Raw genomic sequence first — 72,089 nt, forward strand, 5'->3', positions numbered from 1 at the left:
CGCTCACACAGATAAACACACACAGATACACACACACACAGATAAACACACACACAGATAAACACACGCACAGATACACACACACACAGATAAACACACACACAGATAAACACACACAGATGAACACACACACAGATAAACACACACACAGATAAACACACACACAGTTAAACACACACACGCAGATAAACACACACACAGATAAACACACACACAGATAAACAAACACACAGATAAGCACACATACAGATAAACACACACACAGATAAACACAAACACAGTTAAACACACACACGCAGATAAACACACACACAGATAAACACACACACAGATAAACAAACACACAGATAAGCACACATACAGATAGACACACACACAGATAAGCACACAAACAGATAAACACGCACACACAGATAAACACACACACAGATAGACACACACACAGATAAAAACACACACACAGATAAACACACACACACAGATAAACACACACGCACACAGATAAACACACACACAGTTAAACACACACACAGATACACACACACAGATAAACACACACACAGATAAACACACACAAATAAAATCACACAGAGATAAACACACACACAGATAAACACACACATACAGATAAACACACACACAGATAAACACACACACAGTTAAACACACACCGATAAACACACACGCAGATAAACACACACACAGATAGACACACACAGATAAACACACAAAAAGTTAAATTCACACACACAGATAAACACACACACAGATAAACACACACACAGATAAACACACACACAGATAAACACACACACAGATAAACAAACACACAGATAAACACACATGCAGATAAACACACACACAGATAAACACACAAACAGATAAACACGCACACACAGATAAACACACACACTGATACACACATACAGATAAACACACACACAGATAAACACACACACAGATAAACACACACACACAGATAAACACACAAACAGATAAACACGCACACACAGATAAACACACACACAGATAGACACACACAGATAAAAACACACACACAAATAAACACTCACACAGAAACACACACACAGATAAACACACACACACACAGATAAACACACACACAGTTAAACACACACACAGATAAACACACACAGATAAACACACACACAGAGAAACACACACAGATAAACAGACACACAGATAAACACACACACAGATAAACACACACACAGATACACACACACAGATAAACACACACACACAGATAAACACACATACGGATAAACACACACACAGATAAACACACACACAGATAAGAACACACACACAGATAAACACACACACACAGATAAACACACACACAGATAGATACAGACACAGATAAACACACACACAGATAAACACACACAGATAAACACACACACAGATAAACACACACACAGATAAACACACACACAGATACACACACACAGAAAAACACACACACACAGATAAACACACATACAGATAAACACACACACAGATAAACACACACACAGATAAAGACACACACAGATAGACACACACAGATAAACACACACACAGATAAATTCACACACACAGATAAACACACACAAAGATAAACACACACACAGATACACACACACACAGATACACACACACAGATAAACACACACACAGATACACACACACAGATAAACACACACACAGATAAAATCACACACACAGATAAACATACACACAGATAAACACACACACAGATACACACACACACAGATAAACACACACGCAGATAAACACACACACAGATACACACACACACAGATAAACACATGCACAGATAAACACAAACAGATAAACACACACACAGATAAACACACACAGATAAACACACACACAGATAAACACTCACACAGATACATACACTCACAGACACACACATACACAGATAAACACACACAGATACACACACACAGGTAAACACACACACAGATAAACACACACACAGATACACACACACACAGATAAACACACACACAGATAAACACACACAGATGAACACACAGACAGATAAACACACACACAGATAAAGACACACACACAGATAAACACACACTCAGATAAACACACACACAGATAAACAAACACACAGATAAACACACATACAGATAAACACACAAACAGATAAACACACAAACAGATAAACACGCACACACAGATAAACACACACACAGATAGACACACACAGATAAAAACACACACACAGATAAACACACACAGATACACACACACAGATGAACACACACACACACAGATAAACACACACACCGTTAACACACACACAGATACACACACACAGATAAACACACACACAGAAAAACACACACAGATAAACACACACACAGATAAACACACACACAGATACACACACACAGATAAACACACACACACAGATAAACACACATACGGATAAACACACACACAGATAAACACACACACAGATTAAAACACATACACAGATAAACACACACACACAGATAAACACACACACAGATAGATACAGACACAGATAAACACACACACAGATAAACACACACAGATAAACACACACACAGATAAACACACACACAGATAAACACACACACAGATACACACACACAGATAAACACACACACAGATAAACACACACAGATAAACACACACACAGATAAACACACACAAAGATAAACACACACACACACAAACACACACACAGATAAACACACGCACAGATAAACACACACACAGATAAACACACACACAGATATACACACATACAGAGAAACACACAGAAAGTTAAACACACAAACAAATAAGCACACACACACAGATAGACACACACACAGATAGACACACACACAGATAAAAACACACACACAGATAAACACACACACAGATACACACACAGACAGATAAACACACACACACAGATAAACACATACACACATTAACACACACACAGATACAAACACACACAGATAAACACACACATACAGATAAACACACATTCAGATAAACACACACAGATAAACACACAAACAGATAAACACACACACAGATAAACACACACACAGATAAATACATACACAGATAAACACACATACAGATAAACACACACACCGATCAACACACACACAGATAAAAACACACACACAGATAAACACACACACAGATACACACACACACAGATAAACACACACACACAGATAAACACACACACAGATAAACACACACTCAGATACACACACACAGATGAACACACACAGAGATAAACACACACAGGTAAACACACACACAGATACACACACACACAGATACACACACACACAAATAAACACACACACAGATAAACACACACAGATAAAAACACACACACAGATAAACACACACACACAGATAAACACACACACAGATAGATACAGACACAGATAAACACACACACAGATAAACACACACAGATAAACACACACACAGATAAACACACACACAGATAAACACACACACAGATAAACACACACACACAGATAAACACACATACAGATAAACACACACACAGATAAACACACACACAGATAAACACACACACACAGATAAACACACACACAGATAAAGACACACACAGATACACACACACAGTTAAACACACACACAGATAAATTCACACACACAGATAAACACACACACAGATAAACACACACACAGATACACACACACACAGATACACACACACAGATAAACACACACACAGATACACACACACAGATAAACACACACACAGATAAATTCACACACACAGATAAACATACTCACAGATAAACACACACACAGATACACACACACACAGATGCACACACACAGATAAACACACACACAGATACACACACACAGATAAACACACGCACAGATAAACACACACACAGATAAACACACACACAGATATACACACATACAGATAAACAAACACAAAGATAAACACACAAACAAATAAACACACACACACAGATAAACACACACACAGATAGACACACACACAGATAAAAACACACACAGATAAACACACACACAGATACACACACAGACAGATAAACACACACACACAGATAAACACATACACACAGATTAACACACACACAGATACACACACACACAGATAAACACACACATACAGATAAACACACATTCAGATAAACACACACAGATAAACACACACACAGATAAACACACACACAGATAAACACACACACAGATAAAGACACACACAGATAAACACACACACCGATAAACACACACACAGATAAAAACACACACACAGATAAACACACACACAGATACACACACACACAGATAAACACACACACACAGATAAACACACACAGAGATAAACACACACTCAGATACACACACACAGATGAACAAACACAGAGAGAAAAACACACAGGTAAACACACACACAGATACACACACACACAGATACACACACACACAGATAAACACACACACAGATAAACACACACACAGATAAATACACACAAAGATAAACACTCACACAGATACACACACACAGATACACACACACACAGATAAACACACTCAGATACAATAACACACAGATAAACACACACACAGATAAACACACACACAGATACACACACACACAGATAAACACACGCACAGATAAACACAAACAGATAAACACACACACAGATAAACACACACAGATAAACACACACACAGATAAACACACACAGATAAACACACACACAGATAAACACACACGCAGATAAACACACACACAGATAAAGACACACACAGATAGACACACACAGATAAACACACACACAGATAAATTCACACACACAGATAAACACACACACAGGTAAACTCACACACAGATACACACACACACAGATACACACACACAGATAAACACACACACAGATACACACACACACAGATAAACACACACACAGATAAATTCACACACACAGATAAACATACACACAGATAAACACACACACAGATAAACACACACACAGATACACACACACAGATAAACACACACACAGATACACACACAGGCAGATAAACACACACACACAGATAAACACATACACACAGATTAACACACACACAGATACACACACACACAGATAAACACACACATACAGATAAACACACATTCAGATAAACACACACAGATAAACACACACACAGATAAACACACACTCAGATAAACACACACACAGATAAATACATACACAGATAAACACACATACAGATAAACACACACACCGATAAACACACACACCGATAAATACACACACACAGATAAACACACACACAGATACACACACACACAGATAAACACACACACACAGATAAACACACACACAGATAAACACACACTCAGATATACACACACAGATGAACACACACAGAGATACACACACACAGATACACACACACACAGATACACACACACACAGATAAACACACACACAGATAAACACACACACAGATAAACACACACAAAGATAAACACTCACACCGATACACACACACAGATACACACACACACAGATAAACACACACAGATACACACACACACAGATAAACACACACACAGATAAACACACACACAGATACACACACACACAGATAAACACACGCACAGATAAACACAAACAGATAAACACACACACAGATAAACACACACAGATAAACACACACACAGATAAACACACACACAGATAAACACTCACACAGATACATACACTCACAGATACAGACATACACAGATAAACACACACAGATACACACACACACAGATTAACACACACACAGATACACACACACACAGATATACACACACATACAGATAAACACACTTTCAGATAAACACACACAGATAAACACACACACAGATAAACACACACACAGATAAACACACACACAGATAAATACATACACAGATAAACACACACACAGATAAACACACACAGATAAACACACACAGATATAAACACACACACAGATAAACACACACACAGATAAACACACACACACAGATAAACACACACACAGATAAAGACACACACAGATAGACACATACAGATAAACACACACACAGATATATTCACACACACAGATAAACACACACACAGATAAACACACACACAAAAACACACACACACAGATACACACACACAGACAAACACACACACAGATACACACACACACAGATAAACACACACACAGATAAATTCACACACACAGATAAACATACACACAGATAAACACACACACAGATACAAACACACAGAGATACACACACACAGATAAACACACACACAGATACACACACACAGATAAACACACACACAGATAAACACACACAGATAAACACACACACAGATAAACACACACAAAGATAAACACACACACACACAAACACATGCACAGATAAACACACACACAGATAAACACACACACAGATATACACACATACAGAGAAACACACACAAAGTTAAACACACAAACAAATAAACACACACACACAGATAAACACACACACAGATAGACACACACACAGATAAAAACACACACACAGATAAACACACACACAGATACACACACAGACAGATAAACACACACACACAGATAAACACATACACACATTAACACACACACAGATACACACACACACAGATAAACACACACATACAGATAAACACACATTCAGATAAACACACACAGATAAACACACAAACAGATACACACACACACAGATAAACACACACACAGATAAATACATACACAGATAAACACACATACAGATAAACACACACACCGATAAACACACACACAGATAAAAACACACACACAGATAAACACACACAGAGATACACACACACACAGATAAACACACACACACAGATAAATACACACACAGATAAACACACACTCAGATACACACACACAGATGAACACACACAGAGATAAACACACACAGGTAAACACACACACAGATACACACACACACAGATACGCACACACACAGATAAACACACACACAGATAAACACACACACACAGATAAACACACACACAGATAGATACAGACACAGGTAAACACACACACAGATAAACACACACAGATAAACACACACACAGATAAACACACACACAGATAAACACACATACAGATAAACACACACACAGATAAACACACACACAGGTAAACACACACACACAGATAAACACACACACAGATAAAGACACACACAGATAGACACACACAGATAAACACACACACAGATAAATTCACACACACAGATAAACACACACACAGATAAACACACACACAGATACACACACACACAGATACACACACACAGATAAACACACACACAGATACACACACACAGATAAACACACACACAGATAAATTCACACACACAGATAAACATACACACAGATAAACACACACACAGATACACACACACACAGATACACACACACAGATAAACACACACACAGACAGACACACACAGATAAACACACGCACAGATAAACACACACACAGATAAACACACACACAGATATACATACATACAGATAAACAAACACAAAGATAAACACACAAACAAATAAACACACACACACAGATAAACACACACACAGATAGACACACACACAGATAAAAACACACACACAGATAAACACACACACAGATACACACACAGACAGATAAACACACACACACAGATAAACACATACACACAGATTAACACACACACAGATACACACACACACAGATAAACACACACATACAGATAAACACACATTCAGATAAACACACACAGATAAACACACACACAGATAAACACACACACAGATAAAGACACACAAAAATAAACACACACACAGATAAACAAACACACCGATAAAAACACACACAGATAAAAACACACACACAGATAAACACACACACAGATACACACACACACAGATAAACACACACACACAGATAAACACACACACAGATAAACACACACTCAGATACACACACACAGATGAACAAACACAGAGATAAACACACACAGGTAAACACACACACAGATACACACACACACAGATACACACACACACAGATAAACACACACACAGATAAACACACACACAGATAAACACACACAAAGATAAACACTCACACAGATACACACACACAGATACACACACACACAGATAAACACACACAGATACAATAACACACAGATAAACACACACACAGATAAACACACACACAGATACACACACACACAGATAAACACACGCACAGATAAACACAAACAGATAAACACACAGACAGATAAACACACACAGATAAACACACACACAGATAAACACACACAGATAAACACACACACAGATAAACACACACACAGATAAACACACACACAGTTAAAGACACACACAGATAGACACACACAGATAAACACACACACAGATAAATTCACACACACAGATAAACACACACACAGGTAAACACACACACAGATACACACACACACAGATACACACACACAGATAAACACACACACAGATACACACACACACAGATAAACACACACACAGAAAAATTCACACACACAGATAAACATACACACAGATAAACACACACACAGATACACACACACACAGATACACACACACCGATAAACACACACACAGATAAAAACACACACACAGATAAACACACACAGAGATACACACACACACAGATAAACACACACACACAGATAAATACACACACAGATAAACACACACTCAGATACACACACACAGATGAACACACACAGAGATAAACACACACAGGTAAACACACACACAGATACACACACACACAGATACGCACACACACAGATAAACACACACACAGATAAACACACACACACAGATAAACACACACACAGATAGATACAGACACAGGTAAACACACACACAGATAAACACACACAGATAAACACACACACAGATAAACACACACACAGATAAACACACATACAGATAAACACACACACAGATAAACACACACACAGGTAAACACACACACACAGATAAACACACACACAGATAAAGACACACACAGATAGACACACACAGATAAACACACACACAGATAAATTCACACACACAGATAAACACACACACAGATAAACACACACACAGATACACACACTCACAGATACACACACACAGATAAACACACACACAGATACACACACACAGATAAACACACACACAGATAAATTCACACACACAGATAAACATACACACAGGTAAACACACACACAGATACACACACACACAGATACACACACACAGATAAACACACACACAGACAGACACACACAGATAAACACACGCACAGATAAACACACACACAGATAAACACACACACAGATATACATACATACAGATAAACAAACACAAAGATAAACACACAAACAAATAAACACACACACACAGATAAACACACACACAGATAGACACACACACAGATAAAAACACACACACAGATAAACACACACACAGATACACACACAGACATATAAACACACACACACAGATAAACACATACACACAGATTAACACACACACAGATACACACACACACAGATAAACACACACATACAGATAAACACACATTCAGATAAACACACACAGATAAACACACACACAGATAAACACACACACAGATAAAGACACACACAGATAAACACACACACAGATAAACAAACACACCGATAAAAACACACACAGATAAAAACACACACACAGATAAACACACACACAGATACACACACACACAGATAAACACACACACACAGATAAACACACACACAGATAAACACACACTCAGATACACACACACAGATGAACAAACACAGAGATAAACACACACAGGTAAACACACACACAGATACACACACACACAGATACACACACACACAGATAAACACACACACAGATAAACACACACACAGATAAACACACACAAAGATAAACACTCACACAGATACACACACACAGATACACACACACACAGATACAATAACACACAGATAAACACACACACAGATAAACACACACACAGATACACACACACACAGATAAACACACGCACAGATAAACACAAACAGATAAACACACAGACAGATAAACACACACAGATAAACACACACACAGATAAACACACACAGATAAACACACACACAGATACACACACACACAGATACACACACACAGATAAACACACACACAGATACACACACACAGATAAACACACACACAGATAAATTCACACACACAGATAAACATACACACAGGTAAACACACACACAGATATACACACACACAGATACACACACACAGATAAACACACACACAGACAGACACACACAGATAAACACACGCACAGATAAACACACACACAGATAAACACACACACAGATATACATACATACAGATAAACAAACACAAAGATAAACACACAAACAAATAAACACACACACACAGATAAACACACACACAGATAAACACACACACAGATAAACACACACACAGTTAAAGACACACACAGATAGACACACACAGATAAACACACACACAGATAAATTCACACACACAGATAAACACACACACAGGTAAACACACACACAGATACACACACACACAGATACACACACACAGATAAACACACACACAGATACACACACACACAGATAAACACACACACAGAAAAATTCACACACACAGATAAACATACACACAGATAAACACACACACAGATACACACACACACAGATACACACACACCGATAAACACACACACAGATAAAAACACACACACAGATAAACACACACAGAGATACACACACACACAGATAAACACACACACACAGATAAATACACACACAGATAAACACACACTCAGATACACACACACAGATGAACACACACAGAGATAAACACACACAGGTAAACACACACACAGATACACACACACACAGATACGCACACACACAGATAAACACACACACAGATAAACACACACACACAGATAAACACACACACAGATAGATACAGACACAGGTAAACACACACACAGATAAACACACACAGATAAACACACACACAGATAAACACACACACAGATAAACACACATACAGATAAACACACACACAGATAAACACACACACAGGTAAACACACACACACAGATAAACACACACACAGATAAAGACACACACAGATAGACACACACAGATAAACACACACACAGATAAATTCACACACACAGATAAACACACACACAGATAAACACACACACAGATACACACACACACAGATACACACACACAGATAAACACACACACAGATACACACACACAGATAAACACACACACAGATAAATTCACACACACAGATAAACATACACACAGGTAAACACACACACAGATACACACACACACAGATACACACACACAGATAAACACACACACAGACAGACACACACAGATAAACACACGCACAGATAAACACACACACAGATAAACACACACACAGATATACATACATACAGATAAACAAACACAAAGATAAACACACAAACAAATAAACACACACACACAGATAAACACACACACAGATAGACACACACACAGATAAAAACACACACACAGATAAACACACACACAGATACACACACAGACATATAAACACACACACACAGATAAACACATACACACAGATTAACACACACACAGATACACACACACACAGATAAACACACACATACAGATAAACACACATTCAGATAAACACACACAGATAAACACACACACAGATAAACACACACACAGATAAAGACACACACAGATAAACACACACACAGATAAACAAACACACCGATAAAAACACACACAGATAAAAACACACACACAGATAAACACACACACAGATACACACACACACAGATAAACACACACACACAGATAAACACACACACAGATAAACACACACTCAGATACACACACACAGATGAACAAACACAGAGATAAACACACACAGGTAAACACACACACAGATACACACACACACAGATACACACACACACAGATAAACACACACACAGATAAACACACACACAGATAAACACACACAAAGATAAACACTCACACAGATACACACACACAGATACACACACACACAGATACAATAACACACAGATAAACACACACACAGATAAACACACACACAGATACACACACACACAGATAAACACACGCACAGATAAACACAAACAGATAAACACACAGACAGATAAACACACACAGATAAACACACACACAGATAAACACACACAGATAAACACACACACAGATACACACACACACAGATACACACACACAGATAAACACACACACAGATACACACACACAGATAAACACACACACAGATAAATTCACACACACAGATAAACATACACACAGGTAAACACACACACAGATACACACACACACAGATACACACACACAGATAAACACACACACAGACAGACACACACAGATAAACACACGCACAGATAAACACACACACAGATAAACACACACACAGATATACATACATACAGATAAACAAACACAAAGATAAACACACAAACAAATAAACACACACACACAGATAAACACACACACAGATAGACACACACACAGATAAAAACACACACACAGATAAACACACACACAGATACACACACAGACATATAAACACACACACACAGATAAACACATACACACAGATTAACACACACACAGATACACACACACACAGATAAACACACACATACAGATAAACACACATTCAGATAAACACACACAGATAAACACACACACAGATAAACACACACACAGATAAAGACACACACAGATAAACACACACACAGATAAACAAACACACCGATAAAAACACACACAGATAAAAACACACACACAGATAAACACACACACAGATACACACACACACAGATAAACACACACACACAGATAAACACACACACAGATAAACACACACTCAGATACACACACACAGATGAACAAACACAGAGATAAACACACACAGGTAAACACACACACAGATACACACACACACAGATACACACACACACAGATAAACACACACACAGATAAACACACACACAGATAAACACACACAAAGATAAACACTCACACAGATACACACACACAGATACACACACACACAGATACAATAACACACAGATAAACACACACACAGATAAACACACACACAGATACACACACACACAGATAAACACACGCACAGATAAACACAAACAGATAAACACACAGACAGATAAACACACACAGATAAACACACACACAGATAAACACACACAGATAAACACACACACAGATAAACACACACACAGTTAAAGACACACACAGATAGACACACACAGATAAACACACACACAGATAAATTCACACACACAGATAAACACACACACAGGTAAACACACACACAGATACACACACACACAGATACACACACACAGATAAACACACACACAGATACACACACACACAGATAAACACACACACAGAAAAATTCACACACACAGATAAACATACACACAGATAAACACACACACAGATACACACACACAGATACACACACACAGATAAACACACACACAGATACACACACACAGATAAACACACGCACAGATAAACACACACACAGTTAAACACACACACAGATATACACACATGCAGATAAACACACACAAAGATAAACACACAAACAAATAAACACACACGCACAGATAAACACACACACAGATAGACACACACACAGATAAAAACACACACACAGATAAACACACACACAGATACACACACAGACAGATAAGCACACACACAGATAAACACATACACACAGATTAACACACACACAGATACACACACACACAGATAAACACACACATACAGATAAACACACATTCAGATAAACACAGACAGATAAACACACACACAGATAAACACACACTCAGATAAACACACACACAGATAAATACATACACAGATAAACACACATACAGATAAACACACACACCGATAAACACACACACAGATAAAAACACACACACAGATAAACACACACACAGATACACACACACACAGATAAACACACACACACAGATAAACACACACACAGATAAACACACACTCAGATATACACACACAGATAAACACACACACAGATAAACACACACAAAGATAAACACTCACACCGATACACACACACAGATACACACACACACAGATAAACACACACAGATACACACACACACACAGATAAACACACACACAGATAAACACACACACAGATACACACACACACAGATAGACACACGCACAGATAAACACAAACAGATAAACACACACACAGATAAACACACACAGATAAACACACACACAGATAAACACTCACACAGATACATACACTCACAGATACAGACATACACAGATAAACACACACAGATACACACACACACAGATTAACACACACACAGATACACACACACACAGATATACACACACATACAGATAAACACACATTCAGATAAACACACACAGATAAACACACACACAGATAAACACACACACAGATAAACACACACACAGATAAATACATACACAGATAAACACACATACAGATAAACACACACACCGATAAACACACACACAGATAAAAACACACACACAGATAAACATACACACAGATACACACACACACAGATAAACACACACACACAGTTAAACACACACACAGATAAACACACACTCAGATACACACACACAGATAAACACACACACAGATACACACACACAGATAAACACACACACAGATACACACACACAGATAAACACACGCACAGATAAACACATACACAGATAAACACACACACAGATATACACACATACAGATAAAAACACACAAAGATAAACACACAAACAAATAAACACACACACACAGATAAACACACACACAGATAGACACACACACAGATAAAAACACACACACAGATAAACACACACACAGATACACACACAGACAGATAAACACACACACACAGATAAACACATACACACAGATTAACACACACACAGATGCACACACACACAGATAAACACACACATACAGATAAACACACATTCAGATAAACACACACAGATAAACACACACACAGATAAACACACACACAGATAAACACACACACAGATAAATACATACACAGATAAACACACATACAGATAAAAACACACCGATAAACACACACACAGATAAAAAGACACACACAGATAAACACACACACAGATACACACACACACAGATAAACACACACACACAGATAAACACACACACAGATAAACACACACACAGATAAACACACACACAGATACACACACACACAGATAAACACACGCACAGATAAACACAAACAGATAAACACACACACAGATAAACACACACAGATAAACACACACACAGATAAACACACACACAGATAAACACTCACACAGATACATACACTCACAGATACAGACATACACAGATAAACACACACAGATACACACACACACAGATTAACACACACACAGATACACACACACACAGATATACACACACATACAGATAAACACACTTTCAGATAAACACACACAGATAAACACACACACAGATAAACACACACACATATAAACACACACACAGATAAATACATACACAGATAAACACACACACAGATAAACACACACAGATAAACACACACAGATATAAACACACACACAGATAAACACACACACAGATAAACACACACACACAGATAAACACACACACAGATAAAGACACACACAGATAGACACACACAGATAAACACACACACAGATATATTCACACACACAGATAAACACACACACAGATAAACCCACACACAGATACACACACACACAGATACACACACACAGATAAACACACACACAGATACACACACACAGATAAACACACACACAGATAAATTCACACACACAGATAAACATACACACAGATAAACACACACACAGATACAAACACACAGAGATACACACACACAGATAAACACACACACAGATACACACACACAGATAAACACACACACAGATAAACACACACAGATAAACACACACACAGATAAACACACACAAAGATAAACACACACACACACAAACACACGCACAGATAAACACACGCACAGATAAACACACACACAGATATACACACATACAGAGAAACACACACAAAGTTAAACACACAAACAAATAAACACACACACACAGATAAACACACACACAGATAGACACACACACAGATAAAAACACACACACAGATAAACACACACACAGATACACACACAGACAGATAAACACACACACACAGATAAATACATATACACATTAACACACACACAGATACACACACACACAGATAAACACACACATACAGATAAACACACATTCAGATAAACACACACAGATAAACACACAAACAGATAGACACACACACAGATAAACACACACACAGATAAATACATACACAGATAAACACACATAAAGATAAACACACACACCGATAAACACACACACAGATAAAAACACACACACAGATAAACACACACAGAGATACACACACACACAGATAAACACACACACACAGATAAATACACACACAGATAAACACACACTCAGATACACACACACAGATGAACACACACAGAGATAAACACACACAGGTAAACACACACACAGATACACACACACAGATACGCACACACACAGATAAACACACACACAGATAAACACACACACACAGATATACACACACACAGATAGATACAGACACAGGTAAACACACACACAGATAAACACACACAGATAAACACACACACAGATAAACACACACACAGATAAACACACATACAGATAAACACACACACAGATAAACACACACACAGGTAAACACACACACACAGATAAACACACACACAGATAAAGACACACACAGATAGACACACACAGATAAACACACACACAGATAAATTCACACACACAGATAAACACACACACAGATAAACACACACACAGATACACACACACACAGATACACACACACAGATAAACACACACACACAGATACACACACACAGATAAACACACACACAGATAAATTCACACACACAGATAAACATACACACAGATAAACACACACACAGATACACACACACACAGATACACACACACACAGATAAACACACACACAGACAGACACACACAGATAAACACACGCACAGATAAACACACACACAGATAAACACACACACAGATATACATACATACAGATAAACAAACACAAAGATAAACAAACAAACAAATATACACACACACACAGATAAACACACACACAGATAGACACACACACAGATAAAAACACACACACAGATAAACACACACACAGATACACACACAGACAGATAAACACACACACACAGATAAACACATACACACAGATTAACACACACACAGATACACACACACACAGATAAACACACACATACAGATAAACACACATTCAGATAAACACACACAGATAAACACACACACAGATAAACACACACACAGATAAAGACACACACAGATAAACACACACACAGATAAACAAACACACCGATAAAAACACACACAGATAAAAACACACACACAGGTAAACACACACACAGATACACACACACACAGATAAACACACACACACAGATAACCACACACACAGATAAACACACACTCAGATACACACACACAGATGAACAAACACAGAGATAAACACACACAGGTAAACACACACACAGATACACACACACACAGATACACACACACACAGATAAACACACACACAGATAAACACACACACAGATAAACACACACAAAGATAAACACTCACACAGATACACACACACAGATACACACACACACAGATAAACACACACAGATACAATAACACACAGATAAACACACACACAGATAAACACACACACAGATACACACACACAGATAAACACACGCACAGATAAACACAAACAGATAAACACACAGACAGATAAACACACACAGATAAACACACACACAGATAAACACACACAGATAAACACACACACAGATAAACACACACACAGATAAACACACACACAGTTAAAGACACACACAGATATACACACACAGATAAACACACACACAGATAAATTCACACACACAGATAAACACACACACAGGTAAACACACACACAGATACACACACACACAGATACACACACACAGATAAACACACACACAGATACACACACACACAGATAAACACACACACAGAAAAATTCACACACACAGATAAACATACACACAGATAAACACACACACAGATACACACACACACAGATATACACACACAGATAAACACACACACAGATACACACACACAGATAAACACACGCACAGATAAACACACACACAGATAAACACACACACAGATATACACACATGCAGATAAACACACACAAAGATAAACACACAAACAAATAAACACACACACACAGATAAACACACACACAGATAGACACACACACAGATAAAAACACACACACAGATAAACACACACACAGATACACACACAGACAGATAAACACACACACAGATAAACACATACACACAGATTAACACACACACAGATACACACACACACAGATAAACACACACATACAGATAAACACACATTCAGATAAACACACACAGATAAACACACACACAGATAAACACACACTCAGATAAACACACACACAGATAAATACATACACAAATAAACACACATACAGATAAACACACACACCGATAAACACACACACAGATAAAAACACACACACAGATAAACACACACACAGATACACACACACACAGATAAACACACACACACAGATAAACACACACACAGATAAACACACACTCAGATATACACACACAGATAAACACACACACAGATAAACACACACAAAGATAAACACTCACACCGATACACACACACAGATACACACACACACAGATAAACACACACAGATACACACACACACAGATAAACACACACACAGATAAACACACACACAGATACACACACACACAGATAGACACACGCACAGATAAACACAAACAGATAAACACACCCACAGATAAACACACACAGATAAACACACACACAGATAAACACTCACACAGATACATACACTCACAGATACAGACATACACAGATAAACACACACAGATACACACACACACAGATTAACACACACACAGATACACACACACACAGATATACACACACATACAGATAAACACACATTCAGATAAACACACACAGATAAACACACACACAGATAAACACACACTCAGATAAACACACACACAGATAAATACATACACAGATAAACACACATACAGATAAACACACACACCGATAAACACACACACAGATAAAAACACACACACAGATAAACATACACACAGATACACACACACACAGATAAACACACACACACAGTTAAACACACACACAGATAAACACACACTCAGATACACACACACAGATAAACATACGCACAGATAAACACACACACAGATACACACACACAAAGATACACACACACAGATAAACACACACACAGATACACACACACAGATAAACACACGCACAGATAAACACATACACAGATAAACACACACACAGATATACACACATACAGATAAAAACACACAAAGATAAACACACAAACAAATAAACACACACACACAGATAAACACACACACAGATAGACACACACACAGATAAAAACACACACACAGATAAACACACACACAGATACACACACAGACAGATAAACACACACACACAGATAAACACATACACACAGATTAACACACACACAGATGCACACACACACAGATAAACACACACATACAGATAAACACACATTCAGATAAACACACACAGATAAACACACACACAGATAAACACACACACAGATAAACACACACACAGATAAATACATACACAGATAAACATACATACAGATAAAAACACACCGATAAACACACACACAGATAAAAAGACACACACAGATAAACACACACACAGATACACACACACACAGATAAACACACACACACAGATAAACACACACACATATAAACACACACTCAGATACACACACGCAGATGAACACACACAGAGATACACACACACAGATACACACACACACAGATACACACACACACAGATAAACACACACACAGATAACCACACACACAGATAAACACACACAAAGATAAACACTCACACAGATACACACACACACAGAGACACACACACAGATAAACACACGCACAGATAAACACCCACACAGATAAACACACACACAGATATACACACATACAGATAAACACACACAAAGATAAACACACACACAGATAAATACATACACCGATAAACACACATACAGATAAACACACACACCGATAAACACACACACAGATAAAAACACACACACAGATAAACACACACACAGATACACACACACACAGATAAACACACACACACAGATAAACACACACTCAGATACACACACACACAGATAAACACACACACAGATAACCACACACACAGATAAACACACACAAAGATAAACACTCACACAGATACACACACACACAGAGACACACACACAGATAAACACACGCACAGATAAACACCCACACAGATAAACACACACACAGATATACACACATACAGATAAACACACACAAAGATAAACACACACACAGATAAATACATACACCGATAAACACACATACAGATAAACACACACACCGATAAACACACACACAGATAAAAACACACACACAGATAAACACACACACAGATACACACACACACAGATAAACACACACACACAGATAAACACACACTCAGATACACACACACAGATAAACATACACACAGATAAACACACACACAGATACACACACACACAGATACACACACACAGATAAACACACACACAGATACACACACACAGATAAACACACGCACAGATAAACACACACACAGATAAACACACACACAGATATACACACATACAGATAAACACACACAAAGATAAACACACAAACAAATAAACACACACACACAGATAAACACACACACAGATAGACATACACACAGATAAAAACACACACACAGATAAACACACACAGATACACACACAGACAGATAAACACACACACACAGATAAACACATACACACAGATTAACACACACACAGATACACACACACACAGATAAACACACACATACAGATAAACACACATTCAGATAAACACACACAGATAAACACACACACAGATAAACACACACACAGATAAACACACACACAGATAAATACATACACAGATAAACACACATACAAATAAACACACACACCGATAAACACACACACAGATAAAAACACACACACAGATAAACACACACACAGATACACACACACACAGATAAACACACACACACAGATAAACACACACACAGATAAACACACACTCAGATACACACACGCAGATGAACACACTCAGAGATACACACACACAGATACACACACACACAGATACACACACACACAGATAAACACACACAGATAAACACACACACAGATAAACACACACAAAGATAAACACTCACACAGATACACACACACAGATACACACACACACAGATAAACACACACAGATACACACACACACAGATAAACACACACACAGATAAACACACACACAGATACACACAGACACAGATAAACACACGCACAGATAAACAAAAACAGATAAACACACACACAGATAGACACACACAGATAAACACACACACAGATAAACACTCACACAGATACATACACTCACAGATACAGACATACACAGATACACACACACAGATACACACACACACAGATAAACACACACACAGATCAACACACACACAGATACACACACACACAGATAAACACACACACAGATGAACAGACACAGATGAACACACACACAGATAAACACACACACAGATAAACACACACACAGTTAAACACACACACAGATAAACACACACACAGATAAACACACACACAGATAAACACACACACAGATAAACGAACACACAGATAAACACACATACAGATAAACACACACAAAGATAAACACACAAACAGTTAAACGCGCACACACAGATAAACACACACACAGATAAACACACACACAGACAATCACACACACCGCTAAACACACACACAGATAAAAACACACACACAGATAAACACACACACAGATACACACACACGCAGATAAACACACACACACAGATAAACACACACACAGATAAACACACACTCAGATAAACACACACAGATGAACACACACAGAGATACACACACACAGATACACACACACACAGATACACACACACACAGATAAACACACACACAGATAAACACACACACAGATAAACACTCACAAAGATAAACACTCACACAGATACACACAAACAGATACACACACACACAGATAAACACACACAGATACACACACACACAGATAAACACACACACAGATAAACACACACACAGATACACACACACACAGATAAACACACGCACAGATGAACACAAACAGATAAACACACACACAGATAAATACATACACAGATAAACACACATACAAATAAACACACACACCGATAAACACACACACAGATAAAAACACACACACAGATAAACACACACACAGATACACACACACACAGATAAACACACATACAAATAAACACACACTCAGATACACACACGCAGATGAACACACACAGAGATACACACACACAGATACACACACACACAGATACACACACACACAGATAAACACACACAGATAAACACACACACAGATAAACACACACAAAGATAAACACTCACACAGATACACACACACAGATACACACACACACAGATAAACACACACAGATACACACACACACAGATAAACACACACACAGATAAACACACACACAGATACACACAGACACAGATAAACACACGCACAGATAAACAAAAACAGATAAACACACACACAGATAGACACACACAGATAAACACACACACAGATAAACACTCACACAGATACATACACTCACAGATACAGACATACACAGATACACACACACAGATACACACACACACACAGATAAACACACACACAGATAAACACACACACAGATACACACACACACAGATAAACACACACACAGATGAACAGACACAGATGAACACACACACAGATAAACACACACACAGATAAACACACACACAGTTAAACACACACACAGATAAACACACACACAGATAAACACACACACAGATAAACACACACACAGATAATCACACACACCGCTAAACACACACACAGATAAACACACACACAGATACACACACACACAGATAAACACACACACACAGATAAACACACACACAGATAAACACACACTCAGATAAACACACACAGATGAACACACACAGAGATACACACACACAGATACACACACACACAGATACACACACACACAGATAAACACACACACAGATAATCACACACACCGCTAAACACACACACAGATAAAAACACACACACAGATAAACACACACACATATACACACACACACAGATAAACACACACACACAGATAAACACACACACAGATAAACACACACTCAGATAAACACACACAGATGAACACACACAGAGATACACACACACAGATACACACACACACAGATACACACACACACAGATAAACACACACACAGATAAACACACACACAGATAAACACTCACAAAGATAAACACTCACACAGATACACACAAACAGATACACACACACAGATAAACACACACAGATACACACACACACAGATAAACACACACACAGATAAACACACACACAGATACACACACACACAGATAAACACACGCACAGATGAACACAAACAGATAAACACACACAGATAAACACACACAGATAAACACACACACAGATAAACACTCACACAGATACACACACACAGATACACACACACACACAGATAAACACACACAGATACACACACACACAGATAAACACACACACAGATAAACACACACACAGATACACACACACAGATAAACACACACACAGATAAACACACACACAGATACACACACACACAGATAAACACACACACAGATAAACACACACAGATAAACACACACAGATATAAACACACACACAGATAAACACACACACAGATAAACACACACACACAGATAAACACACACACAGATAAACACACACACAGATAAACAAATACACAGATAAACACACACACAGATAAACACACACACAGATAAACACACAAACAGATAAACACACACACAGATAAACGCACACACAGATAAACACACACACAGATAAACACACACACACAGATAAACACACACACAGATAAACAAATACACAGATGAACACACACACAGATAAACACACACACAGATAAACACACAAACAGATAAACACGCACACACAGATAAACGCACATACAGATAGACACACACACAGATAAAAACACACACACAGATAAACACACGCACAGATACTCACAATCACAGATAAACACACACACACAGATAAACACACACAGAGTTAAACACACACGCAGATACACACACACAGAGTTAAAAACACACACAGACAAACAGACACATACAGATATACACACACACAGATAGACACGCACAGGTAAACACACACACAGATACACACACACAGATAAACACACACACAGATACACACACACAGATAAACACACACACAGATAAATTCACACACAGAGATAAACACACACACAGATAAACACACACACAGATAAACACACACACAGATACACACACACAGATAAACACACACACAGATACACACACACAGATAAACACACACACAGATAAATTCACACACAGAGATAAACACACACACAGATAAACACACACACAGATAAACACACACACAGATAAACACACACACAGATAAATTCACACACACAGATAAACACACACACAGATAAACACACACACAGATACACACACACACAGATACACACACACAGATAAACACACACACAGATACACACACACAGATAAACACACACACAGATAAATTCACACACAGAGATAAACACACACACCGATAAACACACACACAGATACACACACACACAGATACACACACACAGATAAACACACACACAGATACACACACACAGATAAACACAGACACAGATAAACACACTCATATAAAAACACACACAGATAAACACACACACAGATAAACACACACACACACAAACACACAGACAGATAGGTACAGACACAGATATACACACACAGATAATCACACAGACAGATAGACACACACAGATAAACACACACACAGTTAAATTCACACACACAGATAAACACACACACAGATAAACACACACAGATACACACACACACAGATACATCCGCACAGATAAACACACAGACAGATACACACACACAGATAAACACACACACAGATAAATTCACACACACAGATAAACACACACACAGATAAACACACACACAGATAGATACAGACACAGATATATACACACAGATAAACACACACACAGATAAACACACACACAGATAAACACACACAGATAAACACACATACAGATAAACACACACACAAATAAACACACAAACAGATAAACACACACACACAGATAAACACACACACAGATAGACACACACACAGAGAAAAACACACACACAGATAAACACACAAACAGATACACACACACAGATAAACTCACACACACAGATAAACACATACACACAGATGAACACAAACAAAGATACACACACACACAGATAAACATACACATACAGATAAACACACATTCAGATAAACACACACAGATAAACACACACACAGAGAAACACACACACAGATAGACACACACAGTTAAACACACACACAGATAAACACACACACAGATAAGCACACACAGATAAGCACTCACACAGATCAACAAACACACAGATAAACACACACACGCAGATAAGCACACACACAGATAGATACAGACACAGATAAGCACACACAGATAAACACACACAGATAAACACACACAGATAAACACACACACAGGTAAACACACACACAGATAAACACAAATATAGGTAAGCACACACACAGATAAACACACAAACAGATAAACACACACACAGATAAAACACACACACAGATAAACACACACACAGATACACACACACACAGATAAACACACACACAGATAAACACACACACAGATAAACACACACAGATACACACACACAGATAAACACACACACAGATAAACACACACAGATAAACACACACACAGATACACACACACAGATACACACACACAGATAAACACACACACAGATAAACACACACACAGATAAACACACACAAAGATAAACACACACAGATACACACACACAGATACACACACACACAGATAAACACACACAGATACACACACACACAGATAAACACACACACAGATAAACACACACACAGATACACAAACAGAGATAAACACACAAACAGATCAACACAAACAGATAAACACACACACAGATAAACACACACACAGATAAACACACACACAGATAAACACACACACAGATACACACATACACAGATACACACACACAAAGATAAACACACACAGATACACACACACACAGATAAACACACACACAGATAAACACACACACAGATACACACACACAAAGATAAACACACACACAGATAAACACACACAGATAAACACACTCACAGATAAACACACACAGATAAACACACACACAGATAAAAACACACACACAGATAAACACACACACAGATAAACACACACACAGATACACACACACACAGATAAACACACAAACAGATAAACACAAACAGATAAACACACACACAGACAAACACACACACAGATAAACACTCACACAGATAAACAGACACACAGATAAGCACACACACAGATAAACACACACACAGATAAACACACACACACAGATAAACACACACACAGATAAACACACACACAGATACACACACACACAGATAAACACACAAACAGATAAACACAAACAGAAAAACACACACACAGATAAACACACAGACAGATAAACACACACTCACATAAACACACATTCAGATAAACACACACAGATAAACACACACACAGATGAAAACACACACACAGATAAACACACACACACACAGATACACACACACACAGATAAACACACACACACAGATAAACACACACACACAGATAAACACACACACAGATAAACACACACACACACAAACACACACACAGATAGATACAGACACAGATATACACACACAGATAAACACACACACAGATAAACACACACACAGATAAACACACACACAGATAAACACACATACAGATAAACACACACACAGATAAACACACAAACAGATAAACACACACACACAGATAAACACACACACAGATACACACACACAGAGATAAACACACACATACAGATAAACACACATTCAGATAAACACACACAGATGAACACAAACACAGATAAACATACACACATCTACAAACTCACAGATACACACACACAGATACACACACACACAGATAAACACACACACAGATAAGCACACACAGATAAACACTCACACAGATGAACACACACACAGATAAACACACACACGCAGATAAGCACACACACAGATAGATACAGACACAGATAAACACACACAGATAAACACACACAGAAAAACACACACAGATAAACACACACACAGATAAACACAAATATAGGTAAACACACACACAGATAAACGCACACACAGATACACACACACACAGATAAACACACACACAGATAAACACACACACAGATAAACACACATACATCTACACAGACACAGATACACACACACAGATACACACACACAGATAAAACACACACAGATAAGCACACACAGATAAACACTCACACAGATAAACACACACACAGATAAACACACACACGCAGATAAGCACACACACAGATAGATACAGACACAGGTAAACACACACAGATAAACACACACAGATAAACACACACACAGATAAACACACACATAGATAAACACAAATATAGGTAAACACACACACAGATAAACACACAAACAGATAAACACACACACACAGATAAACACACACACAGATAGACACACACACAGATAAAACACACATACAGATAAACACACACACAGATACACACACACACAGATAAACACACACACAGATAAACACACACACAGGTAAACACACACAGATAAACACACATACAGATACACACAGACACAGATACACACACACACAGATAAACACACACACAGATAAACACACACACAGATAAACACACACAAAGATAAATACTCACACAGATACACACACACAGATACACACACACACAGATAAACACACACAGATACACACACACAGATAAACACACACACAGATAAACAAACACACAGATAAACACACACAGATAAACATACAAACAGATAAACACAAACAGATAAACACACACACAGATAAAACACACACACAGATAAACACACACACAGATACACACACACACAGATAAACACACACACAGATAAACACACACACAGATAAACACACACAGATACACACACACAGATAAACACACACACAGATAAGCACACACAGATAAACACACACACAGATACACACACACAGATACACACACACACAGATAAACACACACAGAGATAAACACACACACAGATAAACACACACAAAGATAAACACACACAGATACACACACACAGATACACACACACACAGATAAACACACACAGATACACACACACACAGATAAACACACACACAGATAAACACACACACAGATACACAAACAGAGATACACACACAAACAGATCAACACAAACAGATAAACACACACACAGATAAACACACACACAGATAAACACACACACAGAAAAACACACACACAGATACACACACACAGATAAACACACACACAGATAAATTCACACACAGAGATAAACACACACACAGATAAACACACACACAGATAAACACACACACAGATAAACACACACACAGATAAACACACACACAGATACACACACACACAGATACACACACACAGATAAACACACACACAGATACACACACACAGATAAACACACACACAGATAAATTCACACACAGAGATAAACACACACACCGATAAACACACACACAGATACACACACACACAGATACACACACACAGATAAACACACACACAGATAGACACACACAGATAAACACAGACACAGATAAACACACTCATATAAAAACACACACAGATAAACACACACACAGATAAACACACACACACACAAACACACAGACAGATAGGTACAGACACAGATATACACACACAGATAATCACACAGACAGATAGACACACACAGATAAACACACACACAGTTAAATTCACACACACAGATAAACACACACACAGATAAACACACACAGATACACACACACACAGATACATCCGCACAGATAAACACACAGACAGATACACACACACAGATAAACACACACACAGATAAATTCACACACACAGATAAACACACACACAGATAAACACACACACAGATAGATACAGACACAGATATATACACACAGATAAACACACACACAGATAAACACACACACAGATAAACACACACAGATAAACACACATACAGATAAACACACACACAAATAAACACACAAACAGATAAACACACACACACAGATAAACACACACACAGATAGACACACACACAGAGAAAAACACACACACAGATAAACACACAAACAGATACACACACACAGATAAACTCACACACACAGATAAACACATACACACAGATGAACACAAACAAAGATACACACACACACAGATAAACATACACATACAGATAAACACACATTCAGATAAACACACACAGATAAACACACACACAGAGAAACACACACACAGATAGACACACACAGTTAAACACACACACAGATAAACACACACACAGATAAACACACACACAGATAAGCACACACAGATAAGCACTCACACAGATCAACAAACACACAGATAAACACACACACGCAGATAAGCACACACACAGATAGATACAGACACAGATAAGCACACACAGATAAACACACACAGATAAACACACACAGATAAACACACACACAGGTAAACACACACACAGATAAACACAAATATAGGTAAGCACACACACAGATAAACACACAAACAGATAAACACACACACAGATAAAACACACACACAGATAAACACACACACAGATACACACACACACAGATAAACACACACACAGATAAACACACACACAGATAAACACACACAGATACACACACACAGATAAACACACACACAGATAAACACACACAGATAAACACACACACAGATACACACACACAGATACACACACACAGATAAACACACACACAGATAAACACACACACAGATAAACACACACAAAGATAAACACACACAGATACACACACACAGATACACACACACACAGATAAAAACACACACAGATAAACACACACACAGATAAACACACACACAGATAAACACACACACAGATAAACACACACACATCTGCACAGACACAGATACACACACACAGATACACACACACACAGATAAACACACACACAGATAAACACACACAGATAAACACACACACAGATAAACACACACACAGATAAACACACACACAAATAAACACACACACACAGATAAACACACACACAGATAAATACACACAGATACACACACACACAGATAAACACACAAATAGATGAACACAAACAGATAAACACACACACAGATAAGCACACACACAGATAAACACACAATCAGATAAACACACTCACAGATAAACAAACACACAGATAAACACCCACACAGATAAACACACACAGAGATAAACGCCCACACAGATAAACACACACACAGATAAACACACACACAGATAAACACACTCACAGATAAACAAACACACAGATAAACACCCACACAGATAAACACACACACAGATAAACACACACACACAGATAAACAAACACACAGATAAACACACACACAGATACACACACACACAGATAAACACACAAACAGATAAACACAAACAGATAAACACACACACAGATAAACACAAAGACAGATAAACACACACACACATAAACACACATACTGATAAACACACACACAGATAAACATACACAGATAAATACACACACACAGATAAACACACACACAGATAGACACACACAGTTAAACACACACACAGATAAACACACACAAAGATAAACACACACACATCTGCACACACACAGATACACACACACAGATATACACACACACAGATAAACACACACACAGATAAGCACACACAGATAAACACTCACACAGATGAACACACACACAGATAAACACACACACGCAGATAAGCACACACACAGATAGAAAGAGACACAGATAAACACACACAGATAAACACACACAGATAAACACACACACAGATAAACACACACACAGATAAACACAAATATAGGTAAACACACACACAGATAAACACACAAACAGATAAACACACACACACAGATAAACACACACACAGATAGACACACACACAGATACAGCACACACACAGATAAACACACACACAGATAAACACACACACAGATAAACACACACACAGATAAAAACACACACATCTACACAGACACAGATACACACACACAGATACACACACACACAGATAAACACACACACAGATAAAAACACACAGATAAACACACACACAGATAAACACACACACAGATAAACACACACACACAGATAAACACACACACAGATAAATACACACAGATACACACACACACAGATAAACACACAAACAGATAAACACAAACAGATAAACACACACACAGATAAACACACACACAGATAAACACACACACAGATAAACACACTCACAGATAAACACACACACAGATAAACACCCACACAGATAAACACACACACAGATAAACACACACAGACAGATAAACAAACACACAGATAAACACACACACAGATACACACACACACAGATAAACACACAAACAGATAAACACAAACGGATAATCACACACACAGATAAACACACAGACAGATAAACACACACACACATAAACACACATACTGATAAACACACACACAGATAAACATACACAGATAAATACACACACACAGCTAAACACACACACACAGATACACACACAAACAGATAAACACACACACACAGATTAACACACACACAGATAAACACACACATAGATACACACACACAGATAAACACACACACAGATAAACACACACAGATAAACACACTCACAGATACACACACACAGACACACACACAGATAAACACACACAGATAAACACACACACAGATAAACACACACAAAGATAAACACACACACAGATAAACACACACAGATACACACACACACAGATAAACACACACACAGATAGACACACACACAGATACACACACACACAGATAACCACACACACAGATAAACACACACACAGATACACACACACACAGATAAACACACACACAGATAAACACACACAGATAAACACACACAGATATAAACACACACACAGATAAACACACACAGATAAACACACACACACAGATAAACACACACACAGATAAACAAATACACAGATAAACACACATACAGATAAACACACACACAGATAAACACACAAACAGATAAACACGCACACACAGATAAACACACACACAGATAGACACACACACAGATAAAAACACACACACAGATAAACACACGCACAGATACACACAATCACAGATAAACACACACACAGATAAACACAAAGACAGATAAACACACACACACATAAACACACATACTGATAAACACACACACAGATAAACATACACAGATAAATACACACACACAGATAAACACACACACAGATAGACACACACAGTTAAACACACACACAGATAAACACACACACAGATAAACACACACACATCTGCACACACACAGATACACACACACAGATATACACACACACAGATAAACACACACACAGATAAGCACACACAGATAAACACTCACACAGATGAACACACACACAGATAAACACACACACGCAGATAAGCACACACACAGATAGAAAGAGACACAGATAAACACACACAGATAAACACACACAGATAAACACACACACAGATAAACACACACACAGATAAACACAAATATAGGTAAACACACACACAGATAAACACACAAACAGATAAACACACACACACAGATAAACACACACACAGATAGACACACACACAGATACAGCACACACACAGATAAACACACACACAGATAAACACACACACAGATAAACACACACACAGATAAAAACACACACATCTACACAGACACAGATACACACACACAGATACACACACACACAGATAAACACACACACAGATAAAAACACACAGATAAACACACACACAGATAAACACACACACAGATAAACACACACACACAGATAAACACACACACAGATAAATACACACAGATACACACACACACAGATAAACACACAAACAGATAAACACAAACAGATAAACACACACACAGATAAACACACACACAGATAAACACACACACAGATAAACACACTCACAGATATACACACACACAGATAAACACCCACACAGATAAACACACACACAGATAAACACACACACACAGATAAACAAACACACAGATAAACACACACACAGATACACACACACACAGATAAACACACAAACAGATAAACACAAACAGATAAACACACACACAGATAAACACACAGACAGATAAACACACACACACATAAACACACATACTGATAAACACACACACAGATAAACATACACAGATAAATACACACACACAGCTAAACACACACACACAGATACACACACAAACAGATAAACACACACACACAGATTAACACACACACAGATAAACACACACACAGATACACACACACAGATAAACACACACACAGATAAACACACACAGATAAACACACTCACAGATACACACACACAGACACACACACAGATAAACACACACAGATAAACACACACACAGATAAACACACACAAAGATAAACACACACACAGATAAACACACACAGATACACACACACACAGATAAACACACACACAGATAAACACACACACAGATACACACACACACAGATAAACACACACACAGATAAACACACACACAGATACACACACACACAGATAAACACACACACAGATAAACACACACAGATAAACACACACAGATATAAACACACACACAGATAAACACACACACAGATAAACACACACACACAGATAAACACACACACAGATAAACACACACACAGATAAACAAATACACAGATAAACACACATACAGATAAACACACACACAGATAAACACACAAACAGATAAACACGCACACACAGATAAACACACACACAGATAGACACACACACAGATAAAAACACACACACAGATAAACACACGCACAGATACACACAATCACAGATAAACACACACACACACAGATAAAGACAAACAGAGTTAAACACGCACACAGATACACACACACAGATAAACACACACACAGATAAACACACACAGATAAAAACACACAGAGATAAACACACACACAGATAAACACACACATACAGATAAACACACACACAGATTAACACACACACAGACAAACACACACAGATAAACACACACGCAGATAAACACACACACAGATAGACACACACAGATAAACACACACACAGATAAACACGCACAGATAAACACACACACAGATACACACACACACAGATACACACACACACAGATAAACACACACACAGATAAACACACACACAGATAAACACACACAAAGATAAACACTCACACAGATGCACGCACTCAGATACACACACACACAGATAAACACACACAGATACACACACACACAGATAAACACACAGACAGATAAACACACACACAGATACACACAGACAGATAAACACACAAAAAGATAAACACAAACAGATAAACACACACACAGATAAACACTCACACAGATACACACACAGATAAACACGCACACAGATAAACACACACACAGATAAACACACACAGATAAACACACACACAGATAAACACACACACAGATAAACACACACACAGATAAACACACACACACAGATAAACACACACACAGATAAATACACACAGATACACACACACACAGATAAACACACAAGCAGATAAACACAAACAGAAAAACAGACACACAGATAAACACACGCAGATAAACACACACACAGATAAACACACTCACAGATAAACACACACTCAGATAAACACCCACACAGATAAACACACACACAGATAAACACACACACACAGATAAACAAACACACAGATAAACACACACACAGATACACACACACACAGATAAACACACAAACAGAAAAACACAAACAGATAAGCACACACACAGATAAACACACAGACAGATAAACACACACACACATAAACACACATACTGATAAACACACACAAAGATAAACATACACAGATAAATACACACACACAGGTAAACACACACACACAGATACACACACACACAGATAAACACACACACACAGATTAACACACACAGATAAACACACACACAGATACACACACACAGATAAACACACACACAGATAAACACACACAGATCAACACACACACAGATACACACACACAGACACACACACACACACACACAGATAAAAACATACACAGACAATCACACACACAGATAAACACACACACAGATAAACACACACACAGATACACACACACAGATACACACACACACGCAGATAAACACACACAGATACACACACACACAGATAAACACACACACAGATAAACACACACACAGATACACACACACACAGATAAACACACACACAGGTAAACACACACACAGATACATACACACACAGATAAACACACACACAGATAAACACACACAGATAAACACACACAGATATAAACACACACACAGATAAACACACACACAGATAAACACACACACACAGATAAACACACACACAGATAAACAAACACACAGATAAACAAATACACAGATAAACACACATACAGATAAACACACACACAGATAAACACACAAACAGATAAACACGCACACACAGATAAACACACACACAGATAGACACACACACAGATAAAAACACACACACAGATAAACACACACAGAGTTAAACACACACACAGATACACACACACAGATAAACACACACACAGATAAACACACACAGATAAAAACACAAAGAGATAAACACACACACAGATAAACACACACATACAGATAAACACACACACAGATAAACACACACACAGATAAACACACACAGATAAATACACACGCAGATAAACACACACACAGATAGACACACACAGATAAACACACACATAGATAAATTCACACACACAGATAAACACACACACAGATAAACACACACACAGATAAACACACTCACAGATAAACAAACACACAGATAAACACCCACACAGATAAACACACACACAGATAAACACACACACACAGATAAACAAACACACAGATAAACACACACACAGATACACACACACACAGATAAACACACAAACAGATAAACACAAACAGATAAACACACACACAGATAAACACAAAGACAGATAAACACACACACACATAAACACACATACTGATAAACACACACACAGATAAACATACACAGATAAATACACACACACAGATAAACACACACACAGATAGACACACACAGTTAAACACACACACAGATAAACACACACAAAGATAAACACACACACATCTGCACACACACAGATACACACACACAGATATACACACACACAGATAAACACACACACAGATAAGCACACACAGATAAACACTCACACAGATGAACACACACACAGATAAACACACACACGCAGATAAGCACACACACAGATAGAAAGAGACACAGATAAACACACACAGATAAACACACACAGATAAACACACACACAGATAAACACACACACAGATAAACACAAATATAGGTAAACACACACACAGATAAACACACAAACAGATAAACACACACACACAGATAAACACACACACAGATAGACACACACACAGATACAGCACACACACAGATAAACACACACACAGATAAACACACACACAGATAAACACACACACAGATAAAAACACACACATCTACACAGACACAGATACACACACACAGATACACACACACACAGATAAACACACACACAGATAAAAACACACAGATAAACACACACACAGATAAACACACACACAGATAAACACACACACACAGATAAACACACACACAGATAAATACACACAGATACACACACACACAGATAAACACACAAACAGATAAACACAAACAGATAAACACACACACAGATAAACACACACACAGATAAACACACACACAGATAAACACACTCACAGATAAACACACACACAGATAAACACCCACACAGATAAACACACACACAGATAAACACACACAGACAGATAAACAAACACACAGATAAACACACACACAGATACACACACACACAGATAAACACACAAACAGATAAACACAAACAGATAATCACACACACAGATAAACACACAGACAGATAAACACACACACACATAAACACACATACTGATAAACACACACACAGATAAACATACACAGATAAATACACACACACAGCTAAACACACACACACAGATACACACACAAACAGATAAACACACACACACAGATTAACACACACACAGATAAACACACACACAGATACACACACACAGATAAACACACACACAGATAAACACACACAGATAAACACACTCACAGATACACACACACAGACACACACACAGATAAACACACACAGATAAACACACACACAGATAAACACACACAAAGATAAACACACACACAGATAAACACACACAGATACACACACACACAGATAAACACACACACAGATAGACACACACACAGATACACACACACACAGATAAACACACACACAGATAAACACACACACAGATACACACACACACAGATAAACACACACACAGATAAACACACACAGATAAACACACACAGATATAAACACACACACAGATAAACACACACACAGATAAACACACACACACAGATAAACACACACACAGATAAACACACACACAGATAAACAAATACACAGATAAACACACATACAGATAAACTCACACACAGATAAACACACAAACAGATAAACACGCACACACAGATAAACACACACACAGATAGACACACACACAGATAAAAACACACACACAGATAAACACACGCACAGATACACACAATCACAGATAAACACACACACACACAGATAAAGACACACAGAGTTAAACACGCACACAGATACACACACACAGATAAACACACACACAGATAAACACACACAGATAAAAACACACAGAGATAAACACACACACAGATAAACACACACATACAGATAAACACACACACAGATTAACACACACACAGATAAACACACACAGATAAACACACACGCAGATAAACACACACACAGATAGACACACACAGATAAACACACACACAGATAAACACACACAGATAAACACACACACAGATACACACACACACAGATACACACACACACAGATAAACACACACACAGATAAACACACACACAGATAAACACACACAAAGATAAACACTCACACAGATGCACGCACTCAGATACACACACACACAGATAAACACACACAGATACACACACACACAGATAAACACACAGACAGATAAACACACACACAGATACACACAGACAGATAAACACACAAAAAGATAAACACAAACAGATAAACACACACACAGATAAACACTCACACAGATACACACACACAGATAAACACACACACAGATAAACACACACACAGATAAACACACACAGATAAACACACACACAGATAAACACACACACAGATAAACACACACACAGATAAACACACACACACAGATAAACACACACACAGATAAATACACACAGATACACACACACACAGATAAACACACAAGCAGATAAACACAAACAGAAAAACAGACACACAGATAAACACACGCAGATAAACACACACACAGATAAACACACTCACAGATAAACACACACTCAGATAAACACCCACACAGATAAACACACACACAGATAAACACACACACACAGATAAACAAACACACAGATAAACACACACACAGATACACACACACACAGATAAACACACAAACAGAAAAACACAAACAGATAAGCACACACACAGATAAACACACAGACAGATAAACACACACACACATAAACACACATACTGATAAACACACACACAGATAAACATACACAGATAAATACACACACACAGGTAAACACACACACACAGATACACACACACACAGATAAACACACACACACAGATTAACACACACAGATAAACACACACACAGATACACACACACAGATAAACACACACACAGATAAACACACACAGATCAACACACACACAGATACACACACACAGACACACACACACACACAGATAAAAACATACACAGATAATCACACACACAGATAAACACACACACAGATATACACACACACAGATACACACACACAGATACACACACACACGCAGATAAACACACACAGATACACACACACACAGATAAACACACACACAGATAAACACACACACAGATACACACACACACAGATAAACACACACACAGGTAAACACACACACAGATACATACACACACAGATAAACACACACACAGATAAACACACACAGATAAACACACACAGATATAAACACACACACAGATAAACACACACACAGATAAACACACACACACAGATAAACACACACACAGATAAACAAACACACAGATAAACAAATACACAGATAAACACACATACAGATAAACACACACACAGATAAACACACAAACAGATAAACACGCACACACAGATAAACACACACACAGATAGACACACACACAGATAAAAACACACACACAGATAAACACACACAGAGTTAAACACACACACAGATACACACACACAGATAAACACACACACAGATAAACACACACAGATAAAAACACACAGAGATAAACACACACACAGATAAACACACACATACAGATAAACACACACACAGATAAGCACACACACAGATAAACACACACAGATAAACACACACGCAGATAAACACACACACAGATAGACACACACAGATAAACACACACATAGATAAATTCACACACACAGATAAACACACACACAGATTAACACACAAACAGATACACACACACACAGATACACACACACAGATAAACACACACACAGATACACACACACAGATAAACACACACACAGATAAATTCACACACACAGATAAAAACACACACAGATAAACACACACACAGATACACACACACACAGATACACACACACAGATAAACACACACACAGATACACACACACAGATAAACACACACACAGATAAACACACTCAGATAAAAACACACACAGATAAACATACACACAGATAAACACACACACAAACAAACACACACACAGATAGACACACACAGATAAACACACACACAGTTAAATTCACACACACAGATAAACACATACACAGATAAACACACACAGATACACACACACACAGATACACACACACAGATAAACACACAGACAGATACACACACACAGATAAACACACACACAGATAAATTCACACACACAGATAAACACACACACAGATAAACACACACACAGATAGATACAGACACAGATATACACACACAGATAAACACACACACAGATAAACACACACACAGATAAACACACACAGATAAACACACATACAGATAAACACACACACAGATAAACACACAAACAGATAAACACACACACACAGATAAACACACACACAGATAGACACACACACAGATAAAAACACACACACAGATAAACACACACACACAGATAAACACATACACACAGATGAACAAACACACAGATACGCACACACACAGATAAACACACACATACAGATAAACACACATTCAGATAAACACACACAGATAAACACACACACAGATAAACACACACACACAGATAAACACACACACAGATAAGTACACACAGATACACACACACACAGATAAACACACAAACAGATAAACACAAACAGATAAACACACACACAGATAAACACACACACAGATAAACACACACACAGATAAGCACTCACACAGATACACACACACACAGACACACACACACACAGATAAACACACACAGATACACACACACACAGATAAACACTCACATAGATAAACACACACACACACAGATAAACACACACACAGATAAACACACACAGATAAACACACACACAGATAAACACACACAGATAAAGACACACACAGATAAACACACACACACAGATAAACACACACACAGATAAACACACACACAGATACACACACACACACACAGATAAACACACAAACAGATAAACACAAACAGAAAAAACAAACTCACAGATAAACACACACACACACACAAACACACACGCAGATAGATACAGACACAGATATACACAGACAGATAATCACACACACAGATAAACACACACACAGATAAACACACACAGAGATAAACAGACATACAGATAAACACACACACAGATAAACACACAAGCAGATAAACACACACACAGATAAACACACACACACAGATTAACACATACACACAGATTAACACACACACAGTTACACACACACACAGATAAACACACACATACAGATAAACACACATTCAGATAAACACACACAGATAAACACACACACAGATAAACACACACACAGATAGACACACACAGTTAAACACACACACAGATAAACACACACACAGATAAACACACACACATCTACACACACACAGATACACACACACAGATACACACACACAGATAAAAACACACACAGATAAGCACACACAGATAAACACACACAGAGATAAGCACACACACAGATAAACACACACACGCAGATAAGCACACACACAGATAGATACAGACACAGGTAAACACACACAGATAAACACACACAGATAAACACACACACAGATAAACACACACACAGATAAGCACAAATATAGGTAAACAGACACACAGATAAGCACACAAACAGATAAACACACACACACAGATAAACACACACACAGATAGACACACACACAGATAAAACACACACACAGATAAACACACGCACAGATACACACACACACAGATAAACACACACACAGATAAACACACACACAGATAAATACACACAGATACACACACACAGATAAGCACACACACAGATAAACACACACAGATAAATACACACACAGATACACACACACACAGATACACACACACACAGATAAACACACACACAGATAAACACACACACAGATAAATACACACAGATACACACACACAGATAAACATGCACACAGATAAACACACACAGATAAACACACACACAGATACACACAAACACAGATACACACACACACAGATAAACACACACACAGATAAACACACACAAAGATAAACAATCACACAGATACACACACACAGATACACACACACACAGATAAACACACACAGATACACACACACACAGATAAACACACACACAGATAAACACACACGCAGATACACACACACAGATAAACACACAAACAGATAAACACAAACAGATAAACACACACACAGATAAACACACACACAGGTAAACACACACACAGATAAACACTCACACAGATACACACACACACAGATACACACACACACAGATAAACACACACAGATACACACACACAGATAAACACACACACAGATAAACACACACACAAATACACACACACTCGGATAAACACACACACAGATAAACACACACAGATAAACACACACACAGATAAACACACACAGATAAAGACACACACAGATAAACACACACACACAGATAAACACACACCCAGATAAACACACACACAGATACACACACACACAGATAAACACACAAACAGATAAACACAAACAGATAAACAAACTCACAGATAAACACACACACAGATAAACACACACACAGATAAACACTCACACAGATAAACACACACAGAGATAAAAACACACACAGGTAAACACACACACAGATAAACACACACACATAGATAAACACACACACAGATAAACACACAGACAGATAAATACACACACACATAAACACACATACAGATAAACACCCACACAGATAAACACACACACAGATTAAAACACACACACAGATAAACACACACACAGAGTTACACACACACACAGATAAACACACACACACAGATAGGCACACACACAGATAAACACACACACAGATACACACACACACAGATACACACACACAGATAAACACACACACAGATACACACACACAGATAAACACACACACAGATAAACACAAACAGATAAACACACACACAGATAAACACACACACAGATAAACACACCCAGACACAAACACACACACAGATAGATACAGACTCAGATATACACACACAGATAAACACACACACAGATAAACACACACTCAGATAAACACACACACAGATAAACACACATACAGTTAAACACACACACAGATAAACACACAAACAGATAAACACACACACACAGATAAACACACACACAGATAGACACACACACAGATAAAAACACACACACAGATAAACACACACACAGATACACACACACACAGATAAACACACACACACAGATAAACACATACACACAGATTAACACACACAGAGATACACACACACACAGATAAACACACACATACAGATAAAGACACATTCAGATAAACACACACAGATAAACACACACACAGATAAACACACACACAGATAGACACACACAGTTAAACACACACACAGATAAACACACACACAGATAAACACACACACATCTTCATACACACAGATACACACACACAGATACACACACACAGATAAAAACACACACAGATAAGCACACACAGATAAACACTCACACAGATCATCACACACACAGATAAACACACACACGCAAATAAGCACACACACAGATAGATACAGACACAGGTAAACACACACAGATAAGCACACACAGATAAACACACACAGATATAAACACACACACAGATAAACACACACACAGATAAACACACACACACAGATAAACACACAAACAGATAAACACACACACACAGATAAACACACACACAGATAGACACACACACAGATAAAACACACACACAGATAAACACACACACAGATACACACGCACACAGATAAACACACACACAGATAAACACACACACAGATAAACACACACAGATACACACACACAGATAAACACACACACAGATAAACACACACAGATAAACACGCACACAGATACACACACACACAGATACACACACACACAGATAAACACAGACACAGATAAACACACACACAGATAAACACACACAAAGATAAACACTCACACAGATACACACACACAGATACACACACACACAGATAAACACACACAGATACACACACACACAGATAAACACACACACAGATAAACACACACAAAGATACACACACACAGATAAACACACAAACAGATAAACACAAACAGATAAACACACACACAGATAAACAAACACACAGATAAACACACACACAGATAAACACTCACACAGATACACACACACAAAGATACACACACACACAGATAAACACACACAGATACACACACACACAGATAAACACACACACAGATAAACACACACACAGATACACACACACACAGATAAACACACACACAGATAAAACACACACACAGATAAACACACACACAGATAGACACACACACAGATAAAACACACACACAGGAAAACACACACACAGATACACACACACAGATAAACACACACACAGATAAACACACATACAGATAAACACACACACAGATAAACACACACACAGATAAGCACACACAGATAAACACTCACACAGATCATCACACACACAGATAAACACACACACGCAAATAAGCACACACACAGATAGATACAGACACAGGTAAACACACACAGATAAGCACACACAGATAAACACACACAGATATAAACACACACACAGATAAACACACACACAGATAAACACACACACACAGATAAACACACAAACAGATAAACACACACACACAGATAAACACACACACAGATAGACACACACACAGATAAAACACACACACAGATAAACACACACACAGATACACACGCACACAGATAAACACACACACAGATAAACACACACACAGATAAACACACACAGATACACACACACAGATAAACACACACACAGATAAACACACAGAGATAAACACGCACACAGATACACACACACAGATACACACACACACAGATAAACACAGACACAGATAAACACACACACAGATAAACACACACAAAGATAAACACTCACACAGATACACACACACAGATACACACACACACAGATAAACACACACAGATACACACACACACAGATAAACACACACACAGATAAACACACACACAGATACACACACACAGATAAACACACAAACAGATAAACACAAACAGATAAACACACACACAGATAAACAAACACACAGATAAACACACACACAGATAAACACTCACACAGATACACACACACAAAGATACACACACACACAGATAAACACACACAGATACACACACACACAGATAAACACACACACAGATAAACACACACACAGATACACACACACACAGATAAACACACACACAGATAAAACACACACACAGATAAACACACACACAGATAGACACACACACAGATAAAACACACACACAGAAAAACACACACACAGATACACACACACAGATAAACACACACACAGATAAACACACATACAGATAAACACACACACAGATAAACACACACACAGATAAAAACACATACAGATAATCACACACACACAGATACACACACACAGATAAACACACACACCGAGATAAACACACACACAGATAAACACACACACAGATAAACACACACAGAGATAAACACACACAGATAAACACACACACAGATACACACACACACACAGGTACACACACACACAGGTAAACACACACACAGATAAACACACACAAAGATAAACACTCACACAGATACACACACACAGATACACACACACACAGATAAACACACACAGATACACACACACAGGTAAACACACACACAGATAAACACACACACAGATACACACACACAGATAAACACACAAACAGATGAACACAAACAGATAAACACACACACAGATAAACACACACACAGATAAACACTCACACAGATACACACACACACAGACACACACACACACAGATAAACACACACAGATACACACACACACAGATAAACACACACACAGATAAACAGACACACAGTTACACACACACACAGATAAACACGCACACACAGATAAACACACACAGATAAACACACACACAGATATACACACACACAGATAAATACACACACAGATAAACACACACACACAGATAAACACACACACAGGTAAACACACAAACAGATAAACACAAACAGATAAACACACACACAGATAAACACACACACAGATAAACACACACACAGATAAACACTTACAAAGATAAACACACACACAGTTAAACACACACACAGATAAACACACACACAGATAAATACACACACACAGATAAACACACACACAGATAAACACACACACAGATACACACACACACAGATAAACACACAAACAGATAAACACAAACAGATAAACACACACACAGATATACACACGACAGATAAACAAACACACACATAAACACACATACAGATAAACACACACACAGATAAACACACACACAGATAAAAACACACACACAGATAAACACACACACAGATAGATACAGACACAGATAAACACACACACAGATAAACACACACAGATAAACGCACACACAGATAAACACACCCACAGATAAACACACACACAGATACGCACACACAGATAAACACACACACACAGATAAACGCAGATACAGATAAACACACACACAGATAAACACACACACAGATAAACACACACACACAGATACACACACAGATAAACACACACACAGATAAACACACACAGATAAACACACACACAGATACACACACACACAGATAAACACACAAACAGATAAACACAAACAGATAAACACACACACAGATAAACACACAGACAGATAAACACACACACACATAAACACACATACAGATAAACACAGACACAGGTAAACACACACACAGATAAAAACACACACACAGATAAACACACACACACAGATACACACACACACAGATAAACACACACACACAGATTAACACACACACAGTTAAACACACACACAGAAAAACACACACACAGATAAACACATAAAGATAAACACACACACAGATACACACACACAGATACACACACACACAGATAAACACACACACAGATAAACACACACACAGATAAACACACACAAAGATAAACACTCACACAGATACACACACACAGATACACACACACACAGATAAACACGCACAGATACACACACACACAGATAAACACACACACAGATAAACACACAGACAGACACACACACACACAGATAAACACACACACAGATAAACACACACACAGATACACACACACACAGATAAACACACACAAAGATAAACACACCCACAGATAAACACACACACAGATACGCACACACAGATAAACACACACACACAGATAAACGCAGATACAGATAAACACACACACAGATAAACACACACACAGATAAACACACACACACAGATACACACACAGATAAACACACACACAGATAAACACACACAGATAAACACACACACAGATACACACACACACAGATAAACACACAAACAGATAAACACAAACAGATAAACACACACACAGATAAACACACAGACAGATAAACACACACACACATAAACACACATACAGATAAACACAGACACAGGTAAACACACACACAGATAAAAACACACACACAGATAAACACACACACACAGATACACACACACACAGATAAACACACACACACAGATTAACACACACACAGTTAAACACACACACAGAAAAACACACACACAGATAAACACATAAAGATAAACACACACACAGATACACACACACAGATACACACACACACAGATAAACACACACACAGATAAACACACACACAGATAAACACACACAAAGATAAACACTCACACAGATACACACACACAGATACACACACACACAGATAAACACACACAGATACACACACACACAGATAAACACACACACAGATAAACACACAGACAGACACACACACACACAGATAAACACACACACAGATAAACACACACACAGATACACACACACACAGATAAACACACACAAAGATAAACACACACACAGATAAACACACACACAGATAAACAAACACACAGATAAACACACATACAGATAAACAGACACACAGATAAACACACAAACAGATAAACACGCACACACAGATAAACACACACACAGATAGACACACACACAGATAAAAACACACACACAGATAAACACACACACAGATACACACACACAGATAAACACACACACACACAGATAAACACACGCACAGTTAAACACTCACACAGATACACACACAGAGATAAACACACACACAGATAAACACACACACACAGATACACACACAGATACACACACACAAAGATAAACATACACACAGTTAAACACACACACAGATAAACACACACACAGAGAAATACACACACAGATAAGCACACACACAGATAAACACACACACAGATACACACACACACAGATAAACACACACACAGATAAACACACACACAGATACACACACACACAGATGCACACACTCAGGTAAACACACACACAGCTAAACACACACACAGATACACACACACACGCAGATAAACACACACACAGATAAACACACACACACAGATACACACACACACAGATAAACACACACACAAATAAACACACACACAGATAAACACACACACAGATACACACTCACACAGATAAACACACACACAGATAAACACACACACAGATAAACACACACACAGATACATACACACACAGATAAACACACACACAGATAAACACACATGCAGATACACACACACACAGATACACACACACACAGGTAAACACACACACAGATAAACACACACACAGATACACACTCACACAGATAAGCTCACACACAGATAAACACACACACAGATAAACAAACACACCGAGAAACACACAGATGCACACGGACAAATGAACAGAAGCACCTGGGTGTGACCGGGATCGATGTCCTAGGGGGAGTGTTTGCTAGTGCTGTTGGGGAGGGTTTAAACTAAAATGGCAGGGGGTTGGGAATCTGTGCAGCGAGATAGAAGAAAGGGAAGCAAGGGTAGAAACAAAAGGCAGGAAGGAGAAAAGCCAAAGTGGAAGGCAGAGAAATGAAGGGTTTAAATCAATCATGGCCACAGTAAATAATAATTGTAAAAGGACTAAGAGTGTTAAAAAAACAAGCCTGAAGGCTTTGTGTGTTAATGCGAGGAGCATTCATAATAAGGTGGATGAATTAGCTGCGCAAATAGATGTAAATGAATATGATGTAATTGGAATTATGGAGACATGGCTCCAGGGTGACCAAGTCTGGGAATTCAACATCCAGGGGTATTCAATATTCAGGAAGGACAGGCAAAAAGGAAATGGAGGTGGGGTAGCATTGCTGGTTAAAGAGAAGATTAACACAATTGTAAGGAAGGATATTAGCTCTGATGATGTGGAATCTGTATGGGCAGAGCTGAGAAACACCAAGGGGCAGAAAACATTAGTGGGAGTTGTATACAGACTTCCAAACAGTTATGTTGAGGTTGGGGATGGCATTAAATGGGAAATTAGAGATGTGTGCAATAAGGGCACAGCAGTTATCATGGGTGACTTTAATCTACATATAGATTGGGCTAACCAAATTAGTAACAATACTGTGGAGGAGGAATTCTTAGAGTGTATACAGGATGGTTTCCTGGACCAATATGTCGAGGAACCAACTAGAGAGCAGGCCATCTTAGACTGCGTATTATGTAATGAGAAAGGAATAATTAGCAATCTTGTGTGAGGCCCCTTGGGGCGGAGTGATCATAATATGTTAGAATTCTTCATTAAGATGGTGAGTGAAGTAGTTGACTCAGAGATAAGGGTCCTGAATTTAAATAAAGGAAACTACGATGGTATGAGGCGTGAGATGGCTAGGATGTATTGGGGAATGTTACTGAAATGGTTGATGGTGGATAGGCAATGGCAAACATTTAAAGATCGCATGGATGAACTATAGAATTTGTTCATCCCTGTTTGGCATAAAAATAAAACAGAAAAGGTGACTCAACCATGGCTAACAAGGGAAATTAGGGATAGCATAAGATCCAAGGAGAGGACATATAAATTGACCAGAAAAAGCAGCAAACCTGAGGATTGGGAGCAGTTTAAGATTCAGCAAAGGAGGACAAAGGGATTAATTAAGAGGGGGAAAATAGAATATGAGAGTAAGCTTTCAGGGAACATAAAAACTGACTGTCAAAGCTTCTATAGATATGTGAAGAGATAAAGATTGGTGAAGTCAAGCGTAGGTCCCTTGCTGTCAGAATCAAGGGAATTTATAATGGGCAACAAAGAAATGGCAGACCATTTAAATACATACTTTGCTTCTGTCTTCACAAAGGAGGACACAAATAACCTCCCAGAGATGTCTGGGAACATAGGGTCTGATGAGAGGGAGGAACTGAATGAAATCAGTATTTGTAGGGAAATGGTGTTAGGGAAATTGATGGTGTTAAAGGCCGATAAATCCCCAGGGCTGATAATCTACATCCTCGGGTACTTAAGGAAGTGGCCCTAGAAATAGTAGATGCATTGCTGGTCATCTTCCAAAATTTGATAGACTCTGGAACAGTTCCTGTAGTGTATGTACCTTTAAGAGGAACTATGTTTTTGAAGCTGCTGTATACTGTAGTACCAGTAGTGACCACTCGGGTATATAAGCCTGTGTAGCGTCTTGTGTTGTTAGTTCACCTCCAGACTTTGTTCAGTAAACACTTGTTAAATCAACTCCTGCATTCCGTGTCTCCACTAACACACGGATCTAACAGTGGCGATGAGTTAGAAACGAACTTACCTGCAATTCGGCAGCACCTCAAGGGGATCGATTCCTCAGACGAAGGTCGAAGCCAGAAGCAAAAAAAAAAAAAAAAAACTCGAAGAAACTCGAAAACGACGGCCAGGCTTGGTCTCCAGGCTGTGGTTTCCCCAGCCAAACGGGCTGGTGGCAGGTAGTGCACTGATCCTTCCTGGGCTGCGGCGGGCTAGAACTCGATCGGGTGGCTCTGCCACGGGGCTGGGCAGCGAGTCGGGAAGCAGAAGCAAAGAGAGAGAGAGGGTGGAGCACTCAGGGCGCGGCCGGTGCTGTGAAGCAGGTTGGCGTTCGGACTGAGCAGAGGGAGGGGAAAGTCCCAGAGGGTCTTTGATTGAGGTGTACAAAATGATGAGGGGCATAGATAGGGTAGACAAAGAGGAACTTTTCCCCTTAGTAGGGGGGTCAATAACAAGGGGGCATAGATTCAGGGTAAGGGGCAGGAGATTTAGAGGGGATTTGAGGGGGAACTTTTTCACCCAGAGGGTGGTTGGAAGCTGGAACTCACTGCCTGAAAGGGTGGTAGAGGCAGGAACCCTCACAACATTCAAGAAGCATTTGGATGGGCACTTGAAATGCCATTGCATACAAGGCTATGGACCAAATGCTGGAAAATGGGATTAGACTGGACAGGGATTGATGGACGGCGCAGACACGATGGGCCAAAGGGCCTCTTTCTGCGCTGTAAAACTCTATGACTCTATGACTCTAGGGTCCGCTCCATGATGGGAACGGTTCTCCAAGTAACGGAGAAACTATTGAAGCGCTATAAAAAAAATTAAAAAATACCGCGAAAAGCTGCAGGTCACAATGTGAACCATGGAGAACAGCGTTGGCAGCAGCGGCAGCGGCGGGAAAGCGCGGGAAGTGCCATTTTAGATTTTCAATTTGCCGAAGACTGGCAATCTTACTGCTTTTGATAGTGATATAGAAGATTGGACCACATATGTGGAAAGAGTGGAGGTATATTGCAAGGCGAATGAAGTAGCGGATGATAAAAAGGCATCGGTACTTCTAAATCTGATGGGCGCAAGGACATACGGGCTGTTACGAAACTTGATCACTCCAGCCAAACTGATGGACAAGAATTTTAATGAGATTATTGATACCTTACAGGAGCACTTAAACCCAACACCGCTGCTGACAGCGGAATGATTCAAATTCTTCAGGAGGAATCAGTACAAGAATGAAAGTAACGCTGATTACCTCACCGAATTACGAAAGCTGTCAAAGCACTGCCAATTCAGGGCAGGACTGGCAGATTCTCTACGAGACAAATTAGTCTGCGGTCTCTTAAGCGAAGGAACACAGAAAAGACTACTTTCTGAGAAAAATTTGACACTGGACAAGGCTTTCAGTGTGGCTGTATCATACGAAGCAGCAGCAAGAGGAGCTGCAGAGATACAGCAAAAGCCACAGGACTTCGGCACCCATGAAACGACACAGGATTTCGAGAGATGTTAACGCTGCGGCAGATCCACCCATGACCAGAAGGACTGCTGGTTCAAGGACAAAGCATGCAGGCAATGCGGAAAGATGGGACACATTGCACGTGTATGCAGATCTGGAAAGAAATCCACTGACAGTAAAAAGGTCAATAAGGAAAAGTACAGAAAGGTACAAATGATGACGGACAGTAGCTCCGAAGACCAGAAGAGCGATAGTGACTCCGGAAACAAGAGACTAAGCTGTCTCAAATTATATAATGTAATTGCCAAAGAAGATTACCAGACCATTTGGGTTACCCTCACGATAGCAGGGTCCCCAGTCAAAATGGAGCTAGATACAGGATCAGTCCTGACCGTCATAAGTCGACGGGATTACGAGCGGCTATTTCCGCATATACCTTTGAAAGACACATCCATTGTCTTGAAGACATATATGGGGCAGAAAGTATACCCCAGAGGGAAAATAAGGGTGCCTGTTGTATACAACGGCAAGGAAATACAGAAGTTGTATTTATACGTTCTGCAAGATGGTGGTCCACCGTTGTCGGGACGTGAATGGATCAGAAAGATACGTTTAGACTGGCACTCCATTCAGGCACTGACGGTGACCAGTAAGAAAAAAAACGATGATGACGTCATACCTGGACGATTAAAAGAAATCTTGGCTAACACCAAAGAAGCGTTTCAACAGGAACTAGGAACCCTGAAAGGCGCCACCGCCTCAATAAAAGTGGAAGATGCGGCAATTCCCAAGTTTTTTAAGGCAAGGCCGGTGCCATACGCAATTCGTCCAGCCGTCGAGGCAGAGCTGGAGAATTTGGAAAAAGTGAGCGTGTTACCCAAGATAGATTGGAGCGAGTGGGCAACACCCATCGTCCCAGTCATGAAGAAAACGTTGAATAATGATAAATCTGAAGAACAGAGAAAAGTTCGCATCTGTGGGGACTTCAAGGTGACTGTAAACCCGGTTCTTCACACAGTACAATATCCTCTTCTGAGGATAGAAGATATTTTCGCCTCACTATCCGGAGGGAAACGTTTCACCAAAATTGACTTGGCACAGGCATATCTACAGATGGAGGTTGAGGAGGCCTCTAAAAAGTATTTCACGATAAACACACACAAAGGCCTGTACCAGTACAATCGACTGGTTTTCGGAGTGGCATCAGCTCCGGCTATCTGGCAAAGAGCTATGGAGCAAGTCCTGCAAGGGATTCCGGGGACTCAATGTTACCTAGATGACATCCTTGTAACAGAAGAAAATGACAACGAGCACCTTGCCAACTTGGAGCAGGTGCTCACGAGGCTGAGAGAACAGGGCCTATGAGCAAATCGCCCCAAGTGCAAATTTTTCCAGAAACAAATATCATATTGTGGCCATGTCATTAATGAAGAAGGGTTGCATAAGTCACCTGAAAAAATTGAAGTGGTCGTAAAGGCCCCAGCGCCTGAAAATGTCTCACAATTAAGGTCGTTCCTGGGATTAGTAAATTACTATCATAAATTTTTACCAAACTTGTCGACGGTTCTGCACCCTGTAGTGTATGTACCTTTAAGAGGAACTATGTTTTTTTGACGCCCTTGTGTACTGTAGTACCGGTAGTGACCACTCGGGTATATAAGCCTGTATATCATCTTGTATAGTTAGTTCACCTCCAGACTTTGTTCAGTAAACACTTGTTAATCAACTCCTGCATTCCGTGTCTCTTTTAAGACACGGATTCAACAGTGGCGACGAGTTAGAAATGAACTTACCTGCAATTCAGCAGCACCTCAAGGAGATCGATTCCTCAGACGAAGGTCGAAGAAAAAAAAAACTGTGGTTTCAGCAGCTAAACTGGTGGGTGGCAGGTAGTGCACTGATCCTTCCTGGACGGCGGGCTGGGGCTCGATTGGGTGGCTCTGCAGCGGGGCCGGGCAGTGAATCGGAAAGCAGAAGCAAACAGAGACAGAGGGTGGAGCACTCAGGAGACGGCCGGCGCTGCAAAGCAGGTCGGCGTTCGGACCGAGCAGAGGGAGGGGAAAGCCCCAGAGGGTCCGACGGGAACGATTCTCCAAGTGACGGAGAAACTGTTTAAAATAGATGTGTAAATAAAAAAAATTTAAAAAAATAGAAATACCGCGAAAAGCTGCAGGTCACAACGGGAACCGCGGAGAACAGCGTTGGCAGCAGCGGCAGCAGAAGGAAAAGTGCGGGAGGCGCCATTTTTGATTTTTAGGATGCCTAAGACTGGCAATATTACTGCTTTCGATAGTGATATAGAAGATTGGACCACATATGTGGAAAGAGTGCAGGTATATTGAAAGGCGAATGAAGTAGCGGATGATAAAAAGGCATCGGTACTTCTAAATCTGATGGGCGTAAGGACATACGGGCTGTTACGAAACTTGATCACTCCAGCCAAACCGATGGACAAGAATTTTAATGAGATTGTTGATACCCTACAGGAGCACTTAAACCCAACACCGCTGCTGATAGCGGAACGATTCAAATTCTTCAGGAGGGATCAGCACAAGAATGAAAGTAACGCTGATTACCTCACCGAATTACAAAAGCTGTCAAAGCACTGCCAGTTCGGGGCAGGACTGGCAGATTCTCTACGAGACAAATTCGTCTGCAGTCTCCTAAGTGAAGGAACACAGAAAAGACTACTTTCTGAGAAAGATTTGACACTGGACAAGGCTTTCAGTGTGGCTTTATCATATGAAGCAGCAGCAAGAGGAGCTGCAGAGATACAGCAAAAGCCATAGGACTTCGGCACCCATGAAATGACACGGGGTTTCGAGAGATGTTATCGCTGTGGCAGATCCACCCATGACCAGAGGGACTGCTGGTTCAAGGACAAAGCATGCAGACAATGCGGAAAGATGGGACACATTGCACGTGTATGCAGATCTGGAAAGAAATCCGCTGACAGTAAAAAGGTCAATAAGGAAAAGTACAGAAAGGTACAAATGATGACGGACAGTAGCTCCGAAGAGCAGAAGACCGATAGCGACTCCAGAAACAAGAGACTAAGCTGTCTCAAATTACATAATGTAATTGCCAAAGAAGATTACCAGACCATTTGGGTTACCCTCATGATAGCGGGGTCCCCAGTTAAAATGGAGCTAGATACAGGATCAGCTCTGACCATCATAAGTCGACGGGATTACGAGCGGCTATTTCCGCATATACCTTTGAAAGACACATCCATTATCTTATAGACATATATGGCAGAAAGTATACCCCAGAGGGAAAATAAGGGTGCCTGTTGTATACAACGGCAAGGAAATACAGAAGTTGTATTTATACGTTCTGCAAGATGGTGGTCCACCGTCGTTGGGACGTGAATGGATCAGAAAGATACGTTTAGACTGGCACTCCATTCAGGCACTGACGGTGACCAGTAAGAAAAAAAATGATGATGACGTCATACCTGGACGATTAAAAGAAATCTTGGCTAACGCCAAAGAAGTGTTTCAACAGGAACTAGGAACCCTGAAAGGCGCCACCACCTCAATAAAAGTGGAAGATGCGGCAATTCCCAAGTTTTTTAAGGCAAGCCCGGTGCCATACGCAATTCGTCCAGCAGTCGAGGCAGAGCTGGAGAATTTGGAAAAAGCAGGCGTGTTATCCAAGGACCTGTGGGAGACTCGGCGGTGGCGGCGGCGAGGTAATAAAAGCGGCAGCGGGGCCAGGAGAGGCATACCAAACTCCAGTCTGCCAGCTCAGAGGGTAGCAGAGAGGTAAAAAGTATCTGGGGTGTGACATCACCAGGGAGCAGGTAAGTGATTGGTTGGTGAGTATTTCCAATTCCAATTCCAATTCCAATTCAAATGCTTTATTGGCATGAAAGTTTACAGAGAACCATATTCTCTCTTTTCAATACAAGCTTGAATTCTGTGGTGTTAAATTTCTAGGGTCTCTGTGTTGTAGTGGGGACAGTTGGTAAATAAAGCACCCTAGAGTATACCTGTAACTGGGGTATTGAATAAATGTTTAAATTAATTAAAGGAGTAAGTCATGGCAGGAGAGCTCAGCCCCGTGTTCTGCTCCTCTTGCTCCATGTGGGAAGTCAGGGACGCTGCCAGTGTCCCTGGCGACCATGTGTGCGGGAAATGCATCCAGCTGCAGCTACTTGTAGACCGCATTGCGGCGCTCGAGCTGCGGGTGGATGAGTTTTGGAGCATGCGCGATGCTGAGAGGGTCGTGGATAACACGTTTAGCGAGTTGTTCACGCCGCAGGGTAGGGCTGCACAGGCAGAAAGAACTTGGGTGACCATCAGGCGGAGCAACAGAGGCAGGCAGGAAGTGCAGGGGCCCCCTGCGGATATCCCCCTTTCAAACAGGTATACCAAGTTGGATACTGTTGAGGGGGATGACTCACCAGGGGAAGGCAGCAGCAGCCAGCTTCCTGGCACCAGGGACGATTCTGCTGCTCAGAAAGGGAGGAAAAAGAGTGGGAGAGCAATAGTGGTAGGGGATTCTATCGTAAGGGGAACAGATAGGCATTTCTGTGGCCGCAAACGTGACTCCAGGATGGTTTGTTGCCTCCCTGGGGCCAGGTTCATGGATGTCACTGAGCGGCTACAGGGCATTCTTAAGGGGGAGGGTGAGCAGGCAGAGGTCGTGGTCCACATTGGGACCAACAACATAGGTAGGAAGGGGGATGAGGTCCTGCATCAAGAATTTAGGGAGCTAGGTAGCAGATTAAAAAACAGGACCTCAAAGGTTGTAATCTCTGGATTACTCCCAGTGCCACGTGCTAGTGAGTATAGGAATAGGGGGATAGAACAGATGAATGCGTGGCTAAAGAGTTGGTGCAGGAGGGAGGGTTTTAGTTTCCTGGATCACTGGGCCTGCTTCTGGGAAAGGTGGGACTTGTACAAGTCGGACGGGTTGCACCTGAACCAGAGCGGGACAAATATCCTTGCGGGGAGGTTTGCTAGCACTGTTGGGGGGGGTTTAAACTAACTTGGCAGGGGGATGGGATACAGAGGGGAGCTGAAATAGGGGGTGATGTGCTGCCAATTATAGAGAAAAAAACAAGTCAGCTTGGTAGACAGGGCAAATATACAAGGGCAAGGCTGGATGGCATCTATTTTAATGCAAGGAGTCTTGCAAATAAGGTGGATGAACTGAAGGTGTTGATAAACACATGGGAGTATGATATTGTTGCTATCACGGAGACGTGGTTGAGGGAGGGGCAAGAGTGGCAGCTCAATATTCCGGGGTACAGAATCTTCAGGCGAGACAGAGGGGGAGGTATAAGAGGAGGGGGTGTCACAATATTAATTATGGAGTCAATTGCTGCAGTAAGGAGGGACGACATATTAGCAGGTTCCTCTAATGAGGCCATATGGGTGGAGCTTAAAAACAAAAAGGGGGCAAGCACTTTGCTGGGAGTGTACTATAGGCCTCCAAACAGTCAGGGGGAGATAGAGGAACAGATATGTAGGCAAATCTCAGAGAAATGTGCAAATAATAGGGTAATAATAATGGGGGATTTCAACTTCCCCAATATTAACTGGAATAGTCAGAGTGTGAAAGGCACAGAGGGTGTAGAATTCTTAAAGTGCATCCAGGAGACCTTTTTGAGCCAGCATGTAGAAGGTCCTACAAGAGAGGGGGCGGTACTGGACCTAATTCTAGGGAATGTGGCCGGCCAAGTGGGAGAAGTGCTAGTAGGTGAACACTTTGGTGACAGTGACCATAATATGGTGAGATTTAAGGTGGTCATGGAAAAGGACAGGGATGGGCCGGAAATAAAGGTTCTAAATTGGGGGAAGGCCGATTTTAATAGGATAAGGCAGGATCTGGCCAAAATGGACTGGGATCAGCTACTTGTAGGAAAATCCGCATCGGGGCAATGGGAGGCTTTCAGAAGGGAGATTGAGATCATACAATGGCAACATGTTCCCGTAAAGGTCAAGGGTGGTTCCAAAAACCACAGGGAACCTTGGATGTCAGGGGATATACGAGAATGGATTAGAAAAAAAAGGAGGGCTTTTGGCAGATACAAAAGGCTAAAGACAGAGGAAGCCCTAGAGGAGTACAAAAAGTGCAGCGGGATACTTAAAAAAGAAATTAGGAGATCAAGGAGGGGCCATGAAATGACACTGGCGAGCAAAATAAAGGAAAATCCTAAGATGTTTTATAAGTATATTAAGGGTAAGAGGATAACTAGGGAAAAAATAGGGCCCATTAGGGACAAAAGTGGCAATCTGTGTGTGGAGCCGGAAGATGTAGGAGGGGTTCTAAATGAATTTTTTGCATCTGTTTTAACTATGGAGAGGGATGATGTAGACATAGAAATAGGGCGGGGGGACTGTGATATGCTTGAACATATTAACATCGAGAGGGAGGAGGTATTGGCGGTTTTAGCAGGCCTAAAAATGGATAAATCCCCAGGCCTGGACAAAATGTATCCCAGGCTGCTGTGTGAGGCAAAGGAAGAGATTGCGGGGGCTCTAACACATATATTCAGAACCTCTCTGGCCACAGGGGATGTGCCAGAGGACTGGAGAACCGCTAATGTAGTACCATTATTCAAGAAGGGGAGTAGGGAAAAACTGGGGAACTACAGGCCAGTGAGCCTAACATCAGTGGTAGGAAAATTATTGGAAAAAATTCTGAGGGACAAAATTAGTCTCCACTTGGAGAGGCAAGGATTAATCAGGGATAGTCAACATGGCTTTGTCAAGGGAAGATCATGTCTGACTAATTTGATTGAATTTTTTGAGGGGGTGACTAGGTGTGTGGATGAGGGTAACGCCGTGGATGTGGTATACATGGATTTCAGTAAGGCCTTCGATAAAGTCCCGCACAGGAGACTGGTCAAGAAGGTAAGAGCCCATGGAATCCAGGGTGCCTTGGCACATTGGATACAAAACTGGATTAGTGGCAGAAGGCAGAGGGTGATGGTCGAAGGTTGTTTTTGTGACTGGAAGCCTGTGGCCAGTGGAGTACCACAGGGATCGGTGCTGGGTCCCTTGCTGTTTGTGGTCTACATTAATGACTTGGATATGAATGTAAAAGGTATGATCAGTAAGTTCGCGGATGATACAAAAATTGGTAGGGTGGTAAATAGCGAGGAGGGTAGTCTCAGTCTGCAGGACGATATAGATGGGTTGGTCAGATGGGCGGAACAGTGGCAAATGGAATTTAACCCGGAAATGTGCGAGGTGATGCACTTTGTGGGGACTAACAAGGCAAGGGAATACACAATGAATGGTAAGACCCCAGGCAAGACGGAGGGTCAGAGGGATCTGGGTGTGCAAGTACACAGATCCCTGAAGGCGGTGGAACAGGTGGATAATGTGGTAAAAAAGGCGTATGGGATACTTGCCTTCATTAGCCGAGGCATAGAATATAAGAGCAAGGAGGTTATGATGGAGCTGTATAAAACACTGGTTAGGCCACAGCTGGAATACTGTGTGCAGTTCTGGTCGCCACACTACAGGAAGGATGTGATAGCTTTGGAGAGGGTGCAGAGGAGATTCACCAGGATGTTACCAGGGCTGGAGCGCTTCAGCTATGAAGAGAGACTGGGCAGATTGGGTTTGTTTTCCTTGGAGCAGAGGAGGCTGAGGGGGGACATGATTGAGGTGTACAAAATTATGAGGGGCATAGATAGGATGCATACTAAGGAGCTTTATCCCTTAGTAGAAGGGTCAATAACTAGGGGGCATAGATTCAAGATAAAGGGCGGGAGGTTTAGAGGGGATTTGAGAAAGAACTTTTTTACCCAGAGGGTGGTTGGAGTCTGGAACTCACTGCCTGAAAGGGTTGTGGAGGCTGGAACCCTCACAACATTCAAGAAGCATTTGGATGAGCACTTGAAATGCCATAGCATACAAGGCTACGGACCAAATGCTGGAATATGGGATTAGATTAGACAGGGCTTGATGGCCGGCGCGGACACGATGGGCCGAAGGGCCTCTATCCATGCTGTATAACTCTATGACTCTATGACTCTAGATTGGAGCGAGTGGGCAACACCCATCGTCCCGGTCATGAAGAAAACGTTGATTAATGATAAATATGAAGAACAGAGAATAATTCGCATCTGTGGGGACTTCAAGGTGACTGTAAACCCGATCCTTCACATGGTACAGTATCCTCTTCCAAGGATAGAAGATATTTTCGCCTCACTATCCGGAGGGAAACATTTCACCAAAATTGACTTGGCAGAGGCATATCTACAGATGGAGGTTGAGGAGGCCTCTAAAAAGTATCTCACGATAAACACACACAAAGGCCTGTACCAGTACAATCGACTGGTTTTCGGAGTAGCACCAGCTCCAGCTATCTGGCAAAGAGCTATGGAGCAAGTCCTGCAAGGGATTCCGGGGACTCAATGCTGCCTAGATGACATCCTTGTAACAGGAGAAAACGACAATGAGCACCTTGCCTATTTGGAGCAGGTGCTCACGAGGCTGAGAGAACGAGGCCTACGAGCAAATCACGCCAAGTGTGAATTTTTCCAGAAACAAATATCATATTGTGGCCATGTCATTAACGAAGAAGGGTTGCATAAGTCACCTGAAAAAATTGAAGTGGTCGTAAAAGCCCCCGCGCCTGAAAATGTCTCACAATTAAGGTCGTTCCTGGGATTAATAAATTACTATCATAAATTTTTACCGAACTTGTCAACGGTTCTGCACCATCTTAACGCACTGCTACATACGGGAGTAATTTGGAAATGGAGCGAAGACTGTAAACGTGCCTTCCATAAATGCAAAGGCTTGATCACGTCCAAGGAAGTGTTGGCTCATTACAACCCATCACTGCCAATCAGACTGGCGTGCGATGCATCCCCTTACGGCGTGGGAGCGGTATTATCGCATAGATTCCCTGATGGCTCGGAGTGGCCGATAGCTTTTGCGTCATGCTCATTGAACTCAGCTGAGCGTAACTACGCCCAGATCGACAGGGAGGCACTCAGCCTGGTGTGGGGGGTGAAGAAATTCGACCATTACCTACACGGACAAAAATTTACCTTGTTGACTGACCATCAACCCCTCGTCTCCATATTCAACCCTAAAAAGGGCGTTCCCATTATGACAGCGCAAAGGCTACAGAGGTGGTCCCTTTTCCTAGGGGCACACCAATATGACATAGAATACAAAGGAACAAAACAGCATGGGAATGCTGACGGGTTATCGCGCCTACCGTTGCCAGCGGTAGAAGAGGTGCCTGCAGTGGACCCAGTGGAGATGTTCCACTCGACCATAGTGGAATGTCTACCAGTGACAAATTCTACCATTGAAAAGGAAACGAGAAATGACCCGACTCTCTCACGAGTCTACGATTTAACGGTGAAGGGATGGCCAGCACATGGCGAACCACTGTTGCCAACATTCTCGCAAAGAAGAGAACAGCTGTCACTGTGCCGAGGAACCTTGATGTGTGGATCCAGAGTGGTGATTCCACCCAAACTCCAGGATAAAGTGCTAAAGGAGTTTCACGAGGGGCATCTGGGTGGAGTGAAAATGAAGAACTTAGCCAGAGCGTTTGTGTGGTGGCCTGGTATCGATGGAGACATCGAAGAAATGACCAAGATCTGTCTAGGATGCCAGAAGGTCCAAAACGCCCCACCACAAGCCCCTCTACATCCATGGGAGTGGCCCTCATCTCCATGGCAAAGGGTACATATCGACTTTGCTGGTCCATTTATGGACTCAATGTTCTTAATCGCGGTGGATGCACACTCCAAGTGGCCGGAGGTAATAAAGATGTCCTCCACCACCACGGGAAAAACCATCACAGTATTAAGGACTATATTCACCAGGAATGGGCTGCCTGAACAGATCTGTTCTGATAATGGACCGCAATTTGTATCCGAAGAATTCAGGAAGTTCTTGAAAAACAATGGGGTTAAGCACTACACGTCCGCCCCATACCATCCCGCCACCAATGGATTGGCTGAAAGGTTTGTCCAGACCTTCAGGAAGGCTATAAAGGCCATGGGTAATGAAGACATAAATCTACAACATAAGGTAGATAACTTCTTGTTTGCGTACAGGGATACAACACATGTGGTTACAAACCAAACCCCCTCCATGATGTTTTTCAATAGAAGACTAAGATGCCGGCTGGATTTGATCAAGCCAAACGTCAGAAGGGACGTAGAGAACCGGCAATTTCAAAGCATGAATGAAAGGCCAACTAGAACCTTCCAGATAGGTCAACAAGTTTTGGCCCAGGACTACCGTACCAAGAAATGGCAGCGTGGAACTATTTGCACATGACTAGGACCGCTGATGTATACCGTGGACATTGGAGAAAGCATAATAAGGCACCATGCTGACCAGATCATAGAGTCATCCGAAAAGGGACAACCTACACCACAACTCTATACGCCTAGTGATGAAGCAGAGATACCCATAGTATCTACCTCCGATCCGGTGATACTGGAACCAGATGAACCCGACACTGGCATTCAAGCCGAATCGACCTTGCCAAAAGAACCTACTACACCACCGAAACCTACCACACCACCGAGGCGTTATCCGGACTGAGTCAGGAAGCCTCCAGAGAGACTGAATTTGTAATTGATTAACTTCAGCAAATGTGTAGATTATTGTTCTTGTATAAATGTTATTTAATGATTACTTAAAATGTTATGTACTATTTATCTAAAAGGGGAGGAATTGTAGTGTATGTACCTTTAAGAGGAACTATGTTTTTTTGAAGCCCCTGTGTACTGTAGTACCGGTAGTGACCACTCGGGTATATAAGCCTGTATAGCGTCTTGTATAGTTAGTTCACCTCCAGACTTTGTTCAGTAAACACTTGTTAATCAACTCCTGCATTCCATGTCTCCATTAACACACGGATTCAACACACCCGCTTAACGCACTGCTACAAACAGGAGTAGTTTGGAAATGGAGCGAAGACTGTAAACGTGCCTTCCATAAATGCAAAGGCTTGATCACGTCCAGGGAAGTGTTGGCTCATTAGAACCCATCACTGCCAATCAGACCGGCGTGCGATGCATCCCCTTATGGCGTGGGAGCGGTATTATCGCATAGATTCCCTGATGGCTCGGAACGGCCGATAGCCTTTGCGTCACGCTCATTGAACTCAGCTGAGCGTAACTATTCCCAGATCGACAGGGAGGCACTCAGCCTGGTGTGGGGGGTGAAGAAATTCGACCATTACCTACACGGACAAAAATTTACCTTGTTGACTGACCATCAACCCCTCGTCTCCATATTCAACCCTAAAAAGGGCGTTCCCATTATGACAGCGCAAAGGCTACAGAGGTGGTCCCTTTTCCTAGGGGCACACCAATATGACATAAAATACAAAGGAACAAAACAGCATGGGAATGCTGACGGGTTATCGCGCCTACCGTTGCCAACAGTAGAAGAGGCGCCTACAGTGGACCCAGTGGAGATGTTCCACTCGACCATAGTGGAATGTCTACCAGTGACAAATTCTGCCATTGAAAAGGAAACGAGAAATGACCCGCCTCTCTCACGAGTCTACGATTTAACGGTGAAGGGATGGCCAGCACATGGTGAACCACTGTTGCCAGCATTCTCGCAAAGAAGAGAACAGCTGTCAGTGTGCCGAGGAACCTTGATGTGTGGATCCAGAGTGGTGATTCCACCCAAACTCCAGGATAAAGTGCTAAAGGAGCTTCACGAGGGGCATCTGGGTGGAGTGAAAATGAAGAACTTAGCCAGAGCGTTTGTGTGGTGGCCTGGTATCGATGGAGGCATCGAAGAAATGACCAAGATCTGTCTAGGATGCCAGAAGGTCCAAAACGCCCCACCACAAGCCCCTCTACATCCATGGGAGTGGCCCTCATCTCCATGGCAAAGGGTACATATCGACTTTGCTGGTCCATTTATGGACTCAATGTTCTTAATCGCGGTGGATGCACACTCCAAGTGGCCAGAGGTAATAAAGATGTCCTCCACCACCACAGAAAAAAACCATCACAGTATTAAGGACTATATTCGCCAGGAATGGGCTGCCTGAACAGATCTGTTCTGATAATGGACCGCAATTTGTATCCGAAGAATTCAGGAAGTTCTTGAAAAACAATGGGGTTAAGCACTACACGTCCGCCCCATACCATCCCGCCACCAATGGATTAGCTGAAAGGTTTGTCCAGACCTTCAGGAAGGCTATAAAGGCCATGGGTAATGAAGACATAAATCTACAACATAAGGTAGATAACTTCTTGTTTGCGTACAGGAATCCAACACATGTGGTTACAAACCAAACCCCCGCCATGATGTTTTTCAATAGAAGACTAAGATGCCGGCTGGATTTGATCAAGCCAAACGTCAGAAGGGACGTAGAGAACCGGCAATTTCAAAGCATGAATGAAAGGCCAACTAGAACCTTCCAGATAGGTCAACAAGTTTTGGCCCGGGACTACAGTACCGAGAAATGGCAGCCTGGAACTATTTGCACACGACTAGGACCGCTGATGTATACCGTGGACATTGGAGAAAGCATAATAAGGCGCCATGCTGACCAGATCATAGAGTCATCCGAAAAGGGACAACCTACACCACAACTCTATACGCCTAGTGATGAAGCAGAGATACCCATAGTATCTACCTCCGATCCGGTGATACTGGAACCAGATGAACCCGACACTGGCATTCAAGCCGAATCGACCTTGCCAAAAGAACCTACTACACCACCGAAACCTACTACACCACTGAAGCGTTATCCGGACCGAGTCAGGAAGCCTCCAGAGAGACTGAATTTGTAATTGATTAACTTCAGCAAATGTGTAGATTATTGTTCTTGTATAAATGTTATTTAATGATTACTTAAAATGTTATGTACTATTTATCTAAAAGGGGAGGAATTGTAGTGTATGTACCTTTAAGAGGAACTATGTTTTTTTGAAGCCCCTGTGTACTGTAGTACCGGTAGTGACCACACGGGTATATAAGCCTGTATAGCGTCTTGTATAGTTAGTTTACCTCCAGACTTTGTTCAGTAAACACTTGTTAATCAACTCCTGCATTCCATGTCTCCCTTAACACACGGATTCAACACACCCGCTTAACGCACTGCTACAAACAGGAGTAGTTTGGAAATGGAGCGAAGACTGTAAACGTGCCTTCCATAAATGCAAAGGCTTGATCATGTCCAGGGAAGTGTTGGCTCATTAGAACCCATCACTGCCAATCAGACTGGCGTGCGATGCATCCCCTTACGGCGTGGGAGCGGTATTATCGCATAGATTCCCTGATGGCTCGGAGCGGCCGATAGCTTTTGCGTCACGCTCATTGAACTCAGCTGAGCGTAACTATGCTCAGATCGACAGGGAGGCACTCAGCCTGGTGTGGGGGGTGATGAAATTCAACCATTACCTACACGGACGAAAATTTACCTTGTTGACTGACCATCAACCCCTTGTCTCCATATTCAACCCTAAAAAGGGCGTTCCCATTATGACAGCACAAAGGCTACAGAGGTGGTCCCTTTTCCTAGGGGCACACCAATATGACATAGAATACAAAGGAACAAAACAGCATGGGAATGCTGATGGGTTATCGCGCCTACCGTTGCCAATGGTAGAAGAGGCGCCTACAGTGGACCCAGTGGAGATGTTCCACTCGACCATAGTGGAATGTCTACCAGTGACAAATTCTACCATTGAAAAGGAAACGCGAAATGACCCGACTCTCTCATGAGTCTACGATTTAACGGTGAAGGGATGGCCAGCACATGGCGAACCGCTGTTGCCAGCATTCTCGCAAAGAAGAGAACAGCTGTCAGTGTGCCGAGGAACCTTGCTGTGTGGATCCAGAATGGTGATTCCACCCAAACTCAAGGATAGAGTGCTAAAGGAGCTTCACGAGGGGCATCTGGGTGGAGTGAAAATGAAGAACTTAGCCAAAGCGTTTGTGTGGTGGCCAGGTATCGATGGAGACATCGAAGAAATGACCAAGAGCTGTCTAGGATGCCAGAAGGTCCAAAACGCCCCACCACAAGCCCCTCTACATCCATGGGAGTGGCCCTCATCTCCATGGCAAAGGGTACATATCGACTTTGCTGGTCCATTTATGGACTCAATGTTCTTAATCGCGGTGGATGCACACTCCAAGTGGCCGGAGGTAATAAAGATGTCCTCCACCACCACGGAAAAAACCATCACCGTATTAAGGACCATATTCACCAGGAATGGGCTGCCTGAACAGATCTGTTCTGATAATGGACCGCAATTTGTATCCGAAGAATTCAGGAAGTTCTTAAAAAACAATGGGGTTAAGCACTACACGTCCGCCCCATACCATCCCGCCACCAATGGATTGGCTGAAAGGTTTGTCCAGACCTTCAAGAAGGCCATAAAGGCCATGGGTAATGAAGACATAAATCTACAACATAAGGTAGATAACTTCTTGTTTGCGTACAGGAATGCAACACATGTGGTTACAAACCAAACCCCCGCCATGATGTTTTTCAATAGAAGACTAAGATGCTGGCTGGATTTGGTCAAGCCAAACGTCAGAAGGGACGTAGAGAACCGGCAATTTCAATGCATGAATGAAAGGCCAACTAGAACCTTCCAGATAGGTCAACCAGTTTTGGCCCGGGACTACCGTACCGAGAAATGGCAGCCTGGAACTATTTGCACACGACTAGGACCACTGATGTATACTGTGGACATTGGAGAAAGCATAATAAGGCGCCATGCTGACCAGATCATAGAGTCATCCGAAAAAGGACAACCTACACCACAACTCTATACGCCTAGTGATGAAGCAGAGATACCCATAGTATCTACCTCCGATCCGGTGATACTGGAACCAGATGAACTCGACACTGGCATTGAAGCCGAATCGACCTTGTCAAAAGAACCTACTACACCACCAAGGCGTTATCCGGACTGAGTCAAGAAGCCTCCAGAGGGACTGAATTTGTAATTGATTAACTTCAGCAAATGTGTATATTATTGTTCTTGTAAAAATGTTATTTAATGATTACTTAAAATGTTATGTACTATTTATCTAAAAGGGGAGGAATTGTAGTGTATGTACCTTTAAGAGGATCTATGTTTTTGAAGCCCCTGTATACTGTAGTACCAGTAGTGACCACTCGGGTATATAAGCCTGTGTAGCGTCTTGTGTTGTTAGTTCACCTCCAGACTTTGTTCAGTAAACACTTGTTAAATCAACTCCTGCATTCCGTGTCTCCATTAACACACGGATCTAACAGTTCCCATGGATTGGAGGGTAGCTAATGTAACCCCGCTATTTAACTAGATTGTGTCAGGAAGGGACAGAGCGTACAAACAAAGGAGTGCACTAACAAATAGGGTCCGGGTAAGAAAACATGGTAATAAGATAAATAGGGCCATAGTACAAAAAAATGTTAAGATGGCTAAAAATGTTAAAAAGACAAATCTAAAGGGACTGTATTTGAATGCACGAAGCATGATGTAACCCCACTATTTAAAAAAGATGGGTGAGAGAAAACAGGGAACTACAGACCGGTTAGCCTAACATCAGTAGTAGGGAAAATGCCAGAGTCTATTATAAAGGATGTGATAACAGGACACTTAGAAAATATCAACGGGATTAGACAAAGTCAACATGGATTTATGAAAGGGAAATCATGTTTGACAAACCTACTGGAGTTTTTTGAGGATGTAACTGGTAAAATAGATAAGGGAGAACCAGTGGATGTGGTGTATTTGAACTTTCAGAAGGCTTTCGATAAGGTCCCGCATTAGAGATTGGCGTGCAAAGTTAAAGCACATGGGATTGGGGGTAAGGTACTTACTTGGATAGAGAACTGGTTGGCAGACAGGAAGCAAAGAGTTGGAATAAACGAGTCTTTTTCCAAGTGGCAGGCAGTGACTAGTGGGGTACAGTAGGAATCGGTGCTAGGACCCCAGTTATTCACAATATATATTAATGATCTAGACGAGGGAACTAGATGTAATATCTCCAAGTTTGCAGACGACACAAAGCTGGGTGGGCGTGTGTGCTGTGAGGAGGATGCAGAGAAACTCCAGTATGATTTGGACAGGTTGGGTGATTGGGCAGATGCATGGCAGATACAGCATAATGTGGATAAATGCGAGGTTATCCACTTTGGTGGCAAAAACAGAAAGGCAGATTATTATCTGAACGGCAATAGATTGGGAAAAGGAGAAGTGCAGCGAGACCTGGGTGTCCTTGTGCACCAGTCGCTGAAGGTAAGCATGCAGGTGCAGCAGGCGGTTAAGAAGGCAAATAGTATGTTGGCCTTCATAGCGAGAGGGTTCGAGTACAAGAACAAGGATGTCTTGCTGCAGTTGTACAGGGCCTTGATGAGACCACACCTTAAGTATTGTGTGCAGTTTTGGTCGCCTAATTAGAGGAAGGATGTCCTTGCCATGGAGAGAGAGCAGCGAAGATTCACCAGGCTGATACCTGGGATGGCAGGAATGACGTATGAAGAGAGATTGGGTCGATTGGGCTTGTATTTGCTAGAGTTTAGAAGAATGAGAGGGGATCTCATTGAAACTTATAAAATTCTAACAGGACTAGATAGACTAGATGCAGGAAGGATGTTCCTGATAGCGGGGGAGTCCAGAACCAGGGCTCACAGTTTAAGGATAAGGGGTAAGCCATTTAGGGCTGAGATGAGGAGGAATTTCTTCACCCAGAGAGTGGTGAACCTGTGGAATTCTCTACCACAGAAGGTCATTGAGGCCAATTCATTAAATATATTCAAGAAGGAGTTAGATATATTTCTTAAGTCTAAAGGGATTAAGGGATATGGGGAGAAAGCAGGGACAGGGTACTGAATTTGGATGATCAGCCATGATCGCATTGAATAACAGAGCAGGCTCGAGGGGCCGAATGTCCTACCCCTGCTCCTATGTTCTATGTTTCTATGTATCTATGATTTGGCGTTTACTGCTGATTTAGGGGTTATTATTGATTTAGGGTTTAGTGTTGCTTTGGATTTTATTGTTTTTGGGGGGGTATTGTTGATTTGGGGGTTTACTGTTGATTTGGGGGATAGTGTTGATTTGGGGGAAAGTGTTCATTTGGGGGTTAGTGTTGATTTGGGTGTTTAGTGTTGATTTGGGGGTTTAGTGTTGATTTGGGGGTTAGTGATAATTTGGGGTTTAGTGTTGATTTGGGGGTTTAATGTTGATTTGGGGGTTTAGTGCTGATTTGGGGGTTTAGTGCTGATTTGGGGTTTGGTGTTGATTTGGGGTTTAGTTTAGATTTGGGGTTCAGAGTTGATTTGGGGCTTAATGTTGATTTGGGGGGTTAGTGTTGATTTGGGGTTTAGTGTTGATTTGGGGTTAGTGTTGATTTGGGGGTTAGTGTTTATTTGGGGGTTTGGTGTTGGTTTGGGTGTTTAGTGTTGATTTGGGGGTTTAGTGTTGATCTGGGGAATAGTATTGATTTGGGGTTTAGTGTTGATTTGGGGGTTTAATGTTGATTTGGGGTTAGTGTTGATTTGGGGTTTAGTGTTGATTTGGTGTTTAGTGTTGATTTGGGGTTAGTGTTCACAGAATCACAGAATCACAGAAACCCCACAGTGAAGATAGAGGCCATTTCGGCCCATCGAGCCTGCACTGACACATATCCCACCCAATCCCAGTAACCCCTACACCAACACATATCTCACTCTATCCCCGTAACCCCACGTATTTAATCCCCCTAACACTAAATGTCAATTTATCATAGCCAATCAATCTAACCTGCACATCTTTGGACTGTTGATTTGGGGTTAGTGTTGATTTGGGGTTTAGTGTTGATTTGGGTGTTAGTGTTGATTTGGGGTTAGTGTTGGTTTGGGTGTTAGTGTTGATTTGGGGGTTAGTGTTGATTTGGGGGTTTAGTGTTGATTTGGGGGTTTAGTGTTGATTTGGGGATTAGTGTTGAATTGGGGTTAGTGTTGATTTGGGTTTAGTGTTGATTTGGGGTTTAGTGTTGATTTGGGGTTTAGTGTTGATTTGGGGTTTAGTGTTGATTTGGGGTTTAGTGTTGATTTGGGGGGTTCGTGTTGATTTGGGGTTTAGTGTTGAATTGGGGTATAGTGCTGATTTGGGGGTTTAGCGTTGATTTGGGGTTTAGTGTTGATTTGGGGTTTAGTGTTGACTTGGTTGTTAGTGTTGATTTGTGGATTTAGTTTTGATTTGGGGGGGTTAGCATTGATTTGGGGGTATAGTGTTGATTTGGGCTTTAGTGTTGATTTGGGGGTTTAGTGTTGACTGGGGGGTTTAGTGTTGATTTGGGGGTTTAGTTTTGATTTGGGGTTTAATGTTGATTTGGGATTGGTGTTGATTTGGTGTTCAGTGTTAATTTGGGGTTTAGTGTTGATTTGTGGTTTGGTGTTGATTTGGGGTTTAGTGTTGATTTGGGGTTTAGTGTTGATTTGGGAGGTTAGTGTTGGTTTGGG

This window comes from Somniosus microcephalus, chromosome 4 (genome assembly GCF_052327205.1).
Source record: "Somniosus microcephalus isolate GS21.2 chromosome 4, FLI_Smic_1.0, whole genome shotgun sequence".
NCBI lineage: Eukaryota > Metazoa > Chordata > Chondrichthyes > Squaliformes > Somniosidae > Somniosus > Somniosus microcephalus.